Genomic DNA, 65,816 nt, shown 5'->3' on the forward strand with positions numbered 1-65,816 from the left:
GATAAGTTGAGGAGGGTGGGCGAGGAGGAGATGAGGCAGGGATCTCATGATAAGCCTGATAGAAAGAGGGGCTCAGAGTTCTCTCAGGGAGCAGGTCGAGGGAGGATGGATGCAGCAGACGGCACCGTCGAGGACCCCTGCCATCGACGGGACCCTGACGCCGGCACAGGCACGGGGGGCCGGTTGCAGGGTAGGTGCCAGTGCAGATGCAGATGAGCGAGCGTCGGCGAGGAACAATTGGGCAGGGGGCAGCGGGGCTTGGCATGAGGGGAGGCAGATAGAAGGAGAACAGGAGCTAGGGAGAGGGTACCATCCCCGCCGCTCTTTATCGCAGCCATTGATCGTGGCGTGTGTGCATTGATCCAAGTCGACCATCTGCTAGAGTTAGATAAGCGTGCGAGGGCCCGGGCATTGTGCTGTCACTCATGGAGTGTGCACTAAGAGAGAGAGAGGGAGCGAGAGAATGAGTGAGATAGAGGGAGAGCGAGATAGAGGAAAAAAGGGAGTGGTGATGTTGGGGAAGGAGGGGTGCCGTGGCTGCAGGGAATTATGGGGGCAGGATTAGCCTCCTCACTTGCAGGAAACAGAATTTTAAAAGGGCTGTCTCCTGGCTCCCTCACACACACACACACACGCACACACACACACAAACACCATCCCTGTGTCTTCTCTCCCTGCCCCCATCCTGACTCCTTACACACACTTACAGTTACAGTGAAGTTCATTAGAGCAGCTCTGGTTTGGTGCATCATCTCGGTGACTGTAGTGTTTCCTGTGCCTGGGTCATCCTCTCATCACGGCGACTCTTGGGCCTTTGTGTGTTTCACACTTGGACATTTCTGGTGCTTTTTGGTTTCTTGATGACTCAAAATACGTCAGATTTGGGCAAAAGTACAGCCTTTCCCATTTGCTTGCCACCGTTTGATGACAAACATGGTAGTGGGCTGTGAGGGAATCCATTGAGGGAATTATTTAAGCGAGATTTCCATTGGCTTAATCATTTCTTAAAAGCCACTTTTGATCCACTGGCAAAAAAAATTGTCCTTGGTAACACAATCCCCACTTTTTTTTGAGTTGTCCACATTCGGCTGCTTTTTTTTGTTTTACTGCCTAATCCGGCTGGATTTGAAAAGAAACAATATGGTGTATCACAGTCGGTATTTGTGTACAAAAGTAAGCCCATGTGCATGCGGCTGAGTGGCACCTGTCCCCTTCCCCAAGGCTCGTTGTCGTTGTGGAAAATGGAAAGCACGGAGGACTCGGGGAAACATTTCGGTTACCAGGGAGACCTATAAAAGAGCAACTGCACCAGCATCAGGGCTCGACCCTGAGGGGGGAAGAGTGGCAGCAGAGGGAGCGTGTGTTCTGGCAGCGAAGGAGCCTACCATGCTCCCACCCTCGCCCCAGACATCGCCCTATCTTCTGTGCAACTGTCTTTAAGTCCATTCTGCTCTGTTGTTGCAACTTTTTCTTTGCTCCATTTTCCTCTTTAGAATTTGCACATTGGGGTCCAATGCACAAGACCACTGCTTTGTGGAAGGGTGGGGGTGTTTTTGATGTGAAGGCGAAAGTAGTATGGAAGGATTAGTGTGGCCGGTTGGATCATCTTACAGCCGCCGACCCCCCCCAGACTCATGGACAATGGGGATTAAAACTTCTCTTATTCTTCGGCCCCAAACGGCAGGATGACAAAGACAGTATTCCTCTGGGTCTTTTAACACCGGGCTGCACAGCTGAAGTTGTGGACAAGGCGGGGGGTTGAGGGGTGGGGGGGGGACGGGGGGGGCGCCTGGGCAGGGGTCTTATACAGAAAATTAATCCTATGGAATTTTCTCCTCATTGCAAATGGAGATTTGTAGCCTTTGCCTTGCTATCTTGGCCAGTCCCACAGAACACATCACATCATTCAATAGGGGATAACAGCATCCGGTGGAGTGAATGTTTATATCTGAGCCACCCAGGGGACAGACACAGCCGATACACATCTACATCCACGGAGCCGTGCGGCTTCAAAGGCAAGGTGTCAATGGCTCATTTGGAATAAATGTGATAGATTCATTATTACACATCTTCTCTGCAAATCACGAGGCCCCCGGGCGTCAGTCGTCTCACGTTCAAGACACTGAATGGGCCACGACTTCTTCCTCAGCATTTCATTTACCAGTGTGCGGCTGCGTTTCATGTGAAATTGACCATTGAAATTGAATTTAACGTTACGTATATTGTGAATCCCAGGTCATGCCACGCGTCATCTGAATGCCAATCACCTGACGATTATAACCTGCCTGCTGCGCTTTGGGTCCACTACAAGTCGACAAAAGGCGACTTCTAGGTTCAATTATGCCGCGCGCTCTAAAATAACCCTGCCATCATCACATTGTATTGTTGTCGTGCTGTTGCCGGTTCGGCTTTATCCCACCACAAGGAACTCACAATGTCACTGCGTTCTCTTTCACTAATGAATGAAAAAAAAAAAAAAAATGAATGTTGTCTTTGGGGGGGTTGTCGGCGAGCAATTTCCAACAACAAATGACAAACTACCCCCTCCTCCTCTTGGGTGTGTGGAAAAATTGTTTCTCTAATAAAAAAAAAAAAAAGACATCTTTTGATTGTGAGGGTGGGGATATTTAAAATATATGCATATTATCTTTCTCTCTTTCACCCTAGCTTCTCTCAGCCCCCCCCCCCCACCCTCTCTCTTACACCCTCTTCTCCTCTCTGTGTCTTGCTCTCTCGCTCCCTCTCTCTCTCTTTGCAGTAAATAAAAGATTAAAATGACTGTTCTAAAAACACCGACTGGTCACCAGAAGATAATTGTTTCAGCTTTGTTTACTGTGCGTGAATGTTTTCTCCCTTTTTAGTCCTTTTTTCTTTTTCATTGTGTCCATAATTAAAATTCCTTTATTTTCAAAGTAGTTCTAAAAGAGGCAGCTAAATTGCCTTTTCTGTGTTTATGTTGTCATTGGCCCGCTGTCGGGAAGGGTAGAGGAGGGGGGGGGGTGGGAGGATGGGAGACAGCAGCAATGTCCTTGGGCTGGATAGACGAACTTTTAGTGTACAGTAAATGGAAACAGCATGTGTGCTGTGTGTACATGACAGGCGAAGTAGTCAGTGTGTGTTTTTACAACAAAATCAAATCTGAAACAAATTCCCACCTGCACGCTCTCATGACGCACGCCGAGTGGCCTAATCTAATATCCTCAAATTGGTCGTTACACACAATTGAGGTGTTGATTGATCCCGACAACAACATCATGTAAATGGGAATGAAAATGACAAAAGCCACTCTGACACCTTATAATGAACAGTGTATCGCCCCCCCCCCCCCCCCAAAAAAAGGCGCCGCGCAAACACTGACCTGAAACATGCTTATCTGGCACAGGCAGCAGAAATGAATTTCCGGGAGTCTGACTTTCATGCGCACTGATGAAGCCATAGCGCAGCTCTCCTCCGCCTCCAGCAAGCAGCCTGTGAGCCTACGCCGCCACCACCTCCTCCTCCTCCTCCTGAAGCTATGTCAGAACTGTGAACACAACTGATGATCAGGGAATTCATTAGAAAAAGGTGACAATGAGGTTTCACAACTTTGAATTTGTCACATCTCCCCTTTTGCGAACCAGAGCATGGCCAGGGAGACTGACGTGTGCTGCCTCTGAATGACGACGAGACTTGTGGAGGAGGTCTCGTCGTGCCCTTGATTCAAGTTCACAAGCACAAATACCGACACCTCACATCCGACCCAACGCAAGGCCAGAGACCAGGAATGTTCATGCATTCATACACCTCCGACAAATACAGATTCACACAAACTGGATGCACCGTACAATCACAGTCCCCCTCACCCCTGCTCACTGTGCTACCCCTCTTCTGCTTAGCCAGGCACCCATAATTGAATCTCAGGTTGGGATTAATTCTAGGAGCTGCACTTGACTCGGTCAAAAACAACTATTACAGGGAGGCAATGCATTTTTTTTTTTACAGAGCACTTCACATTGATTAGGCAATGTGCAGCGATGAGAGATGCGCCGGATTCTACATGACTGTCATTTGCATTAAAATGAGGGGTTCGCTGAATTCACGGGAGCAGGGCTGCCTGGTATCAGCAGACCGAATAGCATTTTCCATAATGCACAGAGAGCAACACACACCTGCACGCACAAGTGCACACACACACACAATCAAACACGCTGGCTTTACATATGTTATACAAGCAAACACAACCGGCGATTGCTGTATGAGTTGTTTGTATGAGTTCTCAGCTAACTTTGCAGAGGACATGAAAACATTAGCAAGCCGATCTCAGGAGAGCTGGCGGTCCAGAGAAAACTACCGTCTGTTTCGTTGCTGGGTGAAAAGAAGAGGAGAGGCGAGATGATGAAGGGAAAAGAGAGCAGGCAGAGCTGGGTGGTGGTGGTGGTGGTGGTGGGGGGGGGTGAGATCAGGAGGTGGGGACTGAAAAAGGCCCTCTTTCAGTTCTGAATGAGAGCAAGAGAACGTTTTTCTTGCCTCCTCCCGTTGTGCTGTCAAACTCGATCAGCACCGAGGAGCAGTGACGCTGCTCGCCTCCCAGACTCCCCCTTTGTACAATGGAGTCTGCGAGGACCCATCATGCATTTCACATTCAATTTAGCCCTCCCCGGGACATGGCTGTCAGGGTCAGCATCGGCGGTAGTAGACACAACTGGGGGGTGGAGGCCAGTGTCTTGGACAGTGGCAGGTTTCAAGGGGAGGAGGGGGTATAATGACAATGCTGATGTTTTTGGGCTCATAGTCCAAAGAAAGAGTGCTGGTGTTGGTCAGGATGGAGGGAGGTTGGCGGGCACAGGAGATCCTTGGAGAATGGACAGGAGATTTGGGGTGAAAATGGGGGTGATGGAGGGTGGCCTCTTCCCAGTAATAAAAAAAAAAAACTCCAAAAGAAAGGTCTGGCCAGAGCCTTTATTCGACGGAGCTTATGCTGCTTTCCATGGGGTCTTCAATGGGAGCCAGGAGACTGTTGGTCTGCCGAAGCCCATTAGCCAGCATTAGGAGCGTCCACGCACCCACACAAGGAGATTTGAGACAAACCCTAAACACACCACAATAACTACAACGTACAAGGCTTGAGCCTTAAGACCTCGGCTCGGCCCAAAAGAGCCTTGAATAGACGCGCCCCAAATCATGTTGTTGAACAAATCAGGTATTAAGGACAGAGGAGTTTGTCCGAATTTACTTTCCCTAAAGACTTTAGTTAAGCTAGTTACTGCGGAGCTTTACTTAGGTCTGCGGTTGCTTGTGTGCGATTGTGCATGTGTGAGGGGCCATCATTCTTCAGACATCTTACACTATGACACCCTACGACCCCCCTGCAACATAAACCCTTCCATCTCTACCCCCTGTCACCCTCACATGTATAAACACAGCCGCTCTGAAGCCTAAATTCACCCACTCCAAACAATGGGCTGCTATTGGCAATTAAATGGCATTCGGCGATTCAGGGTGCAAGTTAATGGTATTACTGTTGCAATTCATCTCCTGAATGGCAAAAAGGATTTCCCTCTCCACCAATAAAGCACTACTCACTGTCTTACCAGCATTACATAGCTTACCTTGGGCTTATGATTCACGGCCTTCCGATTACCATTTGAATATTTCCTTTTTCTGAAGTGCTGGCAGATGTAGTTTTAGGTGCTGCTGGGCCTCCGGCTATTCACTGGAAAGAAGGCCAAGCTGTCGTCACCCATCACAGGCCTGTCGGTCAAGCCGGCCGGCGCTGTCCCACAGCATATCACTGGACAACCACCCAGGTAGATGGGCCACATTATTCACTACACTCTTGTCTGGATTTGTCACTCATACCCTATAGTGCTTTAAAGCATCACGACAAACATGCGTCAGTAGCCTTTGGTGATTTGAGATGTTATGGATGCTTTACAATTTTTTTTTTTTTACTATTTACAGTATAAAAAGGTTATTTTTGTTAAAAACACTAGCAACAAAAATTGGGAGACAGGGACAGAAAAAAAAATATTCTTTGCCACTGGTTAAATAATTTCGCTCCAATAGGTCTCCCATCTCTTTTCCTCCTGATCTCTTGTTTGTCCAGAGATCCGGTTTGGCAGGCACCTTTTCTGTGGACACGACGCTTTGAGAGGAATATGAAAAGGCAGATTTAAAGGTGACGGCTGGTCAGAGGGGAGAGAGAGAGAAAGAGAGCCTGGTTATCACAGCTATGTGACTACATTTGGAAAGCTCCCTCCCCTTTTCATCCTTAGTTGAAATGAACAAGGGAGGAAATGATGAAATTTAACAAAGTCACAGCGAGAAACGTCTGGTCCTAACAAAGATGAATGAAATGATGAAAGGGCTGAAAAGCTCCAGAGAAATATCTAATTTCTCTACCGCTCTATTCATTCAAGCATTCATTCTTGTCTGTGGCACATTCTGATAATATGAAATTAGGCCCAAACTTTATTATAGAGCGGCCGCCAAAAACTAAAATGTGTGTGTGAGCTGAAATATAATCTTCCCTCTCCATTATGGAACCAAAAACTGAGCTTTTTTTTTTTTTAGCGGCCAATTAAATAATGATTCCCATTGAAGGAGGAGGGATGATGGTAGGCCAACGACAATGCACAGGAAAGGCTAGCAGATTCGTTGAGGGTTTGTTTATAGATTTGGTTCCCACAAGCACAAGCGGGTCTCCCTTAACTTGACAGACCAAACAGATCAGGCGGAGAACAGAGCAGGCCCCATCAATAGTGAGGATTATAGGAACGGCTGTTTGGCCTCCAACCATTTTGCCTGCCAGAAGACACAAGAGGGCTCCAGTCTGATTCAGCTCCACTCTTATTGTGAAGTGACTCTGGCACTAACACTCGCAACCTGGCTGACAACGATTTGGCCAATGACCTGCGGTTGACTGAACTGCAAGGATTCAGACAGCTATTTTTGAAATACAAACATTCAAACGCGCCTCATTGCGGCGTGCTTGAATTCCGATTCAATAAAATGCTGCTTCGTCACATCAGTGACAGGGGACGCTCATTTCAGGCCCAGTTATTTATACATAAATTCTGCAAACAAACGACTCGAACAATGATCGCGATACACACTTCCCTCGCAAAATCCACACAGGACTGAGGCAGAAAATGCTCCACTGTATTGTATGTTTATGCAACGCTGTCAATCAAAAAACGGCTCTGCCTTTCAGAGAGTTCCTCCAATCATCATGCAGAAGGCCATCATACGCGCCCACCCACTGCTCCATTGAGTCCGAGAGAAGCCGAGCTTCCGCGGAAGTGATGTTTTTGCCACATTTGTTCAATCACCATCGAGTGGTTGGACTCTGTGCCAGTTGACATCAGTTGATTATGAGCTTAAAATAGTTGGCTGCTATGGGAATATGAACATCACGCAAGATGAACAGCTGGTTATCTAATCTCGTTGTAGCGCATGTTTAGTATTGCAATGTAAATACAACACGGTACATATTACAACACTCCAGAGGAAGCTGAGCTTCCCTTGCCGTCTTGGAGTGATCACCACTGAATCACATACCGTGACATGAACGGACGTGACAGCAGCACGTGTTACCGTCCAAAATGCATGCAATAATGTTCTCTGCCTCTCCAACGCCCCAACACCCTCCTTTAGTCCAAACAGTAATGTGCGCATTCATGAGCTGTGGAAAGATGGTGTCTCACTGGCATTGTGTTGTTCCTCTGGGACATGACTGGTATTACAGTGCAGTTTAAGCTATTTCAGCCACGGCTATGATCTTAATTAGCTACACCTAAAGCCCATCTCTTCCCTAGACAAGTCTAATTAAGCCCAGCGCCTTTCTCCAGCCAGAGCCCCTCTGCTGGCTAAAAAGGAACCCACAATCACTTGTCCAAGGATTACGACCTGGGATATATCACAAGTAATCATCTTTCCCCACAACCCCCCCCGTTCTTGTCTCATGAAAAGCACAAACACTATTTCACCACTAATTTACTGTGTGTGTATTAAACGGCCTCTTCACCCGAAGTCAAAGAGGTGAATCCCTCTTACAGGAGTCTTAATAAGTCCGGCGCAGACTGTGCAGCACGGAGCAGTCATTCCTTTGTACGCGGCAGCACTTTCTTAAGCTAAATGGCTTTGTTATTGGTAAATGGGGGTGTAGCTTTTCTGCATTAGCTCGAGGAGTGTCTCTCGGCGTGCTCGCGGAGACTCCAACTTTGTGTGGACGTACTGAAAAGGCACGCCTTTTAATTGGATAGTTTCCTTAACCCTGCGAGGATCTTTGATCCTTATTGTAAACTCTCATTGTTGTCCATCAGTCTTATGGCAGCTTCTGCGATTGCTTGGTCTCATCTTAGCATCCTAAACTCCTTAGTGTTAGTATCAGCTCAAGCTCTTAGCGCTGGATAAGCCCTTGCTAATGTCATAATGGTGATGATTTGGCTGAGCCCTCCAGCGTTGTGTCAATTCAGCCGAGGAAAGTAAGAGCCACAATTATCAGAAATTAGCTAAATGCTGCTGAGTGGTTCACCGTATCTGAGGTCAGGGTGCTGACCCTTACAAGCTCGCGCTGTTTTGTCAATCAATTATGTTTTCACAGATGGAGATCGACATGATGTGAGCAAATCATTTAGTCAGTTATCCAATGACTGTTAACACTAATCTCTTCATTGTGGAGCCTTTTTGTCACATCATAAGTTTTTCAGTATCCATACTACTACATTTTAATTTGAAAATGGCTTTTGTCAACATCTCAGCTCTGTATCAGCAATAATCTGTATCCATACTAACACCTGAAAACCTACATCACATGACTATTCAGGTTCACGGGCCATCCCTCAGCTAGTGTGAACAAAAAGCTTCTGCAGTTGTGACAGGAAACTGAAAGTAAAAGTGAGTGTTTATGGAGCTTTTTGTTCAAGTTGACGGTAACTCACTAGAATTTTTGTTGGACTGCCTTCAGCTTAGATTACGTCACAGAAAACGTATTTCAATCCAAATGTTGTATTTATGATGGTGATGATTTATGAGTCTGTGCCAGCACATACTACAAGATTATCAATGAGGTAAAGGTCTGGACACTGGGGAGATCAAGTCACGAGTGAAAATTAGGTCTCATTTTGCAATTTTGGAGTAAAAACCCAGGTCATTCAGTTAATTTAGGTAGTCAGCTCACCTAACTGTTTGGGCACATGACATTGCTGAACCTAGACCTGACCAAAATCAGATCTTAAAAGTCTGATTTTAGTCAGACTAAGACAATAATTTGGTTTTCCGACTAAAATCAAGCTTGTCTTAGTCGGACTAAGATACCGGGACAATGTGATTCATAGTCCGATTACTCCTGCATGTATACGCTTAGTCAGACTCCCCACTCCTTGACACGGAAGTAAAAAGAGATTGATTCAATACGCACAAGCTTATAGAGAGATACTGCGCTACCTACGGAGGCGGAGTCAGACGTACACGGCCAATAAATGGCTTTTCTCCTCCGCATGTATACATGGACTCGGCAAGTTGTCCGGTTGCCGGTTTTAGTCGGACTACTAAAAAACGGCCATAGATGTAAACATGCAGTGTTACTACAGACAGAAACATTAGAGCATGGACTTTTTTTGTTGCGTGACGTTTCTAAATGTCTAAATGCCTTTTTTTAAGCTTTTCTATTTCTCGGGCTGAAAAAAATTGCCAGGGTATTGTGGGTGACACGCGTATCCAGAGGGAAAATAAACTATTTGAATGTAGCCTTAGTAAAAAAGTCCATATGCACTCACTATGCCATCATCACTACACTAATGTCAGGGTATGAGACCAAACATTTAATACTTTAAGGCAGGGGTGTCAAACATACGGCCCGAGGGCCAGAATTGGCCCACCAGAGGATCCAATCCGGCCCACATGATGCATTTGTGGGGGGTTTTGTACCTTTGTAGACCAACCATGATCTGTAAGTTGTAATGCACATGTGTAAATGGTAAAACTTGCATAATATTGTTGAAATTACGAAAAATATTTTTGAGTTCTTGTTGTTTATAAGTTATTATGCTATTATTTTACTGTTCCAGCCCACTTGAGATCAAATTGCACTGTACGTGGCCCCTGAACTAAAATGAGTTTGACACCCCTGCTTTAAGGCAACCCATTTATATTTCAGGGAACACGGTGGAAGGTGTTAGCGGCTCCACTTACAGCTGTGCACTCCCACTTTGAAGTTCCTCAACAGACGCTCTCCTCGATTCATCAGAGTGCAATAGGAGTGAAAGTAGAATACTCTTCATGTCCAGTCACTGCAGGAAGGACCTGCGACAGAGCGAGCGTGTGAGGCTGTGGAAGTGAGAGCGCTGTGAAGATGGAGCAGAGGAGAGTGTGGGGATCTCCTGCGAGGAGGCCAGCCTTGGGTGGTTCTCATTGAAAGCCTATTTGTAGATGAAAGTGCTGCAGCCCTGGGGTCCACTCGCACAGAATGACGAGGCCAGTGATTAAGGGGGCGCGGGGGCAGGACGGCCCTTTAATTTGGGGCTACAGAGAGAAGGGGGTGGGTGGGGGGGCCGGCACTGGTGTATCTGAAGCCAGACAATGGCGATTACCTTCCTCTTTATCTGGCGGAGAGGGGGCTTTGAGAGAGCAATCTGAGGAGCGGAGGAAATGGCACGACACAGGATTAGTGGCACAACAGGACGGTAAATTAAATGTTGGAGATGAAAGAATGAGGCTCTGACATGCATCAATAGAGAGCATTTGGTGCATTCTAATAACAGCAGCCAGGGAGAAATACCTGTAGAGATTAATGTGTGTGTGCGTGTGTGTGTGTGTGAGAGAGAGAGAGAGGGAGGGAGAGAGAGAGAGAGAGACGGAGGATACCCAAACATATCAATGACTTTGGACACCTTTGACATGTGACGGCCCTCAGTGGGGAGGCAAACAGAACAGAGGACTGTGTGTATGATCATGACTGTGTGTGTGTGTGTGTGTGCATGTTTCAAAAAAGAAACTACATGCATGTGTCTGATATATATAGAAAAATGTCAGGTGAGCCAAAATATGATGAGTGTGCATTTAGACTTCTTTTAAGATTTTTTTCACATCCAACACACTGTTAAAAATGTCTTATTATTTATATTATTATTTAGTATTACTAAAATTTAGAACACTTGGTGCTCACACCGCACAGATCAGTACCGCAGGTGCACCATTGGTAAATTGCCACTGGAATAATACCCAACTCCTTATATGGACATCCTGGGGGTGTGTGCTTACAGGTCACATCTACAGGCTACACTTAATGTGTTTTTCGTCTTCTTATGTGTTATTGAGTCAAAGTTGTGATTCATTTTAAATCACATATTTAATTAGAATTAAAAAAAGGGGAGGAGCGATAATTGTGCAAAAGTCACAAAATACACAGTTTTTCTTTTCTTTTTGTTCATAAAAACGAGCCAAAAGAACTATGAACTGTGACATATTTCCAAATTTCACAAAGTCAATACGATTTTTTTTTTTTTTTTAATTGAGTACCTTTTGCTGAGGTGTGTTTATATAGTGGGTGAAAATTTAAAAAAAAAAATGCCTATAGGTTGTGCGGAAAAAAAAGTCAACCTATAGAAAAAAAGGATATAAGACACTTAGTCTTATAGCCTCTTTATATACATTTTAACATAGTAATGGAAAAATGCCACCTAAATGCTCGGCGGTCTAAGGGTTGAATCTTACACACTAGACCTTTAACAAATGAACCTACTAAAATATGGAGACACTCATCAGCTCTTCAACTAACATTTTCAAAACAAAATCTAAAAAAATAACTCTGCCTCAAACAACCTATTGCAGTTACGCTTATGTTAGCATAATCCTTATTATGTCAATCCTGCTGAACCACCAACAAAAGCCTCAGCTGAAGTTTCAAAGTTCAACAACTGTATTAAATGTTTTTAGAATAAAATGCAGCAAACGTAACTCAGTAACTTCAATTGTCAAAGATACTTCACTTCTATATGGTAGGGTTGTTACTATCCACACAAATGGAACTCACCCACTCACTCATTCGTCTTCTACCGCTTTATCCTCCACATGAGGGTCGCTGGTGCCAATCCCAAAACATCGAGTGAGAGGCGGGGTCACATCCCGGACAGGTCACCAGTCCATCACAGGGACACATGGAACTACTGGTACAACTGGAACTACATCATATGTCACTATATGTATCTAGTATTCTTATGCACAAGTATATGAATACTATTACCCCTCCAACCGCCCCTTTTAATATTCTGGTTGCCTAATGAATATTAGTGTTGTGCTGTAAAGAGATCATCAATAATTCCCCGCTGACTTCCACGTGAGAACATACACAGCTAAAGACTCCTACACAACATACTAAACCTGTGTTCCATATAATTTAGGGCGACAGTGTCAGATGAGGATGCAATAGAAGTTTGTGCAACAGTTACTTCCTTGTAGTTACACAAAAAAACAATATTCAAATTCATTGGAGTCACCATTAGTGAACAAACAAACACCCTCATTAGCATCAGAGCAGTGTGAGTGACAGGTATTAAAGACCAAAAAAAAGTGAGGGAAACGAGCGGAACACGGTAATGAAGGGAAAGTAGAAGCAGGGCATATGATGTGTGAGCGACAGCTGACAGGGAGCGAGCGCGAGGGAGCAGGTCCCGAAATGCAGGCAGAAATGATTCAATCAAAGAGTAGCTTTATCTAGGTTATTACAACACTGAAGCAAAATGATGAAGAGGAGGTTTGCCTTTATCTTGGCCACAATGGAAGGGAACAAAGGCGTACTTACAAGCACTATCAGCCACAAATATCAAATCAGCTCGAGCTGCACCTAATCCTGCCAGACAGCACTGTTGATTCAATGAACCTGCAGTCAGACATACACACAGCAATAGGCCTATGTGTAAAAGAGCCACTCGCACAGATGAACACAGTTGCACACGCAGATGGCCGCAGTTTACTTTCAATTAGATGGGCGCCTGCGACGTGTCTCGCGTTGCCCGTGTCCTGCTTTAATTAAAATGTCCACTTTTACCTCCAAAAAATGCCCCAAAAAAATCATCATATCATATCATTTTGATCACCCGTGCCAAATTTGAGAACCTCATACTACTACATGCTATTATTCCCCTCACAAAAGGCTACCACGACAAGATCCATGACATCCAATGTGATTTTTTGAACTTCCATACACCCTTCTCACCAGGGCCTGGTCCACAGTGACATCAGTCTGTCCTTGTTCAGGATGGCACTTGGCAGAGCGAAAAGGACAACAGGCAACTTCATTATCCCACAATAACAGGCTAATTATTGTGTTTGTTAGCAACAAATCAGAGCACAACAGACTGCATGTCCCTGTCCTGTTTTGAGCATCTTAATTACTTACACACACACACACACACACACACACACACACACATCCCCTTTCTGCTGCCACTGCTGCTGTCGTTATTTTGCATATAAAAGGCAACAGCTAATTGTCTGGACTATAAATATTCGGCATGCAATTAGCATCCTGGCCTGCCTCTTCATTGTGTTATCACCTCGCCGCCTCGTACACGGTGTAGACCGCACACTCATTTCTCCACATCTAATGGGAGTTTGATAGCAGCACAGGACCTTTGTTTTGAGGGACACACACGTGACAATGAACACCTCCCTGTTGTGTCGGCCCCCAGCACTTGGCTTTGAGGAGCCAGACTTTGGTTGTAGAAGGTGTGCACAGGGAAGGGAAAAGATATGAATGAACACCTATCCACCTCGAGTGGTAAAAATCCACTGGCCGCAGGGGCGAGGGGGGAAAAAAAAGAGCAAAAGCTCACAAGGAGGGGGCAGGAGGGTGAAGGGGACACACTGACACCCAACCTAAAATCAAAGACAGCAGAGTCGGGGAGAGGTATAGAAGAAAGGCCGAGGGCCTTCACGGATGACTGCTGCCCCCGTTTGAGCTGCTAAAGTGAGGACATCAGACTTCTTTCATCTCCCTTCAGGGTCACTGTCCACGCAGGGAAGGGTCCCATCATCCGGCTCTCGGTCCTGACAGTGAGCTTCACAGCGACTTCGAGATTCCCAGAGCCACGGCACCCCACGAGAACCCCCGACAGACTAAGCAGGAGCGCCATGAGGCCGCAGCTGCGGGGCGACACTGCTGAGGAGTAGAGAAGTGATAAAGAAGGAAGGAGAAAGAGGAGGGGAGGCCATGAAGAAGTTCCTTTAAAGTTAAAACCAGATTGAGGGAAGGATGAGTAAAAAGCGCTGGCTTTTGTATGTGTAGTGCAATTGGAAATGAGTGGCTTTTCAACAGCGACACTGCGATAGTGGAGCAACGCAGCTGCATACAGGTTGACACAGAAGAAGCATCCCTTAAAACATTTCAGAAGTGAATTCTTCTGCTCAGAAAAAATGATACCAACAACCAAAAAAAGGCAGCTTGAAGTTTAAGGGAAGAAAGAGATGGAGAAGAGGTTGGTCCACGCAGACCACAGAGTGTGTATAGAATGGTTGACTGGAGCCAGCAGGCTCGTTATTCTGAGGGCTACTAATTGGGCTGACCAAGGCCAGAGACAGAGAACAGTCTCAAGATGTGGGTTTGGAGAGGGGGAGCACGGAGGGCTATGGGAGTTAACGGCAAAGGGGGCTTTCCAAGTCACATGAAAGTTTGTGGGGATGAATGTACCATAATTAGATTAATAAGTAGCTTAATTTATCGCAGCAGAGGATATCAGCGGCTCCACATTAGAGGCAGGCCAGAAGATTAGCCTCGATCGGCGTTTCCAAAACACGATTAGCCCCCCAGCACAAAGACCAGGCTCTTTCACAGGTTCCTACCACAAGGGCTGGGATTAGAGAAACATGTTGAATAATCAGCAGTGGCCCTGCATGCTCCACTCAAGTCTGCACCACAGCTGGGGGTGCGTTTGCAGCCCTTTGCCCCCTCCCTGTCCCCGCTCACAACACTTATCAATTAGACTATTATAGGGCCAATTAAAGTCAAGAGTAGCTACACTAACACCAGGTTAACCTGCACCACACAGACTCGCACACAAACCTGCAGGTTCATTTAAACCGGCCAATACGTGAATTTCAATTCCAAAAGAAACTCAAAAAGTGCACGGAAACTTTTTCATATGAATTCAAGCCCAGTCAGTTAGCATGGTGGTGTGTGTGTGTGTGTGTGTGTGTGTGTGTATGGCCACAGAGTCATCTGGGTATCCCAAGAGCCCCTGGTGACACACAGCTTCATGGCTAATTGATTGTCCCCCCTCCAATCTCCTCTAGAATGCCAATAAAGACCTCAGCATATGTCCGCTCCGGTCCCGCCACCACAACCACATGCATCATGAATGCAGCACTCTTACTAAGCTTTAGATCCCTTGATCCTCCACATCCTCCACATCCGGCCTCTTGTTTGACAAAAAAAAAAAAAAAAAACCTGATGGGCCTTGAGCCAAGAGTTTTGCAGAGGAGGTCATCTATAGCAGAGAGGCTGCAGGTGGTTTGATGTTTTACAAAAACAGAAGGTGGATATTATGTCCAAAAAATAAGTATCTAATGCCTCCTACTGTACACGAGTGCTGTGCAAGTTGTTGTTTTAAAACATTTAAAAAGTAACAGCATTACTTCATCATGACATTACGCCCTTACTTTTGTAAATACAATCAAAGGCTGATGTTTCTTTTGGGGCCGAATCAAACAAAATAGCATCCAAACTGCACAACGGGGAACATGGCAGCCTCTAAAAAGCAAATCACATACTATTAACAAGATTTTACTTTGCTTAGAAGTTGTAATATATATTCCTGATCGCAATCCTGACATTGTAATTCCAGGTGTCATTTGGGAATTGGGCTCGTAACCAGATGGTCATTGGTTCAATCCCAGGACAGGCCAAAGCACCCAATCCCCCATTGCTAGGGTTGCAAGTTGTAAACTTCCCATGGGAATAAACAGGAATATATGGGAATTTATCGGAATTAACAGGAAATTTTCAAAGTTGAAGGTTGGGAAAATAAATATAGTTGGTAAATACTGTAGCATAACCTTGGCTAAAACAATCCGATTTGATGTGAATAGAGTTGAGTATAATATGCTATTCCTCAATCACAGGGACATAGCACCAGGGCTATTGAGACCACACCCCCTACATGCAGTGTGCACTCCTCCATCACATGCACACTAACTATTAAAGCTACTTTTCTGAGCCCACAACACAGATACAGACTATTGAAGCCACACATTTGAGCCAAGGGACGGCATAAAGTGAAGTAGGTTTGGATGACACTATGAGGTAGATGACATTTGGTCACCATTCAGGCTCACAAATGAGGGAGTGGAGAAATGAGTGGCCATACAGGAAAACCTTGGCCTGTTTGAGCCCGACACAGAGCCATCCTCAACAAGGTTAAACACTGACACTGAAGAGGATGAGGGGGGAGATGTTGAGGAAGTGATCACTAAGGACATTGAGGTTCAGGAAGAAGCCGGAAAGTATTTGGCTTGTGAAGCTAGTGGGGGAAATGCTTTTATTTGACATGTTGAATAGGACTTTTTTTTACATCTTTAATCAGACTTTTTTTTAGACAAGAGGGGAGTTCCTTTTTAGTTTACATTTTGAAGGGAGAGCTGTAAGAAATATTCTAGTCAACAATAATTTCTGAAGTAATTAGGCATTCATAAAGCTCTACTTACAAATAAATCTGCGTAATGTTTTATTGTTATATGACCCAGTTTCTTTAAATTATCCCAAATTTCCAGTTAATCCTCATTAACTCATTCATTCCCAAAATTCCTGTGGAAAGTTTCCAATTTGGAATATTTCCAAAATTCCCAAACTAAAGTTAACATTGAAAGTTTCTGGAAATTTACCGGACATTTTCTGCCCCTTTGCGACCCTAGTGATAGGGATGGGTTAAAAACAGAGGTCAAATTCACGATCACTAATTGGTGTGTGTGTGCAAAAAAAAAAGGACTACTTATAATTAGAATTTGAATTCCAATCATGAAGCTAATGACAACATACTAGTGCAGATCTGTGCGTGTGGAAACTGTGTCGTGAATCCAGACATGTCTTCACCCGTGCAGGTCCTGTTTACCCTTGAGAAACAAGCGAGTTTCATATTTCCTACTGCAGGTCAATTATCCTGTGTGACTATGCAGCGCCACGCATTGGTGATAATGTGCCGGAGAGTCAACACGTGGGAAAGACTGAGCTCGTTGCCAGGTTCTGGCCTCAGCCAGCCCCGGCCTGGCCTGTCCCGCCGTACAGGTCACGATGGCACGGCTCACCTCTGCGAGACGAGAGCTGAACAAATCCCAGTAACGCCTGCACTGCTTGGAGTATAAAGCGGTCGGCAATGGAGGGATGGATGAATATTATCTGTGTTATTTGTCCTTTGTTGGCTGTTTTTTTTCGGATGTGTAGAACAATCTGAACAGCCTGAAATTTGAATATAGAAACAGAAAATATACCTCGGTGTCAGTGGTTTCTTATCCACCATCGCTCCTTAACTTAAACCTTTAATGCCCCAAGCTCTTTATGAATTAGTGCTTAAAGTAGAAATCAAGCTCAGTTTGACTTCTCAGATTGGTATCTTGACCTTTGAAATCCCCCCCCCCCTGGTGGCATCAGATTTTCAAAATCAAAGCATGGCTGGAGTGAAGGGGATGACTTACCTGGTCAGAGTTTCACCTGAGACAAAGAGACTTTTAAAGTCAGTCTGTGAGAGGAAGTGGCAGCTTTTAACTCTTTTTTGTGGTGTATTTGAAAGTTATCACTCTAATAATGTACCAAACTTGCCTTTACAGAGCCAGTGTGTTGCTACCTCCACCAGCGGTCAGCCAGCTTCTCGCCGCAGCATCACGGCCCAGCACTCTCTGCACTGTGCTTGTTAGATAGCAGCTGCTAAACTCTCTCCTGGTGAAGCAATGTCTGTTACTGAACAAACCAGGGGGGGGGGGAGACAAACAAACCCCGGGCTTGATCAGGCCACGTGCAGCGTGCCGCGCTCCCTGCTCCGCTCCGCTAGCTACCCCGGCAGCTAGCCTTCGCTGTGCACCAAATTAGAGACCCTCGCCATCAGGCAGACAGCTGGCAGCCTTCCCCGGGGAATGCCAATTAAGTTTGTAAAACATTTAGACAACAAAACTGTACAAGAGAAAAAAACATCCCATAGAGCCAGTCGTCCCCACAACTCCCGGCAGCCCTCGCCATGACCTCCACTGCTCTGCTCCCCCCCCACCCCCCATCTGCAACCGTCTCATGAAACACCACTTCAGAGCGCACACGGGCCAGAGGACAGCAAATATGCTCAGAGACATACATGAATACCGAGTCAAAGCCATTGATTTTGTCACGCTAATGTGTTGTCATAGCAAATTAGGCGGCGGTGTTTGATTAATAAGTTGGTTTCTACTCCAATCAGATGACAACGGACAGCCGGGTTCGACTGCTGTTGTCGCCGTCTCATGCCACACACGGGGCTGCAACGGACTCAGACCAGAACCTGCAGCTTCAAACTTCAGCACGACGCCTGATCAGGTGTCCAAACCGGTAACCTGAGATATAGCTTAAGGGGGGGAAAAAAGCTGGGTAGGGATTAGAATAGCACCTAAGTAGCTTTCTGAAAATGGAACCCTTGAGTGGGAAAGGAATATGGTGTGGCCTTAGGCAGAGAGTGTGACCCACGCTCTCCTGCCGAATGCTCGCGCTAAGACTTGTCGTTTGTTCACGCGGGTCGGCCCACTCTTCGGCTGTATCGGCGCGTCACACCGGGAAGTGACAGACAGAGTGACAGCGCGAGTAACTAATTGAGACGGGACGCAAAAGAGATCCGCTGAGCCTTAAGTAAATGGAAGTGGGAGAACGCCCTCTTCTCCCAGCAACCTTCCACCTCTCTCCACACACACATACATACAGCACTATCCCTGCTTAAGGCATCTTAATTAATGTTAATTAGCTGAGAAACGATTACTATGGAAGCTAAAAGAGGTTATTGCATGTAATCAGTGTTCCCTTTGAACGATCACTCACTGTGTCAATAAAACTCCGTTTGGATTCCTCACATACAACATTAGCGCCACAGCGAGAGCGCAGGGGTGACGGATCGGTTTCATTTCCACTATTTCATCTAAAACGCACTGATTTAGAAATGTTCACAAGTAGCTGTAGCTCCGTTACAGGTCTGAACTTAGATTTGTAAAATCACCAAATGTTCATTTACTGTAAAATAAGAGTATATGGACAATTGCACCGAGCTTCTGCTCAAATTGTCACAAAATTTGTAATTTTTTTTCCGTTTTGGCAACTTTTTCAGGTTTTGAACAAGTTTGAATGATTCAAAATTGGGTTCAGGGAACAGGAACCATGACCGACTCTTGCCAGTGTGAAAAGGTTATATGCCAAAATCATGATTGAATGATGAATTTGGATTATTCCAGTGTCGTTTCATACTTTAGCTTCCGTAATGTAACTGGAACAGTATGATCAGTCATTTTGCACATGTTTCAAATCTCTTCCAACGATGGTCATCAGTGACGCTGTGGAGCAGGGGGTGTCAAATGGATGAATTTATTAAAATTTCACATTATGATGAAAAACTATGTTTGTCCGTTTCAGATACCTGTGACTAAATGTGTAAATTGTGCATAAAATTTTTGAAAATTGCACTCGTTTTCAGGTTGTTCGTAATACATTTTGCAAAAAGATGCTTCAATTAAATGTAAAACAAAGGGAAACATTTGGAGATCTTGTTGTTCATAAGCTATTGTGCTAGTAATTTAGTAGTAGAGGGGTTTTCAGTAAACTTGGTCTTCTTTAGATCTCTCAAACGAAATATTGACGAGCGCATCTTTATCAAAACGTATTCATATTACTTGCATATGATATTATCTACCCGACTGTAGACGTACTAATATCTGCCTATAGTACATTATCGGTGGAGTCAAATTTTGGCCACTGGGAGCAGTGCAGCACAAACACTCATCCGACTAACTTTCCAGTGCTTTCAGCTCCGTCTTGTAAATCAAGCGCAGCAATCAGTAGATTAAAGTGTTGACACTGTCACTGTCTCCCTGCCTGTTTTGTCCCTCCCTCCCTCCTCTCTCTCTCTCTCTCTCTCTCTCTCATCATCATCGCTGCTATCAGATGACCTCTCCACAGATGGCACAAGAGCAGACGCTGACAGCTTCATAATTCTCCTGACAAACAGCTCAGTAAATGATCACTTTGCGCCCGCGTTAACTGCCAGGCTGCGTGTAAAGCACTCGGACCCAGTAATGAAGCCACAATTCCATTCCAGCGGACTGTGTGCATGCGCTCCATCGAGATATACTTTTATTAAGAAATGAAAGCTGGTAATTTTAGATAGAAGCAGTGTGAATGCACAGGCTGCTAATAGAGTTCCATTTTAGAGGGAGTCTTTTTCCTTTTTTTGGGGGGCTTTTAGCATCTAATCTAGTCTATTGTCGGGAGGGTCTGGGTGTATAATCATCCTTAACCTTGCATCAGTGCCATAACCCCTTCTTTTTTCCCCCCTTGCCCTCCAACAATTTAAACATGAATTTTAACATAATAACCAGACCTTTCAGCATCCTTGTCACTGCACCTTCTACCAGCATAACCACAACTAATGGGATCTAATCTATAGAATAAGAGACATTAATATATATGCAAATCAGCTGTGGCTACATCACTCGCAGGGGAGATAGGCCGAGTTGGCATACACTTGTATCAATTCTGTCACGTGTCATTAAGTTGTTAATTACTGGTAACATTCCTAAAATGCAAATATGCGGCTCTGCAAATACCGCAGCACATGTATCTTTAAGTAATAATGTTCAGAGATGGAAAGGGGGCCCCCCCCCCCCACCCCACCCCTTCCCCCTCCTGAAGGTCCAGCAGTGTGGAGGGAATTTGAGGCACTGGGGGTTGAGGGTTGCAGGTCGGCTGTTCAAAGCCACTCTGTGCATTGTTAGGTAGTAGGGGATTAGGTCTCTCAAGGCTGTAGAATTTGCTTTCTAATTAAAAGGGATAAGATGTAGAAAAATAGTGAGGGGCATTACTACTGTAGAAAAAAAAAAAGGGGGGGAGGTGGAAAGGACAAATGCTGGAAAGACGGGAAAGAAGTTTGTAGTGTCACCACTGGTGTTTGATCACAAGAAAGAGTTACCAACCTCTTGTTCTGACTCTTACTGCCCATTTCTCCCCTCCGCTCTCCAGCTCCCGTCTCATTAACGCACACTTTGAACCATCGAAACAAAGACAAAATCGTGCCGTTTACTTCTCCTTTTCACCAGCTACTGTTTTAAAGTGGGAAAACATGCATCAGTATTAGCCGTCAGGCTGCAGAAAGTACAGTGCAGTTTATGTTCTAATCGCTCTTAAAGCAAAAAAACACTACACTTAGAGACTGTTGACTTACGACTAACAGTGTAATAATAAAATGTCATGCATATAATAAATAAAGCGCACGATACCAGTGTGGGGAGCATGTGTTTCATTTGAATGTGAACATTTTATACAGCAAAAAGGAACAGTTAAGCTTTTGTAAATTATAATTTTCATTTATTAAAAAAAAAAAATCACTGATTATTTATTATTTTCATTTATTTTCTATTACTTCTTTACATATTAATCAAGCAATAGTCTCTATACAGTGCACTCATCTGTCTCGATGTTTCCAGTCTTTACACAGTGGAAAACCGCACTTATAACAGGGTATTTGTACATTTGGTTATTGCTTCTTCGGCTAAAAAGATCCAAAAACACATCAGTCACAGGTCAATAGTGAGGACTGTTGGGTTAAATCTCAGAATACAGAAAAACCTAATTTAGCCAACTAACTGTATAATAATGAACCCATGGGGGCTGCTCAGTGACCCAGCATGTGTTTTTATTTACCCTTTGCTCCAGTGTCCATCCCTCCTTCAATCAGCACGCTGCTGTTTTCTTACCTCGTCTTCCAGCAGGGGTGAAGCTCTCCCCAGGCACCTTACAAACAAACCCTGAGATTTAAGCACACACGGGGGCTCCATTCTTTTTTCCCCGAGCCCTGGGAGGCTAACGACATGCCAACGACATACCAGGGGGAGAACAATGCTGCGTTCCGTTTACATCGGAAACTCGTAACTTGGAATGACTTCAACCTCCGAAGTTGACCGTGTTCTAGAGAAAAGGCAGAAAGAACACGGATACAGTACAAGCTGCAGTATGTGTATGACTGACTTACTGTGGAACCAGTAACAGCAGAAGTAGCTGTGTTTTTGTAAAGTGGTAGCCATCTTCCAATCCTATTTCTTAGCTAGAAATTCAAGTTCCAAAAATGGCGATTCAACCCAAGATGGCGGCCTTCCTGTAGGACTTACAGCGAAGTCCTCATTGACTTTTTGGATCGTCCTGACATGATAAACGTGTGCACCAACTTTTGTTGAATGTACGTGAAACATTTCAAAAAAATTACCTAATAAAAGCTATGTTTCATTTGTGTTAGCCCCTCCCACCTTCAATTTTCCACGCTTTTTCACCAAAACGACACCAAGATTGATGTGGTCGCAAAATTTTGTGAGTTTTTGGGGCACATTCACGTTCACAAGACCTCCACCTCACTCCCCTCTTCTTCTACCGCCTTACCAGCATAAACAGTGGCTTCCCCCCCCCCCCCCCCTTTTCGTAGTTCGTGGAAACTTCACCTCAAACAAAACTCATTTCTTGGTAGCTTCTGGTTGCCGAAGCACCCCCCACACCACCACTATACCTACTCTATTTTTTACCAAGCTCCATGAATCGCTAACCTCTTTGCTCCTGGGCAATCCGATCCTATTTGGGAGTGTGTGACGAGGGCCATTCTCCATCACCTCACTGATCAAGAGCCCCCCTGTAAAGCAGGCCCAGGGATGAGCAGGTACAGATTTGGGGAGAGGAGGGAGTGAGGCATGTAGTGAAAGAATCTGCAGTGAGCCAAGGAGAAGATTAAATGGTGGCTAACCATCAGTACTCCTCTCTCCCCCTCCTCACTCCTTACTACTTCACTTGTGTCCTCGGGGGGGGGGGGGAGTAGTGGTGGAAAGCAAGGGAAGGCCAGTGGCACAGTGGTGGCTGAGCCATCTTGTCATCATAGCAGGACAAGCACATTCAACCGTGTCCTCTGTACCCTCCCATCTTATTCCAGACACTGGTATTGCTCTCTGCTGAAGTCCATCAAAGCCCCTCTCTTGGCCCCTGCCCCCTCTTGTTGGAAGAGTGCTCTCTGCTGGTGTCTTTTCTTTTTTTAAAGGGCAGAGATGAGTCCCGGGCTCTGCAGTCTTTCCAAGCATCCAAATTAATTTGCGTCTGGGCAGCAACATAAAGCAGCACGGGGCTATTTGATGAGAGTGTAGGGCAATGACATGCACTGGCAGTCATGCCTTGATCTCTTGCTTTCTTCCTTTGTCACTTTCCATCTCACCTAAACGCTAGATTCACGCCAGCCTCGTCCACATGGGTGGCACACACAAGCCTCAAACACTCTTCAAATCGCATGCTTTTGTACGGGTATCAAATATCATTCTCGATGCATGCTTCAATTACCAAAACCGGCACAACAACGGCAAAAAAAAAGAAAAGCAAACAGCACACCAATCATGGACAGTATTGTCCTCACAGCGGATAAAATGAGGATGCGCTCCACTGAGCATTTTCTGAAGTTGACTTCACAAAAAAACAAAAACACACTGAGGACATCTTCAAAACAGCACTCCTTTATTTTTTGATAAATGTCAAAGTGAACTTAATGCAATTTGACACGCATTTTGAAGTTGTGATCCAAAAAGGGGAGCACAGCTGACGCTTAATTAGCATCCCTAAATAATAAAGCGCCACCGACTAATAATTATTGCACGCACCCATTCTACCAATTGCACTGACAATTAACCTTTCCTCAACTGGTGATTTGCAATTTGAGTAAATCCTGTTATCAGCAAATATAACACATGGCGCACACACACACACACACACACACACAAACACCACTCAAGGAAATCTATGCAGTGTTTACGGGAGGAAAGCAGAACAACAAAACAAACAGCAGATATCCACTCTCGGTAAACAGCCAGCCACTTACACAGTAACTTTAGGTGGCTGCAGTGAATGTCATTGAACTACTTGTGTATACTCGGGCTTAATGTTGCTATAACAAGGGCTCTTTCACACAGTGAACGCCTCTGAGGTCAGTTTTTTTCCAGAAGGTGTTGTTTAATGGGAAACTGTGAAGCACATAACAAACGCTCCACAGTCAATGATCACAATGACCCGGTGACAAAATAAAGGTGGAAAGATTTCGGAGTGAGCGCTCTCCCAAAATGTCTCTCCCTCATCCCAATTTGGCAGCACTTGGCTTGCTGCCCACTCATAGTGTGGACGGCCCTGCCACTGTTGCCATGGGGATGTGTAGACCAGTGCAGGCCCTGAAGGCAGAATGGTCTGGTGGTGAGGTGGGGGGGTTATCATCAGCAGCAGACTCTGCTGGGCCCCCATCCAGAGGCCTGGGTGCAGGAGGAACTGCGAGGCAGCGGAAGTCACACACACACACACACACACCCTGCGACAGGGGCCTCTCCTGCCGGTGGATGCTGCCACTGCTTCAGTCACAGCAGAGTACGAGACTCTCTGGATGAGCTGGGATGAGACTCGTAGTAGTGCAGGGCTCCAGCCTGTCCACTGGGGGTCGGCTGCCTGACTCCCATAAGCCTGGGCCAGACGGGGTGGGCTGAGGTTGGACGGGGCCGGGGGGGGGGAGGCGAGCTGGACTGCGGCCCAGTGTGGTGACTGCCTGTCTGCCCAGGCGCTGGGCCACGCTGCCACTCCTCCCTGGGCTCGTGCCCCTGTACTTGGATTTCAAAGGGATGTGACAGGGGGACTGGCTTTCCCTCTCCATCGCAGGATCCATGCTCCACCAACAGCTTCACCAAAGCCCCCTATACCCCCCCGCACTCAAACAGCTTTCCGCCCCCACTCTCTCCTCTCTCAGCCCCCACATGCCCCTCCAACAGCTTTTCTGTTTCAACCATGAACCCAGGCTGCCTCTCACACTGTGCCATTCCCACCACTGCTGCCTCACATTTGGGAGGAGAAAGGGGGGAGGTTGTGCTGCTACACTGCACCCATCTGCCCCATGTCTTTCCATGCTGTGGACCATGATGCTGCAGCATGGCTCTCTGGGCGCCGTAAAGACTCTGGCAAGTACACTGGGCCTTCAGGCACCCGGCCTTCGCATGCACCCTGTCCGCCTGACGCAAGCACCGATCTACACACCGTCTGATTTAAAAATGCAATTCTCGTGTTTTTTGGAGGAGGAAAAGTATATTATGTTTGAATGCGCTGCATATTTCATCCACTGAAGCCCGAGCATGGTCCGAGTCAGATGCGGTGCCAGTGTGTCTGTGTGGCAACCGGCTCCTTCAGCAACTGGCCCATCATCAGTAACCTTCCTACAAAACCAGAATGTCACAGACAGGCTGCATTTCAATTGGCTGAGATCCTCCTCTCTCTCTCTCTCTCTCTGTCTGTCTAGGTTTCTCTCTTCATCACTCCCTGCATGGTATTTCTCTGGCAGGTCCTCCAGTGAAATTCCTCCCCTGGTAGAGTCGGCATTCCCGCAGCCAGCCTCCCTGCCTAGGCAGACCGGAGTGGCTGGGGCTGGGTGGGACAAACCCCCCGGCCCCCACATCCCATCCTATCCTATCCTATCCCACCCCACCCTGTCCGCGCCGACCCAAAGCTGCAGCTACAACTCCAGGCCACAGCGAAATTCCTGCAGCCCGCTGACCAGTCCCCCCAGCAACCAGGAGAGAGGTGAAAAGAGGAGGAACAGAGCTCGAGTGGTGGTGGCGGTGTTTGGTGTTATTATTCGCTGGAGTCGCGATCAAGTGTGATACTGGTGGTGAGAGTGTACATGAAACACCCCCGGAGGAAACGGCTTCATCACTTCTGAGATCACGATCAGATTAGGTGGCGAGTTTCTTTGTCTTTTCCCTCCAACAGTGGGTTCTTTGATGCTCAACACGGAACAGAAATCGGGCGCTTTTCATCACTCTTTTCAGCACTTTTTAACTGGACAGCTGTCCGTGTTTCCTGTAAACAATCACTAAATTGCTTCCACCTCCACTACACTAGGTGGTGATGTCCCCACTCAGCTTGTTAGTATTAGTTAGTTGCTGTTAGTAGAACAAGTTAACTGGCAGCACTCTGGGTGCGTTAGACCAAATTCACTATTTTTGATTGTGCATTTTTGGTCAGACTATTAATCAATCTTATTCTAATGTCATGTAAAGAACAGTGGAGTCTGAGTGATGGGCTGCATATCACACTCTGTCAGTCCAAAGCTGCTCCTGGACAGCTCAAGGAGCAGTAGGACAGGAGCCGGACGGTCCCCCCTCCTCCGCTCCCTCCTACTTCTCCCCCAAGCTGGGCCAGGCACTGTGTTTACTCTCCTAATTACAGGGGAGGGGCCGGCTGACAGGCGAGCCATCACAGATTCCCCACAGGCCCGGGGCTGGGAACACTACAAACACCAGCCACTGTCTCTCAAATGTGACGGCGATGTCCAACTGTCACTGGGGAGCCTTCACTGGCAAAACCCAAGGGTCCAAAAAGAGATATTAAAGACATGAGAGGGATTGGCAGAGTTGGCACTGACAGGGGGTAAAAGCTTGAGAAGTCGAAGTGGGGAGCTGGTGGCATCGCCAAAGTGTCATTCAAAGCAAAGTGGGGTTTGGACAGGGCACAAACACTGATTTACACACTCACGCCGAGACAAACTTTCACTCTTGTCAAGCAAAGGCGGGAGAGTCGCATGTAGCAGACAAGGAATCCAACGCCTGGAGCCACCAGACCATGCGACGGACAGTGTTTGTCAACAATTAATAAGTGAAGCCCCGTCCACTCCCAACAGCTTTATCTACCGTTACTATACCAGCTGCTGCTTCCACCGTGGAAGACGGTTTTATTTTACTCTGTGCTCACCGTACATGACTTTATCACACATGGTCAAATGTACAAGTTAAACAAGCGTGACGTGAAAACTTTCTCCTGTGCAGAAACACTGGCTCCATCAAAATTGACAGTTTTGGTGGTGATCCAGACACTGATGGAGATTCAGTAGTTAAAATAATTTGAAATATATAAAAAACAAAAACAATTCCATCAGGAAAAGAGAAGCGATGCCTTCTCTTTAACCCTTTAACCCCGAGCGCATCACAGACGACACGTTGCAGTACTTACACGACAGTTTGTGCCATCGGAAAAATCCCAACCGCTTCTGAAAGCCGAGAAGTTGCACACTAAAGCCAACGTGTGGTTATATGTTATGTTAATTTCACTGAGGATCAGCGTCTTTGTCACCACAGAGGAGAGAGTTGGAAAAAACGCCTGTGCATTGTTTTTGCACACTTTTTTTGGCCTCTTTTTACACATTGAGACAAAGACTCTGTTTTAAAAGGTGATGCTAAATGTTTTATACTGTTCAAAATTCTAATTTAACGTGCAAAATCTGTTGTTTATATACAACTTTTCTAAATTAAATTGTTAATTCACTATTTTAACATGCAGTTAATTGTAAATAACTGGAAGTCATTCTGGAAAAATGGGCAAAAGCACATTTTTGTCGCTTTTATGGTTAAAATAAGCAAAACAATTGAGGGTTTTGAGGATTAGGTGTTAACGGGTTAAGAAATGTAACTTAATGTGGGGAAAACAAAGAGCAGGTTTCTAAATCTTACTTAAAAGGGTGCACTTTAAAATGAAACAAGTAAGACTTGCAGGAGTTGGTGCTTAACATGGCCTGGTGGAGAAATTAAAACAGTTTATTTATTAATCTATTGCCGTGGCTTTAATAAAATCACATTCTGTGTCGTGCATAACCCACCAAGGTCGTACTGGTCTGGTGTAGTCACGGCAGCTGACCTCATCCAATATTCAGGAAATGGGGACAAATAAAGTGTCGAGAGGAAGGTTAAAAGACGGGAATTGTGTCTCTTCACCATGCTGAGATGGTCCCGCTCCCCGTCCGCAGCACACACCTAACCCCCGAGAGGCAAGACAAGAAAACCATTTGATAAATCGTAAATAGTCACAGTTGTGCTGTGACCATTTCTAGAAAAAGAAAAAATTTATTATGGGGATTACACGTAAAATCACACAATGTAACATTTCCAAATGTGTTATGAATGCCTCCCAGAATCCAATTCAAATCCTAGGTTACCAAATAAGCCTGAACAAATCCCCCCACATTGAGTTCCTTCCTCCTTTGAAGACTTGAGAGGTCCAGTCTGCAGGGCAGGTTTTACCACGCCACGCCATGCAGACACCTCAGCACACAGGAGGAGAAGAGAGTGGAGGAGGTGAAGCAGGAGTGGGGGAGAGAGAGAGAGAAGGTTTGACAGTGATATCAACACAAATGTCTCCATTTGCTTTCAACAAGTCAGAGACAGAGAAAGAAATAGGACAAGGGGAGGAAGAAGAAAAAAAGGGAAATTGTTTTAATTCACTTAAATAAAAATCATTAATTAAAACATCACGAGTGCAGCTGCTATGATCCACAGTCGGTGACGTGTCCACATTGTGCCGAGACGAGCTCTTCACACGTTTCCTTTGAGTCAGTGTTAACCTTGAGGCAGCGGAGTCTTCTCTCCCGCCTTTTATTTGTCCTCGTCTGTTTTCTGCCAGTCTTGACTTTGCCTCCCTCATTGATGATCTGAAGGCAAGTGTGTGTCGTGTTTTAATTGCATCCGTTTGTTTGCCGGCAAACTCCTGCACACAAACACAACACAAACAATTATAGCACTAATTAAAAGGCATGTCATATTAATGGCAAGAGCTGTTAAACTTGGCAAACACACACACACACAGAGCATTTACAGAGGTGCCACATTTGAATTTGATGAAGAAGTGTGTTTTAATTTCCCTAATTAACACACCTTTATGTCGCTAAAAGTACAACCTGGAAGCAAGGAAATGACTCGCTCAACAGCATAAGCGTCTTCCACAACCATTTCAACTTTAAACCCAAACTAAATTTGTAATTGAAGAGATAAGAATCTCAGCAGAGGATAAGAAAAGTCCTCTCACAGTGACACTCAGGGAGGTTTTCTGCCTCTTTAATCCCTGAGGAGGGATCTGAGCGTGTTTTCACGACCTCTGGGTCACTTACATGTTACATGACACAAAGGTTTAGCTCTTTTAGAAAAAGGAGAATAGTGCAGGGAATCCCTCAGTTTAGAAATGTTGCTCGCTACAAAGTGCACCTTCCTTTCTTTTCTTTTCTTTTCTTTTTTTTTTTTTGCAAAGCAGCAGCAGCAGCAGCAGCAGCAGCATATCCATAAAACCGGCCAGGCTAATTAAAATACAGCTTGTGATTATCCTACTTCAGTTCATCTCGCTCACACACTCACAACCAAACACACACACACACACTCACTCTGCATATCTTTACACAATAATTACTGTGTTTAAAAAAGAACTCACTGTGGTTGTGCACATGTTCCTAAATCAAATAATGAGGCATTACATTTATATCAAGAGAAGGGGAACATTTTTATAAAATTAAAATAAGGTGAAAAGACTTCATATTTTTCATATATTAAATTAAATTTAAAAAAAACACACATATATATATATTATCTGTAGAAACGTTTGTTTGTTTGCTGTAATAAGGCAAAAATATAATAGTGGGGTAAATTTGAATCCACAAACACAGAAGGAAAAGAACTCTTTTTTTTTGACACAGCAGCAGATTATGTGCATTTCGCTATAAATTGGCTTTATTGGATTCTTTTTAAAGCTCGGAATGAATTCCACCAACACATTCCTCTCATTCAGCCTTGCGAATATTAAACAAGGAGAGGAGAGGAGAGGAGAGGGAGAAGATGTATATGAATAAATATGTAAATATGCAGCTTTAAATTCTGATAACTCACAAACAACAGCTGTGATTTATTTTTTTTTGGAAAAGGAGCAAGGAAATGTTTACATTTCCACAAAAACACCCCATATTTATTCCTACTATCATTTGTTGTTTTTCTTTGACATGCCTGATTATTATTTATGATAAAGGTAACTTGGAGCAACTTCCTTGTTATTATTATAATAATTATTGTTATTATTATTAATAATCAGAATCCTTTTTTTTTTTTTTTTTCTTTTATCAAACAGGGGTTAAACATCCAGCAGGTCAGTGTGCTGAAAGAGAATATGCTGTTCTGGGCATTAAGTGGAGGAAATGACAGGTTGGAGCAGGCCCTGCGCAAATCCTCAGCCTCAGGTTGAGTGGAGCAGAGGCGGAGATAAAAGGCGTCGTCGTCAATTAGCCGAGAGTCAGAGGGAGCGCAGCTCGCCAGAGGCGTTTAACTCCTTCTCCCTTTAAACGTCCTTTTAAGATACACACAGTCCCCGCGGAGGCTCCGACATTTAATAAATTATTTAGCTTTTTTTTTCTTTTTTTTTTTTTATTAAACGCTGAGATGCAGCGGATAATAACAGCGCCACGCGTCACGGTTCTCCACGCGAGTCTGCAGCTGCTGCGAGGGAGCGCGTGCGTAAAAGTAAATATGATGTGGGTGTTATTGGTGGCTAAAATGTGCGACTACTTCATGCATAGGATGTGCTATAAATGTAGGAAGTCTGGTGACGTCATGACAGTGTAAGTAAAGTAAAAAAAATAATAATAATGATGATAATCAAGAACATTTTGGAGAAAGTTCCCTCACTATTGCGCACGGAAATGTGCCAGAAATTTATGTTTTTGACTATCAGAGAGGGTACAGAGTGAATTAAATCAAAAGAAATAAGTCATTTTGTGTCATTTTCACCACAGGGCTACAGGCAAATATTTCAAAAATGTTAGAAAAAAGAGAGAAATTACTAGATAATTACCACTGCACATTTGGTCTGTATGTTTGCCATTTGCCAAATAAATGGTCTACAAAAGTATTACATTTTAAAGCAGAATTGCACCTTACATTTCTATACTATATTATTGTCTTGATAAGGTATACAAATTTACTAATGGGTACAAAAAATAGTTACAGTGACATTACTTTGGAGATGTCACACTATACTGTACAAAATGGGGTTTAATTATTTGAAATAAATAAAATACATAGCAGTGATACCTGGATTGTTTTGCAGCTCCTTCTCTGAGGTCGTTGCAGGTTAAAAAGGAATCCAGGGGTTATGATCCATAACTGCCTCCTGTGATGGGAATGTGTCAGAAGACATGTCAGAGAGTGAGTGAGTGAGAGGGGGAGTGTGTGTGTGTGTGTGTGTGTGTGTGTGTGTGCGTGTGTGTGTGTGTAAGGGGTAAGAGAGAGAGAGAGTCTCTTCTTCCAGCAGCTGTCACTGCACCTTTGACTGTGGCCTTCTCCACACAAGACAGAGGCAAATGACGAGTCATTAAAGCCGGTCTGCCTGTGTTTGTATAAAACTGAATCAATATTCAAATCTCTCTCTCTCTCTCTCTGTGCCTGTGTATGTGAGTGTGTGAGTGTATGTGTGTGTGTGGGTGTGGGTGTTCCACAAAGCCTCTTAAGATGATACATTTACCACACCGTGACAAAAACCCTCGGCACATTATTTTGAGATGGGCACGCGGGATCAAAATTCAAGTGACGTAAGGGAGGAGGATAATTTCCCCTCATGCATGCAGCCTCTACAGATACAGAACGAACGACACCACTCAGTATTGTTATTTATTATTATTATAATAATAATAATAATAATAATAATAATAAATATAAATTATATATATTGCACTGTTGCATCACAAAATGTATCCAATGTTAGGAAAAAACAGGCTTACCTTGATATTTCTGTGTGTGTCCAGTTCCTCGGTGTCTCCCGGTGACAGTCCCCTCATGTTTGGTGCAGGCAGGGACATGGCAGCGCACTGACTGTCTCTGTGAATGAGAGGACACTTTTAAAACACATTTCTTCGTTTAACCTCCGCCTTATTACATTTCGTTCCTAGTCTAAAAGCTGCGTGTCAGTGTTGCCATTATACTCTTATATCCCTCATGCATATGGATCGTTTAGAAGTACAAGTTCAAGTGATGCAGATGGTTGTTGTTGTTGTTTTTAAGCATTTTCAGAAAACTTTTTATTTGTAGCCAAACACCTTATATTGTAACGTGTCGCGTCAATGTTTATTAATAATAAATAATAAAACGACTGCCCTTAATTGTCGTCATCCAGCGGCATAGACCGTTCACTTGTCAGCGGCGCTGCCTCTGTGCGCTGCGGCGGGATGGGGATGTTGTCAGTGGCTCTCTCGCTGCCATTGGCTGTGAGGAGTGTGCGCGTGGAAGGGGAAAAAAAAAGTGGCTGCAGACATTTGTTTCCCAGAGAGAGAGAGAGAGAGAGAGAGAGAGAGAGGGAGAGAGGGAGAGGGAGGAGAAAAAAGAAAAGGAGAAGAAGGAGGAGGAGGGGGGAAATCCTCCCCACCAGTATGAGAGACAGACCTCAGCTCAGTCCTGCGGCTCCTATTGGCTGACAGTTTGTACAAAATCCAACTCAAACCACTTCACTCACAACACACCAACAAATCCTAAAGGCGTCCATGCAGCAGCTTCCTCCTCCTCCTCCTCTTTCTCCTTCTTCTTCTTCATCTCTTCTTGCACCGCTTCTACACCTGATGCAGGCTCTCAGTTTTTAAATGTTGTGCCTGTGAGAGAAAAAAATCCTGCTCCTTAAAACTCTGACTGTTTTGGGGTTTTGGTGCCAGGTCTTGTTTGTGTTTTTTTTTTTTTAATCCTTCACCAGGACGTCGCTGATCCGCACCGACTTTTTTTTTTAATTATTTTCTCCTGAAGGAAATCAAGTAGACAAAGAACTTGACATCAAGCGATACTAGGGTAAGTTTAATTCTTTTATCAAGTATTATTATTATTATCATCATCATCATAATTAGTACTAGTGCTGTTACTAAGGCCTATTTACGTCACATAAAAAAAAGATATTTGATGTTTGTGTTTAAAATAGTGAAGGGAAACGTTTAGCATAAAATTCCTCATCATTTCGTTTCATTATTTTTGAAAGAATAAAATAAAATAAGCACGTATGGAGTATTATGATAATTATCCAAAGCGATGGAGGCACATTTAAAGAGGATCTGCTGCTGCTACTGCTGCTGCAGGCAAAGACGGAATCTTACTGATTAAATCAGGATTTACATTAAAATTATATCATTTTCATAATTGTGGAATTCATATTTTCATATTCCCTGAGTGTGACGCCGGTTTGGCAGCCGAGGAGGACACAGAGTTCATGTCTCCAAGTCAGAGAAGCTTCTGTCTTTCTTTCTGTTCTTTTTTCCTTTAAAAATAAAAACACACATTTATCCACGCTGTTAAAAACCAGTGGAAAGAATTAAGAAAGACTTTGGCCTTTTACGACCCAAGGGCCTTTTTTTTAAAAATGTATTTATTTTACTGTTGATCCTTCTGTTTTCAGTTAGTAAAAACTTACAGGACAATAAAGAAATCTGTCATATTTATTATTAATAATAGTAATAGAGAGATTTACCAGTATTTCAAAAAGAAATCGTGCCATTAATTATCCTTAAAAATAAAGTTACAAGTTTAGTTTACAACTTTAAATTCATTTCAGTAAATTCACATGAACATTGCCCGTAAAGGTGCAGTCGGGAATATTTAAGAGACAATTGGGTGATGCACTACAGCTCTAATTATGGCAAAAATAACATTTATTATCATCAGCTCTCGGACTTATTATTATTGCTTCAATTATTGAGCGTGTGTGTGTGTGTTTTTTAAGTGTGACAGATTGGGATGAGGGGGTTAAAACCGTTGGATGTTTGGGGGGAAAAAAGTGCAACTAATCAGAACGCACAGTGGGGATAACGAGTGAGTGTCAGTGAAGCTGAATGACAGCGATCAGACGTTCACAGAGCTCGTTTATGGACTGAATTTTAAAAATAATATTGCAATTAAATCGCGTGTCCAAAGGAGAATGGTTGAGTGGAGGAATGAGTGATTAACATAAAAGAAAATATAAGTGACTGAGTAAATATTGCTTTTGAAAAAGATGATCTATTTCTATTATTACTTCATGATTTTTTTAATTATTATTATTTATTAGGCCTGCAATGATTATTTATGTGAATTAAAGAGCCGAGTTCAATTCAACTGCTTTTAATTTATAGCTCAATCCTCCACTTTTTGAGTGGAAAAGTGGAGCCTAAAGAAACAAAAACTAAGTGATTTACTTGGCACTAATAGGTGCGTTTCTGTTGGTTTTTTTGTGCGATTTAAATCGAACTTTAAATTGACTGTGAGTGTGTGTTGTTTTGTGGGGAGGGGGGCAGGACAGCTGGAGATGAAGCAGGGGCCGTTTTCGGTGGAGCGCCGTGCGTTTCTGGATAAACTGACTGGTAACTGGTGCGTTTTCATCCAAGTCACCTTCTTGCTTTCTCTTGTCCACTCGTGGAACAGGTGTCCCGGTGTTAACACGGTGCGCGCGGCGGACCAGGGACAGGAAGAGAAACCCAGTTCACCCTCGGGAGCTCCATCAGTTTTCAAGATTTTCTCCAACTTCAGCCCTCAGACAAACATTAGCATGATGTCGTATTTAAAGCAACCCCCTTACACAGTCAACGGCCTCAGCTTAACCACTTCCGGCATGGACCTTCTGCATCCATCCGTGGGTTATCCAGGTGGGTTCAAAACCTCTTAATAATACATGAGCAGTGATGGCTCAGTGTTAATGACTCGAGGCAAAAAGATCAACGACCACGAGCCAGTTCATTCATTTGAAATTATATTTATCATTTTAAAAAACAAAATAAAATATTAAATTATTAATATGTTAATTGGTCAATTTAATCAAGCAAGTTATAAATTAAATGTTATCTTTTTTTTTGCTCCATTAGACCAAAAAGTGCTGCAATTTGCTGATTTGTAAAAACAAACATTGATGTGTTTTATTCTTTTTACTCGTTTTTTTAAGGACTGATGAGTTCATTTATTACTTTATTATTATTTTATTTACATTTGTGCTCTTTCTTACAGCGACGCCGCGGAAGCAGAGGCGAGAAAGGACTACTTTTACGCGCGCACAGCTCGACATTTTGGAGGCGTTGTTCGGCAAAACTCGATATCCGGACATATTCATGCGCGAGGAGGTGGCGCTGAAAATCAATCTACCTGAGTCCCGAGTCCAGGTGAGATACATCTGTCTTAATATCATTAAATCAAAGTTTGGGGTTTGATTAAATGAATGAGCCAATAGAAAAATGTGGAACAAGAACTCGAATGAAACTTTTTCTTTTAAGTCTATTTTCCTTTTGTGCTGCAGCAAAAAAAAAAAAAAAAAGAAGGAGCTCATCTTAACCGTGACTAAAGCTTTGTATTTTGTTTTCCTCAAATCAAGTGGAAACCCTTTGCCAGTGGGGAAACATCTTAGTTTTTTTGAAGATCCGGGCAATTAAATGAGACGGATCAGTCCAAATGTATCAAGAAAATAACTATAAATGAATTTAAGAAAATGTGTGGAAACAAGTTGAACACGAATTTAAATTACTGAGCCGTTTAAAATGTTAAAAATTAAATTACAACTTAAAAAGTTTGCTCAATATGCGGGGAATAGAAGTGGTTGTAATTAACCTTGAGTCTGATTTTATTGATTAGATTTTTTTGTTAAAGACATGATGTGTTTGTTCTCTTGCAGGTCTGGTTTAAGAACCGGCGGGCAAAGTGTCGCCAGCAGCAGCAGCAGCAGCAGAACGGAGGCCAGAACAAGGTGCGACCTGCCAAGAAGAAAAGTTCCCCCACCAGAGAAGTGAGCTCAGAGAGCGGGGCCAGCGGACAGTTCACGCCCCCCGCCAGCACCACCACAGTCCCCGCCATCCCCACCAGCACCGCCCCGGTGTCCATCTGGAGCCCGGCGTCCATCTCTCCGCTCTCGGACCCGCTGTCTACCTCCTCCTCCTCGTGCATGCAGAGGTCTTACCCCATGACTTACACCCAGGCCTCGGGCTACAGCCAGAGCTACGCCGGCTCCACGTCCTACTTCGGCGGCATGGATTGCAGCTCTTACCTCACTCCCATGCACCACCAGCTGTCAGGCCCGGGCTCGACACTCAGCCCGATGAGCACGAACGCGGTCACGAGCCACCTGAACCAGACCCCGGCGTCCCTCCCCACGCAGGGCTACGGGACGTCCGGCCTGGGCTTCAACTCCACAGCGGACTGCCTGGATTATAAGGACCAAGCCGCGTCGTGGAAGCTGAACTTCAACGCAGATTGCTTGGATTATAAGGATCAAACTTCCTCGTGGAAATTCCAGGTCCTGTGAACAGAGCAATCAGACAAACACAAGTGCACAAACAGTGAAGACCACACACATCAGGCACAGCGCTGCAAACGCCACCCCTCAATAATAAGAAGAACGCACCAGACTGGTTGAAATGTGAGCCGGGCTCGGCGAGGCTGTGGGCCTTCAGGGGCCTCCACATATTTCTGGCATGATGGTCTTTGGTCCTCTATGAAAAGGAGAGGTTTAATTTATTTTAGGACTGGCAAAGAGTTTTGTTTCCCCCCGTTCATTCACAGGTTGTAGCCCCTCATCCATGCGTGACAGCGCGCGCCTCTGTGCGTAAAAACACCTGTTGAGGAAAACGCATAGTGAACTCCCGAGATAAAAGAAAAAAAAAAAACACCACAAGAGCCACGGAACCTAATGTTTATCCACGAATTGAACTCGAGCTTATGAACAGAAACCCTTCTCTGCTTCTTCTTCTTACTCATGCAGCTTTTGCCGACCTGCTGGCACGGACACATGCGCGAGGATGGTGCGTGGACATGGATGCACTACTTTATTTAAGAAAAAAAAAGTGTTTATAAGGAATCAATATGTAGTTTCTAAGAGACAATCAGTGTGTGTCTTATATAAATGGTACATATGTGTGTGTTTTTTTTTGTTTTTTTTTTTATCTGTGCTAGACTTGGAAACTGTGATCTGTTGTATTGTATGCAATTTGTGAGCCTCCCCCTCGCGCCACACTCTCTCGTCTCTGCTGTGACTTTAAAAGACGCCCATGGTTCCACCACAAAGAGAGACACGAGACTTCTGAAGTAACAATGATAATATTAATAGTGATGATGATGATGATGATGATCAAGGTTTAGCCATACACTGGAAAAGACTCTCTGCTGCTGCCGAGAGCTCCGCTTTTTTTTCCTCCCCCTCCCTCCATTTATCTCAGTACACGGTGATTGTGGCCCCAAAGATGGTGTGACCTCACCGCTGAAAAGACACGAATAAAGGTCCTGCAGTGAGATTATACTCTTTCATCAGTGTGTGTGTGTGTGTAAGTGTGTGTGCGCGAGAGACAGAGAGACGGTTTCTTTTTTATTATTTGATTTGTTTGGGGTTCAGGGAACATTTCGATTTATTTATTTTTTAATTCCACCATCTAGGATTTGACTGTGGAAAACAGAAACAATGGGTGACCCAGTTATGTATGGGTATTTTAACTGAAGAAAAAAAAAACAGTACAATAAGATTATATTATAGCCTATATTGGCAATGTCTCCTCGTGCTTCTATGAATTTCAGTGAAGATGAAATAAACCGTGTTTTAACTTAAAAACAAAACAAAATTAGTTCTAAAATACAATAAAAAATAAAACATCTTTACATGTAGGATCACATTTTTTACTGATTCTATAATTAATTGTGGTTTTTTTTCTCCTTAGTTTCCGGTTGTTGTTTCAACAAAGAGGGCGCTTTGTGTTTTAATCCCGGCCTCCAAGAGATGTTAATCCCAATATTTTAGCGGCGGGGTGGGGTTTTTTTTTTCTTCCCCCCTCTGGGGCAGCAGCGGTCTCCTTTCAAAGCCAACCACACGGGCTTTAACAAGTCTGATCCCCACATGTGCGCTTTAATATCAAGCCTTTAATCACATCACGATATTCGGCCCCCAAACAATAAAACACGTTTGGTTCAAATGTGAACTGTTTTAAAAGATTATAACTCTATCTGTCATGTCAGTTAATTCAACAGGAGGCAAACAAATCAGGCACCACTTTTTATTGATTTGATGTTTACTGCGTGTTTTCTGAAAGAAAATACAAAGATTGTGGGGGGGAAACTTGCAACATTAAATTCGAAACTGAACCCCATAGTGTCCATGTGACATTTTTGTGTTGTGAAGCGAAGAGAAGCCTTTAAAACACGCGCTCACTTATAAGAAGTGGATCATTTGCATTCTCTCCTTTTACTTTTCGCATCGGCATATAACTAGGGTTGTGTTTTGATCGCTTTATGTATTTCTTTACTATTTTAAAACGGTCGACGTGACGTCAGCGCGGCCCTGGACCCTGTAATGAGGCGACATGTCTCCACAGTGGCCTAATTGTTAGAAGTCCAACATTCAATTAGCATCCTTGACATTTGCCAATAATCTCTCTTACATTGCAGCCTCCGCTAAAGGAGCGCACTAATTAAAAGCGTTGCTTGGAATAATCGAAGCGTTCAAGAGAAGTAGAGTGGCTTTGATTCCATTGCCTGCTCGCGCAAACAGGTGTGCGCGCGCGCGTGTGCCACTGTAATATTTTTCAATACAGACCCTGACTTAGTCAATAGAGAAGAATAAATAGCTGGTTGTTTGTTTTTTACCTTATATGCTCTTTTAACTCCTCCACTTTTATATATATTTTTTTAAATTCATCGATGACCATTGTGGTGAAACGCAACGGTCAGTTTAACAACACTCACGTGAGCATGAACAATGACGGGGACTGGACTTGTGGGACAAAGAGCGTGAATATTCATGAGCTGCGTGTCTCCTCTTCCAGTGTCCTCCATCCAGACTGTAGTTATGGGGGGAGTGTGTCACACTGCAGGGTTACTTTCAGCTGAAGCAAAAAAAAACACATTCTTATTTATAATGAGAGACAAATAGATGAGGAGTCACCTCTAAAGTTTGAAGTTGAGACAAAACTGGGACAAACATCTTTTTTTTACTATCTTACCGTCTTCATCTGGATAATTTCAGTCGATTTGGACAAAAATTTGTTATTCTTTAAAAAAAGACTACAGTAAAACACTTAAATAACACCTACAGGTAAATAATAAAATAATATGCAGATGTGCAAAACCTGTCAGTTTAGGCCTGTAAGGAATTTTCCCATCATCCATAATTTCTTCTTGATTAACTAATATACGTTGTTTGGTCAAAATCACTTTGCTACAGTTTTGCCTAAAGATAATCAGTATTTGCTTTCTCTGTCACAGAGCAGCAAAGAAACTATTATAGAACATATTCACATTTGATTTAAGTTGGGAAAACAAACGAAGAAAAAGGTTCAATTAAAAAGAAAAAGCACTCAAACTGACCAATTACTCCAAAAAAATTGTTGAATTAATTTTGCTGTCGATTAAAAGTGGATTAATCATTATCAAAATTGCTCGGGTGGTGAATTTATATCACGGAATGGAATAGAATAGAATAGAATAGAATAGAACAGAACAGTCGGGGAAAATAACATTTTTCTTTGCTCCTTAGTCATAATTACTTCATCGATTAATTGCTACAGTCCTATTTGTCACCTTCCTCATCGATAATGCTCTAATCAAGAGGTCTCAAACTCGCGCTCCACATGCGGCCCACGACTAAATACCAAGTTATTCCTGCATGTTTTTCATTACTGTATTCATTTTTGCATCATAAATAGGTTTATAATATAAAGTATTTATCGTTCCATATCACAAACAAACACTTTTATTTTGAAATCATGTCGAATATCTTCATAAATTATTAGTTTTCCACGTGACTGAGTGTGAGACTCCTGCTCCAAACCAGTGCGCACGGACACGATGGCCTCGCCCCGCTTGTTATTGTAACCTCGTGTTTTCAAAGTGCACAAGTCACGAGGAGGATTAGACAATCCGGCCTCCACGACATACTTCATACATACAATGAGTTTTTAATCAAGAGCAGAGCAGCGCCGAGGAGCATATGGGACCAACAGACGCGGCATTAATCCCTCCTGCGTGTTGTTGTCGAGCAGCGGGCGCTGCCCAGCGCCTCTGTCCCCGGCTCTGGTCTCTGTCCCCGGTTCTGGTGAAAAGGTGCTGGTTTGAGGCTGCAAGAGGAAACATAAGTGAATACAACATGTGGCCTGATCCTATATAAATATTATTTATATTAGATCAGGTTTAACCACGAATTCTTAAAAATAAAACAATAAAGAGCCCATTAGGATTATGAGAATATGAATATCTCGTTGATTTCCATGTAAAAATCCAGCCTAAACAGTGCAGAAAAACAGAAAAACTAACATAGTAATAGGAATCAGTGTATTATTAATTCTGTCGTTTGGATAAAAAAATAAAAAAAAAGTATATTTTAGATAATAGTATATGCATCATATTGCTTTACAATAATAAAAATAAAAGCAATAACATGAGGGGTGATGAGGGGGGAAATGTGGGAAACAGGGAAACATACACAAATAAATAGTGTATTTTCTTTTTTTAAGATAATCCCACAGTATTCCCTTGAAAGTGCTTAATCAGTCTTAGTTAACATTTTTCTGACTGAAATTATTTAAGTTTGTGACATCATCAATGAATTTGATAATCTTGTCAGAGATTAAATTAAAAGGGTTGTGTACAGCACATAATAACAGATTTAGATGTTTTTATTTTATTCATTTATTTAGTTTTTTAAACGAAATCTAAAGAGATTTGAAGTAAGCGCAATAAAAAAGCGTGTTATTTTAATTTCTATTACAGGCTGCACAAATCCATGGATTTACATCAGATCCACAGCTGATAAATGATATGAAGCGGCCTGAATGATTGGACATCCAGGTCCTGCAGTCCTTTGGAACATCTGTCCCATGAGTGGACAACATGAAGGACAGTCCCATACTGAGGCTAAAGTTGTGATTTTTCTTTTCTTTTGTCTTTTGTCCAAACACAGTAAGTGCTCTTTTTTAAAAAAAAAAAAGTCTCCAAACATTTGGCTTATGATGTCCATAAGCCCCAGAGGACACAGAGAGCTTATCAGTTCATTAGCCACTTGATGGCCTATTTCAAGTTACAGTAGGTGGGAGGAGGAGGAGGAGGAGGGCAGAGGATGAGGATACAACCATCCATTACTGAAGCATATTTTTGTTAAGCTATTCAGAAGGGCAGCAGGGAGGAAAAAAAAAAAAAAAAACTAAAACCCATAAGAAGCTTAGATCTGAGCATATGTTCAAAAATACATTATTGCTCTGCTCTTGGGTCAAGTTAATGCCTAGTTAGTTAAAGCTCACCTAAATGAAAAGCTGAAATAAAAACACAACATTTCAGGTAAAATCCTAAAATGCGTTGGTGACATTTTGGCACATGAAGCAGATGTTTCAGAATCTCTGTATGAGACAAGGAATTTTACAGCAGCCAGGCGTCCAAAAAACACCTTATAATAATTACAGACACACACATCCTCGATGTTATGTTATTATAATTAAAGTGTAAGGTATCTGAACTGAGTGAAACACACTAAAACACTGGGGTCCCTGAGACAATTCTATTTCTCATAAATACAAATATAGAATAATCTGTTTCTCACCGATAACCAAGATACACAATGCCCGCTGCTCTAATTCTCCACAACCTCCACGATAACACAAGTCGACACCTCGGTGTTAAACGGAGCCACGTTCTGCTTTCAGTTTTCATTGTTTCTGTTGGGTTTTTTTGAGCCAGAAATTTCTGCCACATGTGATCAATGGTTTAAATAGGTATAGTCATGTTTTTTTAGTAATAAAATATTCATTTTGTGATGTTGATTTGAGGGGAGAAAGAATAGAAAAGGTGTTATTTCTGCATATAAAAACACAAAACCGACAGAGATGGCTGTAGCATCCATCTGAAATCCAGTGGAGTGCATGAATGCGAGGCAGAAACAATGCAGTATATAATAACAACGTTTTACATCACAGGTTTTTGATTTTCCTCTCATGACTTCATGCTGCACTTTCAACTGAAATCGGGGAAACGGCGAGAAACCCTGACATTTGACATTCCACTTAAGCTGTGATCAAACTCCATAGTTAAGGGCCTGAAAAAAGAGACACCTTTTGATCACAAATAGCTTACAAATTTAATGACTTCATGGTGAATGGAGCCAATTTCTCTCCATTTTCACCCAGCATTCTCACCACAGGCTACACAGTATATCAAAAAAAAAAAAAACACAGTATATATCAAAAGAGGAAAAAAGTAAAGCAACAGTATTATGTGCTAATTTCACATTAATCCCCAGCCCCATGAATTCAGCAGTGCAAATTAATTAATTCATAAAACACAAGCCTTCTGTACAGGAGTGAATTACCTTCACCGGCAACATAATAACACTGACATTTGTTGGGACTGTTGCTGTTAAACCTCAGCAGTCGTTACGGCTGTGAACGACACACTTGTCTCCTCCGAAGAGAGGCCGCAGAGACCTGCCATTAAAGCAATCATGACAGGTGAACATGATGAGCCCCACTGATAATTCACACCTTTCCAACAAACACTCGTATCTCTTAATCTCCTGTAAACACTGTTCTCCAGTGAGACAACCAAGAACTGTTTTTATCTGCATCCAACAGATTAGAGAGTGGAAACACCACCACCACCGTCACCACCTAACCTCCAAAGATGGACAGCAGTTCATTAAACTGCAGTGCAGAAGACAAATATCCTCTTTGCTTATTTCGATATTTCACTCAGTGTTATACATCAATGAACTGTTTCGGGGTGTCGCCGCACAAAAAAACCCAGCTAAGCCTGCGAGTGTGTGCCGTCACATCAACGTGCCTCGACTACAACGACGACAGGCGTCCAAAAATACACTAACTTCTGAAATCAGCACATCCACAGAACCGAGACAGCACAGAAACCTTTCACACTGAAACTAAATTCCCAAAAAAATACTGTAGAAGTGTCCACTCACATGAATTATTATTATTATTATATTGTTTCAACTGCTCATATCAAAATGTAAATGGTTGCTATATTGTGTATGTGTAAATGTACTGTGCTTTGTTGTTTTATGTCTGTCAAATTCTGCAATCTTTGGCATTTGGACTGGGATGATGTGACAGGAAGTTGGTCTGAGATTATTATTATTACAACACGCGTATGTGAAGCTCACAACTACAGTTTTGCCATTCACACCCTGCACATTCTTCACATCATACATCTCTCAGCCGCCAGGAGCAAACATGTAAGGCACTGGTAAACCCATGCAGGCCAAGCAGCAACTACACCATGTTTAAGAGAGCCAGGGTCATATGTAAGGTTATAGGCCACATAAATAATTGACCTGCATTTTATTTTAAATCTCTAATCTCTAATGTTTTCTGTATTTTCTGGATGAATTCCAATAAAGTAAATGATATGGTATGGTCACTATAGCATAGGGGGAGAAAAAAGATAATATATTGTATATAATAGAAAATATCTGCTGATGGTTGTTAAAAAAAAAAAAAAAAAAAAAGATTATTGTAGGTTTTCCAATAAAAAGTCTGGAGTTTATGGCTGTTTTTAGATTTATTCGACAAAAAAATCACAATATGTATCCACTAATGAACTTCATCTCCAGCAACAGACCCCATCCCCTTAAAGCTACAGGTGCTCATTTTTTCTACCCCATGAAAAAAAATCGGGACATTTTAAATGAAATACCAACGCTTGAGTACAACAATTATAGTGCAAATATGAATTAAATAACAATTAGGACCTAACCTGACACTTTTAAATGCAGTTAAATAAGCAAAACTAAGACTAATCCAAATCATAATCAACCATGAATTTAAACTACTATGAAATACATAAATTATTCATTTATATTATTATAGATGCAACGCAAACGCAAAGAGACAATGGCCATTAAAAAGAGCTGCACATTTTACAGCACAGACGAGTTTCCAGTTTAAAAGCAAACAAACACACACACATATGATTCTCCAGAGCCTGAAAACTTTAATATAGGCAGAGACAAAAAAATAAAATAAAGAGTGCTCCTACTGATCATCAAACATTTTATTTGGCTTAAAGGTTTAAGGAGTCTCCTTTAAAATCATCCGAGGATAATCAAATATATCTCCCTTCTTATACAGCTAATTTGACAGTTTCAAAATCCCCCCATCGTCCATATTTCCTGATCAGTTTTACTTCTCTTAATCCCCCCTTTTCCTCCCTCCACCTGTTAGTCTGTGTTTGCATGCGTGTCTCCCTCTCCCCTGGGAGCATATGGAGCAGTGGCTGACCCAGGGAGTCGTTGGGTATGGGGACAGATGCAGCCGCCACCACCGCCGCCACCACCGCCCCACCCCCCCAATAAAACCCCTTCATACAGCCACCACTACCAGCCCTTCCCCTCATATCCACCTGTTTGGGTCACAGAACAGGGGGATGAGTGGCTGTGCGCGTGCCACACCAGTGGCTTGGCCACTGCTTTGTTATCCCACCCAAGACAAAAGGGTATTTAGAGAGGCCGGCTGCCTGCCCAAGGGGAACACAATGCCACGAGGCTGGCAGGCCTGCGGTCGCCGGTCACGTGCCCACTAAACACGAGAGTGAGCGTCAGGGGGCATCTGTTGTGTGTGTGTGTGTGCGTGCGACTAACCTGAGATATAATGGAGGAAACAAAGAAAATGACAAGTGTGCGTGAGCGAGCGAGAGAGAGGTGTGTGTGTGTGTGTTGTTTTTGGGGGGGACAACAATTGCATCCATTATAATTAAATGAGGTCTAAACTTGAATAATTCATGCCCTAACCATTAACAGGTCAACTTCTGCTGCTAACTGAACTTCACATGCTCTTATTTTATAATGTCTGTTTAAGAAAAATGCTGCTTTATAGAGATTTAAGGATTGCATGACGCCACGTATTGAACAACAGCCCATTGAAAAGGTTTAATTAAGATCACAACACCCACATAAATCCCTCCAGAACTGGAACAGGAAAAGATAAAGTTTGTCCCTTTCAGGGGCCAGGAATAAAAAAAAGATAACCTGATTAGATTGCGTGTCATCTCGGGCTTTGCTCTTACGTATCGCTTCACAGATCAATAATATTGATCGGTTCACAGACGCAATGATTAGCTGCTCTCACCAGACTCTCGGGGGGGCCCCAGCTGCGACTGTGCGGCTGCTGCGTGATTTATGAACTCCAGTGGAGAGAAACACAGCGACACAGCAGGGTGAGGGCATCGGGGTCAAGTCAGCGAGGTTACCAAGGTCAGGTCAAGTCAAGCCCGTCTACGATGTGTGGTTCTTGACCTGAGGGTCAACGTGGAAAATTAAGTAACATAACACACAATTCAAACTGTGACCGAGGACAAGGACGATGGGCGGGGGGTCGCCTTGTTACCCTCATCAAATTCTTTCTTTCGTGTGTTGTAAAGATCAACGATTCTATAGAATCAGTTCTAATTAATTCTCGCTGTCAATTCACATTTTGCAGGAGAACATTAAATCAGCACAATTAGTCTTATTTGACGACATCATTTATATTTGGTGTTGAAATCTCTACTCTAAATCTAATAAGTTATTATTTGATAAATATAAATATAAAATGGAACATGAGTGCACAAAACAAAGCTGAACCTTTAATTTTAGCGTTTTATTGTTTAAGTTTTATTTTATCCACTCCTTGTACGCCTAAAAAAAACAACAACAACTAATCATTAATGCATTGGTGTGGTTTGTTTAGTCTAGACAATGTTACATCATTCTGGCAGTGGGTGTTTGTATGTTATTGTGTCTATTGAGGCTTACTGCAGCGTGTCATGCTCTCTCGACAGGCATGGTTACACATGGCTTGTGGCGCCCTGACCTACAACTCCCCCTCTTGTTTGTCAGCAGTTGTTTGGCCTACTTTCACGAAGACAAACACAGCCATTTGTTTTGTTTTGTTTTACATTTCCATGAAAATGGAATAAACAAATGGCGGTGACGGGGACAGTTGGGGGCGTTTCTTTTTGTTGTTGTTGTTATTATTGCTTTTTTTTTTGTCATATGACATGGGTTATGTGGCCAAGCGGATCAACCTACAAGCAAAATATGCACAATAACGGTAAAGAAGTTAACCAATGATATAAATATTATAAATACTCTTTTTGACACGTCAAGTTAATATAGACTTAATACTTAAAATATGATGATTTTCATGTCAGTAGGTTTTTCCTGACCTTCTGGACTCCAACTGAACGAGTCACAAGAGTAGCAGACCCTCAGATTGAATCATCTCCTCCCTCCCTCCCCTCTTCTCTCCCCTCATGGACAGTAAGGATGCTACAGTTCATTAATGAGTCTGCTCCATAGCTCTCTTTAAGAGTCCTTAATTAGTGGCGCATTGACACTGGCAGCTCCCGGAGAGGGAGGGGAATGCTGGGAAGAAGGGACGGAGGGGCATGGTGGGGGAAGGGGGGGGTGGATCATGTCCACAAACCAACTTTTATAAATAAAGTACCCATCCATCCATCCATCCATCTTCTACCGCTTTATCCTCCATATGAGAGTCGCGGAGGAGCTGGAGCCCATCCCAGCTGTCATAGGGCAAAAGGGAGGGTCCACCCCGGGCAGGTCGCCATTCCTGAGACAGAGACAAACAACCATAAACTCTCAAATTCACACCCATTGTCAATCTAGCGTCTCATTAACCCAATCTTGAAATGTGCATGTTTTTGGACGGCCACATCCGGAGAGGAAACGCATGCACATGAGGAGAACATGCAACAAAGGTCCTCCCGGTGACCCTTATAAAGATGTATCTTCTCAGAAAATCAAAAAGGTCAACCGACTTATTCCGATGTACGAGTCCACCAATGTGAGTTGGATGAAAACCAATCGTTTTGACACAAGGAGCTTGCGATCAAACAAAATTGATTAGGTCTTTGAAAGGGTGTGACATGGAGAGAACGCCACAGCTAGGCAACGGACTGTGGCAAATACATGTGATTGAAAGGCTTTAAATGGGTGTCAAACAAGCAGGGACATAATGTTTGACTTAAATTATCACGAGTCCCCGAGGAGGCTTCTGGAACCACTCCCCAGAGTCGGGTGTGTGTGTGGAATACAAAAAGGGGATTCACCAGTGACCAGCGGGTCAGTGCTGGGAGAGGGACAGGCACAGGTCGCTCCTGTGGGACTTGGCCACATTCCTACAGCAGGCTTTTTTCCCATTTGCTGGACATGACCCCCACCAGCCCCCAAAAGCGGGCGACAACACGGCAGACACCACTTCTAACATACAGCCACAGATGCTTCGACTGTGTGTTTGCAGAGAGGGGCAGGTGGGGGGTGGGGGCAGTGCGGTTGGGTGGCTGTTGTAGGGTCCCAGATGGGTTAATGGGGAGTTTAGCACTGGGATTACAATGCAACAGTGGCTATGGATTGAGAAGTGATTACCCCAATCTCTCCCTAGCAACCCACTTCTGCTGCTTACACAACTCTACTGCTGGGCAAACAAGACTGTACACGCAAATAAATAGAAATTATTCATAAAATACAAGTAGTATCATGTCATGTTACTTGATAGAAATTATTAGAAATCATTCAGACTACTCTTACTAAAAAAACAAAGCTTGTAACGCCAGCTGGCATCCTTGATGTTGCATTATTGCCTAATTCTGGATTCTTATATATGAATATAATGCTTAAAAATGTAATGTGAGAGAACTGAGTACCAACCAAAGTTGTGTGCTCACTGTATGGATGTATTTTGGGCAAAAACAGCACCCATAGTGCTCCAACCCTCTACCCCCCTCAGCCAGGAACCCTCCACCAGAGTGGTATAGGACTAATCTGTGTGTCAAACACTTGTCTTGCCTCCTGTGCACCCTAGATACTCACTCCCTGACCCGCTCCCTCCCCAGCTGCTGGTCATTACAGGTCCAGCTCTAGCATCACCAGGCAGCCCGGTGAGATTGAAATGTTAAGGGCAGAGACAACAGCTCCTACTAATTAAATTCCCCAGGTTAATCCCTGAAACATCCCCTCATCGCACTCTTCAACCAGGCACCGCGAGGAGACCGGGGGGGGGGGGGAGAGAGCCGGGAAGAACAAACAAACAAACATTCAGCTTCAGCAAATGGCACAAAAATCATCTCCAAACAAACACGTACACATTATTGCATCCCAAGTATAGACTTAAATGTTCCTTAAAGGCTGTGTGTGGGTTTATAATTAGAAATAATACAAGGCAACTGTAAATTTGCAGTGGCAGATTTCTCATAAACATGAAAGCGGAACAATAATGTTGGCAGTCTATTAAGTGCCCTCCACATTCCCGGGACTGTGCGATGATGAAGTGCTCATCAACACCAGCCTCAGACCTGTCATCATCTCAGCATGTACAGTGACCTTACGTCTGACCCCGTGCCACTGTACTACAGACAACAGCCGACATGCTGACCCACCACGAGCAAAATATGCGACCTTGGCTGCGTAAAACAAGAGGTGATACATCCCTCCCTCCTCATCTCATCCCGCATGCAGCGGGCAGAAATTACTTTCCAACTCATCTGAGAAAAACATCTGAGAGAGGGCCATATTCATTGGTCATAGATTATATAAGGAAATCTGAATTTGTAAGATGTTAAACCCTTCCCTCTACATAAATGAATATTAACAAACTCAATGGCGGCAGTGATGAAGACGGCGAATCAGCGTCTTTGTCACCAGAGAGGAGAGAGTTGGAAAAACGCCTGTACGTAAGTTCTTTGTCTCAATTTTTTGGAAATTGAGACAAAGACTTAAACAAATGTTATTTAAAATATGTTTTTAACTCAAATTTCAATTTGCAGTTAAAAAAAAATAAATCTGCAGTTCATATACAACTACAGTGTTTTTTCTCAATAAAACATTGTTTTTCTTCACTTTGAATTGTTAACACACTATTTTAACATGCAGTGAATTGTAAAACTAGAATTTATGATTGAAAATGATAACAAAGACTACTTGATCTTGTGGAAAGATGTGGTGTGTGTGCCGAGAAGAGCAGGTGCTTTTGTGTAAAGTGGGTGTGGCATAGAGGAAGACGTGGGTGTGGCATAGAGGAAGACGTGGGTGTATCACACATTGAGGGCACGCTGCGTCACACACGCCACGCGCCTGCGTTGTGGCTTTGCTCAGAGGTGTAATGCCTGATTAGGGGATTACAGGAAAGTGCTTCTTTGCAGTTCTGAGAGAAACAATTATTAACATGTTGGTGTCTCTAATCCTGGATAAACACAGCTTTTCAAGAACAACAGCAAGTCTTTCTTCTCCTTTTTTTAAAAAAAAAAAAAGAAAAATCTGTGTTTAAACCCCGTTGTCACTTGAACTCCAAAGCCTAACTAATACCAGCAGAGGAGAAAGGCCATTCGTGTGGAACGCTGTCATTATAGAGGTTGTGCTCTTGGTGGAAGACGTTGCTGGCCAGCAGGAAATCCAAATTTAGCTCGGGGACAGAAAATCATTGTATCAAACGCTGCCTGTTGAAAGGGTATTAGACTGAAACATGTACACAGCCTGTAATCTTTTATTTGTTTGTACACTTGTCTCATGTAATCTGCTTTCTAAAAATACAGAGACCATTTCCTAAGTCATGCTGGGGGAACCCATGAATAATAGATCCGGCTGTGACTACGAGTTATGGCAGGTTGACACTGCTTTCTGCTGAATTAGTGAAGGTGTGGGACTTGTAAGTGTGCTGTGCAACTTCTAAATACAAGCAAATTGTCAAATAATTGAACACAACGGCAGCTGCATTTAACTCTCTGTGTGTGTTTCTCAATGTAGCCGATTTCATGGTGGTTTAAGTCAAGACAGAAGAAGGCGACATCAAAACTGAGAAAGTAAAGCGAGACGACTGCGAACGCAAGGTTGGAGTAGGACTGAACACACAAGATGAACAACATGAAAAGTTTCAGGAGAGAATAATACTGCAAAAAACCCAGTCGTCGAGCAGTTTAACTGTAAAATCTTACATTATTTCTGTTAGGCAATATAATAACGCCGACAAAAATCATCAAAAGTTACACATAGCACCATTAAAAAGTACCATTTAAAAAAAAAAATAATAATTATACTCTAGCTACACAAAACAGTATCAGGGAACAACAGGTTCATAAGTGTTGACCTAAATTTTGACCTTGTTTTATCCCCTGGGGGTGATAACATGACAGACACCAGATGAACAAGACTGATATCTTTCATGAACCACTGCATGAATGAATGAATGAATGAATGAATGAATGCATAAACAAACAAAGGGGGAAAAAAAACAACTCTATCTAGTCATGAACTACATGTGAGACCGTTTCAGTTGTGTGCAACTGAAGTCGAAGTAGGAAGCAATCAACGCAGTGCTGATGCGCGGGCCACAATCTACCCACTCACACTCATACCTGCACAGACTCCATCATGTCAGTGTTGCCCGTGGCTCTGCCATTACAGCACATCAAAACAACCTGCGAGTTCCATTTTTCGACAACCCTGGAACCTGCTGACTGGCCACATTGTCCGTGAGCCGACACTTGGAAGAGTTCCTTCATCTCAGTCATGTCTCCTGCCACCGCTCCTGTGAAGAGATGATTGATGATGCATTCATTAACACGACTGCTCTGAACAAACATGCCACAATTAAACAACCTAGACATATGATGTATAAGACCATGGGGATCGTTTTCTCTTTTTTTTTTTTTTAAATACAGAATATGAGGCTTTTATTTTGATGAATAATGCCTGGGAAACATATAATACATGTAAATCATATTATTATTGATTTCTGAGTGTTATCACAGTTCCACTCAACTCGTTTCCACAGAGGAGGACTGGGCAAGCGAAGTCCTAAAAGGTGCTTGTGTGTGATGTTGAGGACGCGTTGTGTCCATCTGGCAGGCCAGGGTTTAGCCGTAATCCCAGAGCCCCCGGCAGGGGAGCCCCCAGACTGTTGATCACTGCCCCCCTGCTGGCTCCACCACACTCCTGACCTCCTCAACACACAAACACACAAGAAGACACAACATCTGCACATAAACTGCAGACTGAAAAACCAACTTAGTGTGCGACATCTTCATATTCCACAAACGTTTTCTCCTCTTCCTAGGTGTATGTCAATAGCGGGTGAGGAGATTTTATGTGCAGTGGAGCCACAACAGGCTTAGGCAGCACCAGTGAACAAACACAAACAGACACTGTGAAAGAAAGAAGTATGACCCCAAACAACGGGGGGGGGGGGGGGGGGGGGGGGAACGCAGAAACATACCTTCATGCATGCAGAGGGCAGAGAGACTTGTTTTTGAGAGGCAATATAGAAGAACACATTTATCAGACACACAAGTAGGAACTGAGTAAATATACACACACGTAATTACAAAAACATAGACAGATAGGCAAACACACAAAGACACCCAGAAGCAGTCACCCAGCCATACACACCACACACCTAACCATCGTTAATCCCCCAGACACAGGAACACACACACACACACACACTTGCACACACACTCACAGAGCATCATTATGTTTATCACTGTGAACCAGCCCACCGACACCCATCACTCTAATTCCATTTGTCTGTTTAGATTCGTTTTGCTTTAATCCTCCCTTGTTTGTGCACATCTGCAAGCACTGCAATAGTACAGACACAGAGCAACGAGAGAGAGAGAGAGAGAGAGACAGACAGACAGATTGAAAGACAGAGGGAGAGAGGGAGCTCACAGGAAGGACTCTCCCTACTGACATGATCCTGGTCCCTGTAGCTCCAGCGGGAAGGGGGAGACAGGCGTATCTCCCTGCCCAGGGAGAAGCTCCCTGTCCCAGCCACAGAGCCGCCGCCAGGCCCGCAGGCCGCCGTAATCACTGCAAACAGTCAAACATTCAGTCACACAGGCTCTTACACCAACACAACATTACAGGCTTTTTACACAGTATTACACCACATCTTATTATCCCATTCAAGTCCCTCTATTAGCTCAATTGGATGGTGGGATTTTCATTTGTAAATTGGGGGATTTTAGATTAGCTTGTCTGTCAGTGATGAAATGCCCCCCCGAGACTGTGACTTATGTGACCAATCACATATGAATCAATGCTTACACACGCCGCACTGCATGAATGGATGGATGGTGTCGGGAGGAAGAATATAAAACTACTTCACCCGGGATTATGTACTGTAAATATACAGCATGGCACCACCACGGCTGCACGATCACAGTTCAGATCCTTTATCGCTTCTAATTGTTCTCAGGATGCTCAATAAAAAAAAAAAAGGTATGTGTGAAGTGACCTCAATTAGTCAACAAATTATGAATGACAAGTGCTTTCCTTATAAATGACAATAACATCTACGTCTCACGGAAAATGATACATATTAACTGCTACACACCACATGGCAGCGGCATTATGCAGAACTGAAACCGCTTGGTTGAAAGGAGGCAAATGAATTACCCCCTCTTCCTCCGCAGGCCTTCCATTCAGACACGGAGCGTGTGAGAGAGAGAGAGAGGGAGGAGTGAGCGGGAAGAGGCACCTCGAGCTAGTCAAGAGACCCGGCAAATTATGAAAATGCCTCTCTGTGTCCTAAATGGAGGCCGAGCTCTTTAATGTGGCACAAAATTAGAACCTGGGGGAGGCAGTGTGGCCCACTTGATTGGCGAAACCCCTCCTGGCCCACTACCCTCCTTTCCTCTCCCCACTCCCCCCCTCTTTCTCAAAGCATAGAGATTTTATCCTGTGCCTGGTGGCGCTCTCTTGTATTGGGGAAACTGAAGGACCCAAGAGAGAGCCCAGGGGCATCCATAAAGGTGCCTAATTTGTCAGTTTACTCCTCAATTATTTAAATAGATCTAAGAAGGGAGTGGAGAATGGGGCTTTTTCTGCCTCTTCGCAGTCAAAGCAGAGAGAGACCTTTCTCCACGGTAGCCATTTTCAATTACGCTCTGCACTGCAGTCTTTGATATACACAAGTGCCATAGTGGAGAGGTGCTGTATCAAATAAACAAATGTGTGTACACGAGATAACAACAAGAACTTGGGGATAATATTCTGTTTGCTCAGAAGAACTGAAGTTATTTCACTTTTACAGATTAGTGAAAAACTTAACTGTGCACACAGACGAGCATTTTCATCACACAGAGAGAGGGACGACTATTACTGATCCTTCTACACTATGATCAATCAAGATATATAAGAGATATGGAGCCTAGATTTGTGGATGTCGCATTCCCCAACCCTCTGACCTCTAATTCCTCACATATCTTTATTTTGGAGGGGGTGAGGTCGTGCAGACCGAAGGAGAATGAGGACACCATGAAGGATGAGGGAGGACCACACAGGCTCCTAATGTGACCTTATCTCTCACAGGCATCTGGCGGAAGCAGGTAAAGAGCCCGAGTGAAATGAATGTTCGTCTGTCCAGCAACAGTCAGTCATTTTCAATAAGAGCTATATCAGCAGCAATGCCAACGTGCGACTGCGCCTACACGAAGCTGCGAGTAACAAAACAATAGTAACTAATGGTTTAATGCTGCCAAACGGGGAAAACACATTTTAGACGCTGCAGAGGTAAAGCTGCCCATGGACAAACAGGAACACAATGAAGGCTGCAACAAACACCTGTACAAATAAACTCAAATCAACCCACAAACACACTGTACCTGCACTGGAGACATACAAACTCATCGAGAGTGACGGCAAACAGAAACCTAAGATAAGTCAATCATGTCATCATGTCAACACAGACCGTGCTAATGGGCCTAATTCTACCCAATCCACATTGATAAGATGAACTACCACAACAATTGCTTCAAATAAGGGAGGGGGAAAAAAAGGCTGCATTTTTGATGAGTTTAAGAGTTGCACTTTGAGATTAACCTGCAACTTTGAGCGCTATAGCAACAATCCCAAGCTTAAAATATGCGTGAAGTTTGGCACAAGAATTGGCCACCTCAACAAAGATGGGTGGCCTCGTAAACATCCTTGAAACAGGTTTCTCATGCTTAGGAAAAGGATCTGAAAGTTTTTCAGAATGTTAAGATTCTGCGAAATCGGTGGCCAGCTGAGTATATCATGCCTCTCACACCCTCTATTCTCTTCCTTAACACGAACACACCACAGCCCCCTGCCTCCCTCCACTAGAAGCCTCCATCCAGCCAGAGAGGAGAGGAGATAGGCCCAGTTGCTAAAGCTGTCTTTTCAGCCCTTGCTCCCGCTCGGTCTATCTGAGATACACAGCAAGCGGAGGTGTCGCTTTTCCGCTGGCATTTCGGACAGTATCTACTTATAGACGGGAGAAAAAGAGAAAAGAAAAACAGAAGGGGTATTATCAGGGAGGGATGAGAGCAGCAAAGGCATTTTGTCTTTTTATTCCCCTCCTAAGCCCTGGGCTTTGCTCCCAATCCGATTGGTCGATACGGCCAGGGATGTAAATGAAATGCAAAGAGGAATAAGGCTGGCTTCCCATCTCCAGTGTGTGCCCCCCTAAGTCCCCCCACCACCACCCCCACCCCTTTTTTCCTCCTCTGTCTCACTCCGTCTTGCTCTTTGGGCTGTTTATGGTGTTGTGTTTCTGTCTCCCCATTCAGACTTGCTGTGCTCCCCATTTCCATCTCGCCCTCCACACTCTTCCTCATCCTCCTCCTCCCCGTCTCAGCATCCCTCCCCTCTCCCTGGCTGGGCACACAGCTCTTATCTTCTCAGACGTCCCACATTCCAGCGTTGCCGTGGCTCCCTGCCTGCATCCCTGGTCACGGCGATTCCACGGGTTCCCACAATCCTCGGCAGCTTGCTGATTTAGGGTGGGCAACTGACTCTCAGAGACAGGAGAGCGCAGAGAAACAGAGGGGTTAGGGAATGACGGGGTGAGAGGGGATGAGAGAAAAGACAGGGATGACAAAGGGGAGGAGAGGAAGAAAGCGAAGTAAAAATATCACATGGGGCGAGACATGCAGCAGCAAATGACTGCAATGTACACACGAAAACACACATGAATATGTAAGAGACACAGTCAAACAACAACAAATATGATCCGTGGGGGCGGGGGGGGGGGGAGTTTAACCCCCAAAATGCAACATCAAAACATATCAAAATGTAAAATAAACAAAGATTTTATTGGAATATTTTAATCTGTAGAGGGCAGAGTAACCATTTTCCTATTTTTTTTTTATGTGAAACCAAACCATCTGTGCTGCAGCAGGTTGAATCTCATCATCAAGCCAGCTGACAGCTGCTAACCAGGCCTGCAAACAGAAAGGGCTGATTACATTCTGAGAAAAGTGCACATACACTTACTGTCCTTTGCTTTTCTAGTGGTATACCAAAACAGCAGGCTCCTTCTGCAGTGTTTCATAAAGCTTACAAAACACTTCCACAGTCCTTCTGATTCACATGTGTTATGTCATATCAGCATCAATAATCACAAAAACAGTAAAAGTCAAAGAAGTTCTATGAATTCTGGTCCATTCACTGTGTGTGTGCAAGCCACAGTGTCTTTTTTCAGCAAACCCAGGTCAAAAAGTCCACGTTACTGTGAACGGTCAGTCCTGCGTGTCTACATGTGTCAGATCTGGCAGGAAAAGAGCTTCAGTGGACACTTAAGCATGTTCACACGCACACATAGGCATGCGAAACACAAATCAACACACACAAACACACCTCTAAAAGGGTCCCCGGCATTGTGACATTTAACATTTCATTTAAATCCAGGAGGGATTATAGCCCTCTGGTTAGGAATAAAGAGAGAGAGGAAAAAAAACACTTATTGCATCCATTAGTTATAAAACATTTAAAAGACCATCTAATATAGACTGATGGACGGATTGAGAAGCGAGCGAGTGGGTCGTGTTGTCGGTGCATAGCGACGACTCCGTCGCTTAGAACAAGTCCGTCCGAGATTAAACAAACAGCTCTAATCCCCATTTCTGCCCCCAAATTGGGTTTCCCTCAATCTTGGCCCTACCATCCTGATGTGAAAAAAGAGAAATAGAGCAGTGGCCGAATAATCAGCAGAAGAGGAGTAAAAAAAAAAAGAAACGAAGAAAAAAAGAAACCAGATGTAACAATAAAGCAATCGAATGGTGAATTTAGAATAGTGGGAGCCCGGAAAGCTAGTTTGGGGTCAGTCAATACTTCGTGAAGTCAAGCTCTGTCCCAGGGCCACTGTAAACACTTATTAAATGTAGCATGGTTCAGTCTTTTTCGCTTCACCCTTTATACAGAGTTCTGTGACTCTGCACAGACTAGATAACGGAGCAGTATTTCCGCATCAGCAAGTCCATTTTCAAACTTTTTTCCAAACTTGGGCTCATCAAGACCAACCATTGAATTGAACACCACTGCACATCAGTCTGTGCCCTTCTGGAAGAACACCTCGTCAACACCAGAAGAGGCAGATGGGTTCAGACTACGCTCCCATAGCCTCACACTCTGCCTGGGCTCACAGCACACTCTCAGTGGTGCCAGCTCCCAATAAGTCACCCTCAAATTTGTCATGGGTTTCGCCTCTGGCTCTGCTGGAGCCGGTCTCTCTCTTTGAGCAGGTGAGTTACGGCTGAGCGTATGGCAGGAGCCTGGGGATCTGTGGGCTCCTTCTCCAGGTAGAGACTGAAGTGCCGAGTACTGCAGGTCAGCAGGCTGTCTGGACTATGGCCGCGGTGACCTGAGCGCAGCAGCCTCTCACAGGCCAGTGCAAAGTTCTTGTCCCAGTTTGCAGGGTAGTTTGAGTGGGTCTCAACAATCTCCTTATACAGCTGTCGACAAAAACACACACAGACGCATATAAACAGGTTGTAACAAAAGTATAATTTAAGTAAACCCATTGAATAAGTCAAACTTCATCCTGTAAGGCACTTAAAACAACATTTCTGTATAAAAATATCTAAAAATTAGTATTGTAGAGTATTGTGCTGAAATAAACATTTCCAACACTTAAAATTCATAGAAATCTATTCTATTTAAGATAACAGACCATTTCATTTTGGACGTCATCCACTATACAGTCTCTGCTGTAACTTCCAAGGCAAATCCCTGTCAAACATCAGTGTGGACAAGGAAATACTACTACATACTACTAGTCAGGCAGTGGGTTGTGTTTTGTCTTGTTTTTTTATTTTATCGTGTGTATTGTTCACCGATTGTATACTCATTGCCGCTTGGTACATGTTCTGACATGTACAGGGGAACCAAACAAGACAATAAGACCCACATTCCCGCGCTGCATCCGGATGTCATCAAACTTAGTCCTTTGTTATCGTTTTTGACTGAGAGGCCCCTAGCGGCAGAAATGACCCAGCGTTCATTTAAATCCGCACCTTTATGATAAATGTCAGTGTTGCTGTGTGCGTGTCGAGGTCAGACTCACAGTGTAAGACAGCTCAAAGAGGCGAGCCTTCCCCTCTCCTTGAATTCTTTCTGCCAGGTCAAACAGAAAGAAAGCCGTCTTCATCCTGAAACAAAGCACACACAAGCTCAGGGCTAAGTGCTGGATGGATAAGCCATGCAGATCCACACTCTCAGACGCACCACTCCAATGGAGTGATTTATGTAGATGCCACCACCAAATACAATGTACATGTAGATATAAATGCTCTACCACACAAGACTGGTTTATGGAAATGCTGGAGTTGGCTTGTATGTACTATGACACAGCATTTTATCTGCAAGATAAAGTATACTGCGTCACCAAAGAGGAAACGAGAGCATCCTGTAAAAGAAAAAGGTTTACTCTACCTGGCTTGCCACATCTCCTCATTAGCAACACGTTCCCAGGATGAAGAATGGAAACTGTTCACACATGAGGAAAGAAAAAGTAGCGTAAGAGCTGCAGGCAATCACTAATGCACAGTTCCACTGACTATAAATGATTATTTATGTGGAAATATTGTTCCACTCGACTGTGCAGGTTTTGATACCCTAAACATCAATGTTTTCTGAGCAATAATACCAACCAGCATATTAGACATGGAGTAAAACCACATCTCCCTTCTTCTTTTTTTTTTACTTTGTTGACTGCAAACACTTGACCTCTTCTTCAAAAGAATATTTTAGCAAGGTTCCCAAGCTAATGTTTGGCTTGTGGGCATCTGCGGACACGCTTGTCATGAGTGTGCGAGAAATAATGTCACAGTATTCAGCCGTGGATATCTGAGTGAATGAAGGGCTCCTGGCAACAGCAACAGAATATGCAGCTTTGACTAATTTCACTTTTGACACATATATTGACAAAAATGCAATAAGGAACTCATTATTTTTCATCTTCAGCCTCATTTCAAAGGGCTAAGGGCCTAATGTCTTGCACGGGTTGAATTCACAAAGAGATGGATCACAGCACAGAGAAGAGAAGACGACCACGCTGAGGGAAGCTGTGGAGTCTGTGGAAGGATAACGCAAGACCACAGAGAGATGGGGGGGAGCTATTCACTATTTGGATCATTCTAGTTTCTTGTGAAAATCATATATATATATATATATACATATATAAACGTATATACATATATATATATATATATACATACATATATACATATACACACACACACATATATATATACATATATATATATACATACATATATATACATATACACACACACACATATATATATACATATATACATATATACATATACATATATACATATACATATATACATATATACATATACATATATATATATATATATATATATATATATATATACACACACACACACACACACACACACACACACATATATATATACACATAGGGTAAAAACAACAACGCTGTTCAGAGGCATTCATTATTTCTGTGTGTGTTTGCACCTGTTGTGTGGCTCACTCCAGTTGTAGAGGTGACGAGTGCGACGGGACCACTCCTCGGGGTGAAACTGCTGCTGAGTTGGCACTAAATAGTCACACACGCCCATGGGCCACAGAGAGAACCTATGCTCCCAGCTTTTGTCTCCATCGGGGAGCCCAATACAGGCAAACACATACCTCCTGCAGAAAAGCAGTTTCAAACAGATGAGATCAGTTTTTCCATAATCCACATATTATCTTACAGAAACACAGAGAACACAAATATCTCCTCACATCCCAACATCACTCCAACATTGTGGTGTCCACCGAAGGCTCAACACCTAAGGGTTAGTCCCAGAGGTCAGAATTGCCCCACTGAGAGAGAAACATGTTTGCCTGGCAAACACTGCCCCCTGGTGGGCTTGGTATTAACAGGTCTCCTGCTAGTGCCTATTAAAAGGAGTGAATGTGAGAGCAGGGAAGAGCAGTAATTCAAGCAGGGACTGTTTAAGCAAATCAAGTAGATTAGTTGACTTCTATAGTTCATCAAACTCCTTTTATGGCCTCACCACTACTATGGGCTTATCTTCTCCCTGCACTCGCTGCAGTGTCAGCCATCCCACTGATCTCTGCCTCATTAGATCACCCACTTGTTCATCTGGACCATTGTTGCTCTCCTAGTTCACTCAATTTAACATCCTTCTATTTATCTGTTCAGATCCATCTTTTTTACTCCTCCTCTGCTCTGTCACTCTATTCTTTCTACTCCCTCCAGTGACTCACTGCCTGTTGTGGGACAGGAACTGCTCCAGATTGAAGGCGTCCTTCTCCTCAGAGTGGACCGGGTCCCAGAAGCGACCAGGGAAGTGGACGTCAGGGAGGTGCTGAGCCAGCTTGGCCACGTACCATGTGTACGTCATCATCTAGAAAGAAGGAAGGTAGGAAGGAAGGGGATTGTACATCAGTTTAAAAACGGCAGGTTAAAACACTATAGATCATAGAAGTTTTACTTCCCTGACTTGAGCATAAAGTTGTTTTTCCCCTCATATTTTTCTATGATTGTTAGTTTTAAGTTATTTATATTTGTGATGATGATAAAGAGACAGATTAAAGTATGACGTTCACAATGAAAACACAAAAAACATTACAGTACAAACTATTATTCTTTTTTGTTTGTTTCTTGAAAATAAAGAAAAATCTTCTGACGTAAATAATATGAATGAAGGACAGGTAACACAATAATGCACCCATTATAATATGATAACTTTTAAAAAGGGGCAAATAGTGGAGAAATGAAAGCTCTGACCTCCTGGTCGACGAGGCGCACATCGGGCCTTACACCCTGGCAGTAGTGCAAGTAACGCAGGGAGTTTCCAGGCAGATCTCCTCTCGTCAGTACGATGGAGTCATTTGGGAAGGAGCTCAGAAGCTCCGTGCCGAACCTCTCCACCACACCATTACCGCTTTGATCACATTCCCTAAAATACACAAATGCAAAACATACTGTATGATATTAAACAACATGTGTTTGCTTACATTTAAAAGGGTGCATCCTTACTCCTGCTTAGACATATGTGTGATGTGTACAGTCGTGTGTGTGAAGCTTTTAAGGTGCTCTGAGGGTAAGTTGTCAGAGTCCCCACCCCTTCCCCTCTGCAGAGGGCTCTGGCTGCCTATCTAATCGTGGGGAGACAGGTGTGATGGGTCTGACAGCACAGGCCATGCTCTCCCCCTGATCAAAGCCACTCAGTGATGGCTGTCTGGCCCTCCCCACAACTACGCTGGTGTAATCTGCCTCCTCGGACAGCTAACGTCTCAAACTAAGGTCTGTAAGTGGAATCTATGCGCTAACCATGTTGCTCTTTAGCCCCAACCATGGGGTGAGCAGAGAAAAACCTGACATGTGGAGTTCAGACCTCCGGTATGAAGCACGAAGCAGAAATAAATCGGGTTGACTCAGAGAACATTTATGCAGGAGGATTTTAAAAGGAACTAGAATGAGTGGGGAATTTTTTTTATTGCACTTCAACTTCACGATATGGAAGTACCTAAAAATTGTCACTTTGGACACATTTGGCTCCAGCGTTGTTGTAACAACAGAATCCCTGTAACACAAAACTGATTCCACAGTTTGTGTACCATAAATGTGGTAATAGAAGATGGCAATAGAAGATATAAAGATACAGGTTTACAAATAACTGACTCTATTTAAATGATCTGGTGTTTAATATATCGTCACAGATTTTGTTGTTTTTATAACTACACAAAGGGAATGTTACACAACTGAATCTGTGCTTAAGTGCTGCACACCAGAACATTTGATTTGAAATGAAACAAAACAAAACACTATTAACCCAAAAGCATACTGAATCCAAAAAACTCTTAAAATTCAAGGTAAGCTTTAATCATTTCTCTGCATTGTTTAGCCAAACAATGCAAAACTTTCATTATTCATTTAATAGCTGACATATAGGCAAGACTGCAACACTTTTATTGCTCCCTACAATATGTGTATTGCAGTGCTTACCTGTGATTGGAGTGCATCATTTGTGCCAGGAGAGCCAAAGTGAGCACCCAGCCTGTGGTCTTCCACACTCGACCAACGCCCAGCCTCCTCTCCAGCTCGGTCTGAATCTGCGTCAAGCCGAGGCCCGCCAGCACACACACCGCGGCGTCGCTCTGGAGCCAGAAACGCTCAACCTGCAAGGAGCGAGAGCAAATAGCACGTACGCAGACAGACAGATGTATGAAACTCACACCAGTGTTTGTTGTGTTGTAGGTTCTTTTAAATTCTCAGTCTAGTGCCAGTTTCAGGATATATAACATTCACTGCTACCATCTATCGCAGAAGCTTCTTCTATACAAGGGAAATTGTGCCATAATGCCATTGGTACCATAGTGTTTAATGACTTTTAGACCTCTGCAGATCAATGATAATGTGCATAAAGTCTCATAGCTCACCACTCCGAGCAGCAAGGGTCTGCTGATGTCCAAGTTGGCTCTCCAAGAAAAAAACAGCGAGTAGACCACCAGCATAACAGTCAACAACCAGGATACTGAACGGCACGTCCTAGGTCCCGGAAAGAGAGAATATTTATGTACAGTTCATACTGTCAGTATACTGTAATTATATAAACAGAACTGTGCAAAAAGGATGAAAAATGCTGTAAAACTGCTGTTTAAGGCAAATGGTGGTCACACCAAATACTGATATTAGATTTTTATTCTATTAGCTCACTCCTTAAATTGATTAAAAATAATAAGCTATTTGAACTTATATCTGTGATAGCATTCTTACTTTACAGCATTTTCCATTCCTGAATCTATGAATTCCTGTTTACTTTGTGAAATATGTTCACTTCAATAATTCTGTGAAAATGTTAAGCAAGCAAGGCCATGAGCAAATGTTGATGCCAGTGAGCTAAAATGTGAATGACAGATCTGTGACATTGTGAGGTGGCGCCAACTGCTGAATCACAAACTCATTACATTAAAGCTGTAAAATGCACTTAAACCCCCCACGGAAAACACATTATCCTCATGGTAAATAAAAAAAATAATATTAATTTTGTCAAGCCAGAGAAAATGTAATTTCCTGCCCACATTGATTTGATGCTTTTAATTGGCTGATCACAGATATACACTATCAAGCTTCCCATTTTATTTATTATTACAACAAAACGAGGGCACAAATATTTCGAAATGCAATATTTACTTAACAAGAATTTAGCATATTTTCTTTTTGCCATCCTATAAAATAAAAATGTGCATGAAGCCAAGTTTATCAACGTACACCCCAGGAGAGGGGGAGATGGGAAAATGGTCCGCGCCCTACAGAGCCTCAGGCCTTCACTCGACTTTTATCAGCTCCACCCAACAAACCCCAGCAACTACTGAAACAAATTACTGGATCACTTTGCCTCTCTGTTATAAACAGATACACACAAGCAGCAATTTATTTGAGTACACTAATATGTTTTTGAAAAATTCAAAATACAGATCAATCCCTCTTGATATGAATGCAGGGCTCAAGACAGCTTGACAGTTAGACTCTTTGCGGGGTTTTTTATTCCTTTTTACTAAAATCAGCATTTTGTCAATGGTTTTGTTCCCGTCTTTCACTCCAGGGGATTAGACTTCGAGTTGAAGTGGCTGCTGAGATGTGCGTGACAGAGTTCGGTGTTTTGCATGTTGATGTCTCTCTCTCTCTCTCGCTCTCTCTCATCCTACCTGTCCCACGTGGCGAGGAGAAGGCCTATTACTGCCAGCACCAAAACAGGAATGGACAAGTCCGCCAGGCAGTGGTTCATCTGGGCCCTTCACACACAAACACACATACGCTGTTTGATGGACACCAAAGAAAGGCTCAATTACCCTCCCTGCTACTAGAGTCAAGGACACCAATTATTACATGCCCTTCATCGCCTATCAAAATAAACTCCTTGGACTGCTTGTTACTCCTTTCAATCGAATTGACAGATACGAACGACTGTGTCATCCACCCCCCACTGCCCCTTCGTCTCGTCACAGCGCCTGTCAGTCACAGAGCGCCTGCTCAGAGAAGGGAGATAGTTTCCTCCCTCTTCCTTAATACCCATCTCTATTTGACAGCTTATTGAGTCTTTATATCTCCTGATGTACACTATGTGTGAATGTGCTCATGGGTGTCTATTTGTGAGTGTGTGTCAGCTTCCTCACTGGGTTTACGTCTCCAGTGCGATATGCCTGTCATGTTCGCCTCTCTTCACCATCTTGAAGGTGTGCTTGTCCATCAAGCAGCAGGGGTGATGGGAAGAAGTGGGTGTCTGACAGAGGGGGGGGGCTGGTAGCGGGGGTCTTAAGACGCGCGTGCACCCCCATCCATCCCGTCAGCTGTAAAAAGATACCGGGAGCGGGATGTCTACATTGCTGGTGATAGGGATGGAGGAAGTGGGGAGCAGGAGAGGGAATCGAATGGAGGAGGTTGAGGGTGGAGGGGGGAGCTGGAGTAGAAAAATACAATTTCTCCAGCTCTATTGCAGTGTCTGTCATCACAGCTTGTCACGCTTAAAGACCAGAGCTGAGTGATCATTTCAAACTGCTGGAGAAACAGAACACAGCGATTTGGCCCTCTAAGCAGGTTCAGTTCTGCTTTGATGGGAGAGAGAGAGTTAAATGGGAAGAACAAAAGCTGCTGAGAAAAGAGAGAGAGACAGAGAGAGAGAGAGAGAGAGAGAGAGAGAGATGGGTTGCAGAAATGAGTAAGGCCTCTCTGAAGAATAATGTCTGTGTGGAAATCAATGTACATCACCAGAAGCAATGCAAAGTGTGGCTTGGACCTCCATTTGTAGACTAGAAATATGTGAAAACTTTATGTGCCATAGATCAAATACACACATTGTGTACCGTCTCTTTCAGACTTTTTATTGGGATAAAAAATAAAAAAAACAAAAACACAACAAAGATTGAAAGGTTCCCTGATTTGGTCAGATAGAGCGAGCACAAATTAATCATAAATAGTAAAAAGTATCAGTCAAGAGTTTACTGTTTCAAATTTGGTCAAATAGCACTGTTAAAGCAGCCAAATCAACTTACTGTAGCATTATGGTCAAGTTCACAGAGCTCTCAGTCTTGGCCTGCGAACACAACACATACGCACGGAAAAGTTAACCTAAACATTGGGATCCAAATAAACAAGAACACATACAGAGACTGTTGTTTTTAAGGCAGTAAGCAGCAAGTACCAGACTGAAGGTGCCATATTCAGCCCTCAGCAGGTGGGTCAGTAGTCCTGACAATGTGGTCTGATCTCCCCAGCTCCAGCGGGCTGTGCTGAGGCTGGAGGAGATGGGCAGGTAGATGTACGGCAGAAAGCCGGCAAGAAAACACACTCCAAGTGACACAAGGACACGAAAAGACAGCTCCTGTCAAGATCACATGGAACACAAGTTCTCAAACGTCTTAATTGTCTAGAAAATGGGTGACAAACATTTTGATTTATGGTTGCATGAAGTATGATATTCGTCTGGACTGTAGATGTGTAAAACAAGTAAATAACTGGTTTGTTGTGGAGTTCTGTAACAACAGCTTGATCAATAAAGAAACTCCAAGAGGTTAAATAATGTTTTAATAATTTCCACTTACCAATACCTCTCTGCTGTTCTTTATTAGAATGTCTACTTCATGTGAAAAGCCAAAACAAATATGGTTTATAAATGTTATATCTATATACAAATCTTTGAATTTTTAATTTTTTAGAAAGAAGTTTGTGTGAAATTTGGTTCTCGAGTCACTAGATCTTACCTTGTGAGAGTGGAGTCGTTGAAAGACCCATGGAATGGTGACAAGTACGTACACCACCAAGGTGTGCTGGTTACAGAGCCCCAACCCACAGCACAGCGCCCCCCAATGTGCAATCTGTCAAATGCAAGCAGACTTCAAGCTGAAATGACCACCAAGACATCAAATATTAGAGAAAGACGCGAGTACAGCGGGGCAGAGTTGTGTCGTGTTACCTTCTTCCTTTGCGCAGCGTTTTGGGCGCAGTGCAAACTGGCAATTAAGAAGAAGAGCAGACCAACAAAAAGGTTGTTGAGTGTAAAGACCTCTGCCACCATCGACCACTGCCAGCTCAGCCTGGACACAGCGAACAACCCTCCTGCCAGCACTGCTCCAGGGCCGGGACCTGCCAACCTGACAGAGAGGGAGAGGAGGAATTCAATTTTCATATGCAAGGACCAAACAAACCTAGAAGTATCTGGAGCATCACATACAGTAACCAAATTGAAGAATCAGACAGGACTAGAAACTGCCTGGTCAGCTTAAACACCACCATCAAATGTTAACAGACAATATAAAAATATAAAAAATCTACCAAACCTGGGAATCTTTTTTTGTTGCTAATTGTTAAAATAAAATTAAAACTTCACCCAGACTAATTTGAAGATGCATTATAATCTCTCTATGACCCAAGTTTGCTTCTCAGACAAGAACTTGAAAAAACATCCCGAGTAATTTGGAGAAATTCATGAATAATGAGAACTCTGGTTGATCTTGA

At 43.4% G+C, this 65,816-nt stretch overlaps 2 protein-coding genes and 2 long non-coding RNA genes across 4 annotated transcripts in view; 1 reads left to right on the forward strand and 3 right to left on the reverse strand.

Annotated features, from left to right (window-relative positions):
• Window positions 1-28,475: 28,475 nt before the first annotated feature.
• Window positions 28,476-32,519, reverse strand: LOC131444995 (uncharacterized). Its single transcript, XR_009233784.1, has 3 exons — window positions 31,818-32,519; window positions 31,132-31,210; window positions 28,476-28,771 (listed from the first exon to the last, which is right to left on the reverse strand). It is a non-coding gene; the product is annotated as an uncharacterized LOC131444995 (long non-coding RNA).
• A 2,072-nt stretch (window positions 32,520-34,591) lies between these two features.
• otx2b (orthodenticle homeobox 2b) lies at window positions 34,592-36,407 on the forward strand. The gene is made up of 3 exons (XM_058615752.1): window positions 34,592-34,688; window positions 35,044-35,195; window positions 35,702-36,407. The coding sequence occupies exons 1-3, from the start codon at window positions 34,592-34,594 to the stop codon at window positions 36,326-36,328; spliced, it is 876 nt and encodes a 291-aa protein (XP_058471735.1). The 3' UTR covers window positions 36,329-36,407.
• A 783-nt stretch (window positions 36,408-37,190) lies between these two features.
• LOC131444996 (uncharacterized) lies at window positions 37,191-50,996 on the reverse strand. Its single transcript, XR_009233785.1, has 3 exons — window positions 50,817-50,996; window positions 50,410-50,582; window positions 37,191-40,121 (listed from the first exon to the last, which is right to left on the reverse strand). It is a non-coding gene; the product is annotated as an uncharacterized LOC131444996 (long non-coding RNA).
• Window positions 50,997-55,094: 4,098 nt separating this feature from the next.
• Window positions 55,095-65,816, reverse strand: part of tmem260 (transmembrane protein 260) — a 24,139-nt gene continuing 13,417 nt past the window's right edge. Inside the window, exons 4-16 of the mRNA XM_058616256.1 lie at window positions 65,275-65,452; window positions 65,063-65,176; window positions 64,504-64,683; window positions 64,355-64,395; window positions 63,011-63,097; window positions 61,742-61,850; window positions 61,308-61,480; window positions 60,087-60,258; window positions 59,564-59,703; window positions 58,805-58,981; window positions 57,731-57,784; window positions 57,363-57,447; window positions 55,095-56,751 (exon numbers count right to left, since the gene is read on the reverse strand). Coding sequence (XP_058472239.1) covers window positions 56,491-56,751; window positions 57,363-57,447; window positions 57,731-57,784; window positions 58,805-58,981; window positions 59,564-59,703; window positions 60,087-60,258; window positions 61,308-61,480; window positions 61,742-61,850; window positions 63,011-63,097; window positions 64,355-64,395; window positions 64,504-64,683; window positions 65,063-65,176; window positions 65,275-65,452 — 1,771 coding nt within the window. The 3' untranslated portion in view covers window positions 55,095-56,490. The remainder of the gene's footprint in view (window positions 56,752-57,362; window positions 57,448-57,730; window positions 57,785-58,804; window positions 58,982-59,563; window positions 59,704-60,086; window positions 60,259-61,307; window positions 61,481-61,741; window positions 61,851-63,010; window positions 63,098-64,354; window positions 64,396-64,503; window positions 64,684-65,062; window positions 65,177-65,274; window positions 65,453-65,816) is intronic.

The sequence above is a fragment of the Solea solea genome, chromosome 18 (genome assembly GCF_958295425.1).
Source record: "Solea solea chromosome 18, fSolSol10.1, whole genome shotgun sequence".
In the NCBI taxonomy this organism is placed as follows: domain Eukaryota; kingdom Metazoa; phylum Chordata; class Actinopteri; order Pleuronectiformes; family Soleidae; genus Solea; species Solea solea.

What these genes read in the sequence shown, in the direction of transcription:
- otx2b (XM_058615752.1), top strand. Translation starts at nt 34,592, where the DNA reads ATGATGTCGTATTTAAAGCAACCCCCTTACACAGTCAACGGCCTCAGC. An exon ending in TCCATCCGTGGGTTATCCAG is followed by an intron (nt 34,689 to 35,043) that starts GTGGGTTCAAAA and finishes TCTTTCTTACAG; the next exon opens with CGACGCCGCGGAAGCAGAGG. An exon ending in TACCTGAGTCCCGAGTCCAG is followed by an intron (nt 35,196 to 35,701) that starts GTGAGATACATC and finishes GTTCTCTTGCAG; the next exon opens with GTCTGGTTTAAGAACCGGCG.